We start from the raw sequence: 55797 nt of genomic DNA on the forward strand, positions 1-55797 counted from the left end.
ATGTGCCTGTAGGCCATCTGGATGTCCTCTTTGGAGAAGTGTCTGTTTATGTCTTCTCCCCCTTTCTTCACTGGGTTATTTGTTTTGTGGGTGTGGAGTTTGGTGAATTCCTTGTAAATTTTGGATACTAGCCCTTTATCTGATATGTCATTTGCAACTATCTTTTCCCATTCTGTCAGTTGCCTATTAGTTTTCTTGATTGTTTCCTTTGCAGTGCAGAAGGTTTTTATCTTGATGAGGTCCCAGGAGTTCAGTTTTGCTTTCATTTCCCTTGCCTGTGGGGTTGTGTCGAGTAGGAAATTGCTGTGGTTGAGGTCAAGGAGGTTGTTTCCTACTTTCTCCTTGAGGGTTTTGATGGTTTTCTGTCTCACATTCAGGTCCTTCAGCCATTTTGCTCTTGGTTTTAAACTGCCTCACTGCCAAAGCAGAGTTTGGTGAAGGTCATGGATGCTGATGGGCATGCCGCTCCAGAGTGTCATCTGCCCTTGAGTGGCAGCAGCTCCACCTCCCCACCCAGCCTTAGTAGCAGAGGCTTCTGCTCGTCCCTGGAGCGGCCCTCCTCCCTCCAGTTAGCAGTCACAGCTCCCGGGCATCTCCGTTCCTCTCTCCTGTGATGAGGGGGTTCCCGTTTATAGCACATCATGTTTATAATCAGGGCACAGACACCGGGAGAGTCAGGACAGCAGGAGCAGGGGTTCCTGGTCTCATTGTGGGGCATGCGCAGGACTGTTTTGTTATGTCACCCTCTTCATTCCAAGAGCACTTCACCCACTTGGGGCTGTGCTGACCCTTGTTGTTCCTTTGTTTGATGGATCCGCTGTCACTTTTTTCTTTTCCTTCCCTACCATTTTAGTACAACCACTACAAAAATAGTTCAGTCTAGTTGTGGAGAACCCCTCTCTTAAGCCTCTCCAAATAATGTAATCAGGAAACTTTTATTTTTAAAATTTCAAAGAGCTGATAGAGTTTGAAAGAATAAGATCAGGCAAATGGAAAGAACCAGAAAGAAAATAGCTAGAAAATTGTCAGCAACCAAGAAGCTGCCCTCCCCCACCACTTTTCCCCCTTGGTGGTAGACGTACGTGGTCACTCGGTACTAGGAGAATTGAAAGAAAAGTTGGCTTCGGTGATCAGGCCTGTTGGAAGCGGTGATCAGTGGTGGTAGAGTAGGTACGGCAGATTTCTTCCGAGGTGGACTCTGTGCAGTCCCCGTGGCTGCGTTTGCCAGGGTGACATGTGTGGTCAGAGTCATTTGTGTCAAGCTTCCTCCTCCTGACCCACATTCCCTTCATCATGGCCTCTTCACACAAGGCAGTGGAATCTGGCGAAACAGGACAAGGGCTGGGACCGCCAGGAACTTGGACTGGCCAGTTGCACTCAGTTCTCAGTTCCCTGGGAGGGGGCGGGGCACACTCTTCATCCAATCAGCACCTTACCCAACTTTCTCCCCAAGCCCCTCCTTCAGGGAAACGCAGACGCCTTCTCACCTGACCAAAGGTTTCCTGGAGAAAGCTGGAAAGATTGGGTTGGGGTCTTTATGTGCCTTGAGGGGGGGAACTGCTTTTGCTAAAATCTCAGGAATCCCGCTTTGAGTCTGGGAGGCTGAGAGCCTCCTGGCTTGGGGGTGCCTTGCATTGTATGCATTTCTCAGGGGCCTCCCACCTCCCTCAGTGACAGTGTTAGCTAATAAATACCTTCAGCAGGGAACCCAAAAGGTGTAATTCAGCACCTTTTTTTTCCCATGTGAACACTGTAAAAAAGTTACTGCCATTGACTCAACTTTCTTGCCCATTTGGAATCTCAAAATTCTATTCACCGTATTTTTTTAAAAGTAAGGTTACTCTTCATCAGAGATGATTTCCGGTAATATGTCCTTTGTGCCTTCAATAGCTGACTTGGCATGAGGTTTCTTAAATGGAAAAACACAAAAACGGTTTACATATGCAGATGACTATTTAAACATATAACCTTATGTAACTCGTGTTACATCAACTAACAGGCCAACTTAGTTTCACTGGACTTACTGTTGTGTTCCTTAACTCAGTATTTGGATGCTTTCCTTGTCTGTGTTTTATGAAATGTTGTGAATTGTGGTATCATTCAAAACAATTGGTATTTAATAGGTTTCATTTTGAAACAATGTACAGACAAGTCCCCAGCCTAGACACCCAAGCGCTTGGGTCAGCCCACAGAAGCCTTCGGACTTCTAACCGAGCTGAAAGGTAGGGGTGTGTCCGCCAGGTGCGGTGGGCTGTTGTGAGCTAACCTGGAAAGGTCACCAGCCATTGTGTGCTCACTGTGAGACGCACATTCCAGGTTGGGCCTGAGGATCCCGAGAACACGGATCTTCGCCCCTTGGTAGCCACCTGCTGCCTGGCAAGATGCAAGTCCAGACTCTTTACTACAAACAGGGGTTGTAAGGGAGAGAAGGGGTGAGAAGTTTCTAGGACATTCCCCATGTCAGGGAGTGATTTCTTAATATCCGTGTCAACTCTCATTGGGAATAGACTCCCTCTCAACTTAATAATATTAAAAGCCTTAAATAAGACTATGCATGCTATTCTATGTTGCTTTTTTATATCAGTAAATAAGCTGATGCTTGCCAGTTTTGTACACAATTATGAGGTGTATAAAACTGACTTTTGACAGTATTTTTTGCACTGTTTCCTATCTGTTTTTATAAAGTCTTTAGATAATGGTCCTGGTTGTGTATTGTTGATGTTCTCATGGCCCTTGTCATTGCTGTAAAATGTTTCATATGTGCCTTTACAAATGTGAGATCTTTATTCTAACCTTTTTTTTTGTAAAAGATATCTATTGACTTACATATACAATAAACCTTTTTTTTCCCCAGAGAAAACAGCTGAATCTTCTCTCTTCTGTGCTGTGTTTTTACATTAGTTGAAAGCATCTACAGCCTTTACTTGTAGGATTATTTTCGTAGGCAAACCTGCCTAGGAAAATCTGCTTTTTCACTCTGTTGACGCCCATTTATTTCTACCTGCTTTTCGTTCCTGTATAACCTGATCATACTGAAGAATTTGAAATTCCCAAAGTTGTCGTTGTTATTTAAAAAAAAAAAAAAGGCCTGACAAGAGTGTGATCACTAGGCAAACGGAGTGAAGACTGCTAAAAAGGGATCTTTCTCACAAATACCGCAATAACCCTTATCAAGTGCCAAGTCCCCACCCGCAGCTGTCCCCTCCTTGGAGCCCAAACTGCTGACTTGGAAACAGCAGGCCCTGGGCTGCTCTGGGACACCCACGTCCTTGGTTTGTCCTTCAGTGTTCTGCCTAGGTTTAAAGGAGGCTGCCCTGCCCATTTCAGCCCATCCACTGCTGGGGACACAGCGAACCGGAGAACCCCTGCCGAAGAGGGTAGACACTTTCTGTATCTTTGATAAGTAACAGGACAGCATCCTCGCTTCTGTGTTACTCATTTGCTACCCTGTCAGTATACAAGGAGTCTGTACCCACTGAGGTCCTGGCTTATTTCACGTCGTGAAAACGAGAACATGGTGAGCCACTCTGGGGAGAACGGAGATGGCAAACAAAACGGGAGAAAAGAGGTACAAAGCACTAATTTGTTTTCTCTTCTGTGGATGAGTAAATGGACTCGTTTCTTTTCTTTGAATAATAGACAGAAAAAGTCATCTTAACATATCCTGTTGAGATAGGACATTAACCGCTGGTAGACCTGTTTATTTCCAGGCTGTGGGCGGAGACAGAGAAGGAAATTTTTTTAAAAAGAGAAGAAAACCCCAAGAGCAAAAGATAAATATAGGAAAACATACACAGATCTGCAATAGAAGGACAAAAAGCAGAATCAAACAGGTCTGTTTTGTGATTTTATATCTTCTTTTCCATAATAAAAAGAAATGGGGAAATGCTGTCTGACTTACAAGTTAAGAAACACAATGGAGGAAAAGAACTCATTTGTAACAGCTGAAGAAAACATAAAATCTAAGGATGAAGATCGGTGTGTAGGACCTGTCTAAACAAAGCCTACCCGTGTTGAGGCAAAGCGAAAGGATTGATGAACTCCCCACATTCTTGGATACAGAGACTCATGGAGAGGTCAGTTCGCTCCAATGAATTCTAATACAGAAGAGGACTTTAACGAGGAGAGAAAGGCTTGGCCAAATGATTCTTAAGTACTTTGGGGGGCTAAACGTGGGAGAATGGTCAGAAAAATTCAAGAGAACACAGAAGATTAATCCTAATAGATAGTAAAAGAGTTGTGGTGCCACAATAGTTAAGAATACAGGAATTTAAAAAAAAAAAAAAGAATACAGAAATAAACCTAAATCTGAAGGGAATGATAATGGGACCACTTCAGATCAGCAGAGGAAAATAAGTCAATAAAGGATGCCGCCATATCTGGCCAGCGATTTTGAAAATTAAAAATTTTAAAGACTACAACTGGATCTTTTTCTATTCAATAGAATGATTCCAGGTAGAGCGAAGACTTAAAAAAATTGTTTTATTTCTTCATTTAATGATGGAAACAATCTGCCTTCCTCTTTGGCAAGTGTCATGAAAAATAATGGACAACCGGGGAAAGAGTATTTTCAGGACATGGCCAAGAGCTAATACCCAAAATACATTGAGCTCGTAATTACTATGAGAGACACAAATAGCAAGATAGGCAATGGATGTTGACTCAGACGAAACATAGGAATTCCTTGGTATCGGAGAAAGTGCCCGACCTCATTAACAAATGCATATCAAACAAAACACTTCATATAGTAGACTGGCAAAAAAAATTCAAATAGTACAGTGTTATGGTAGTAGAGGAAAACAAATACTACGAACATGATAGCCTTAGTACTTGATGCAGTTTTTAAAAAAGGAAATGTGGCCATATTTATTTAAATGTTTAAAAAGTCTCCACTACTTGATCCTAAAATCCCACTTCTTGGCATCTATCCCCCAAAATGGTCCCACCTGACAGCAAAGTTCTATGTCTGAGACTCTGCACTGTGGCATTGTTTATACTAACAGCAACCGGGAAGAACCACATGTCCATAAATAGAATGAATAAAATATGACACGCTCACTGCAGTGTTCTGACTCTTAAAAAGAATGAAGCAAATCTGTAAAGGCTGGAATAGAAAGAGGCCCATAGTGTTGAGTCAGAGACAGAGATTGTGAAACCGTAAGTCAGTTCCATCTGCCCGTGTTCTTCTAAATCTATTTACATATATACCTTGCACGGGCTGGGAAAAACTGGGACCACACAAGCACACGGGGTCCAGGCGTTCCATCTGGAGAATAGGAGCAGCCAAGAAGAAAGAACAGCTCACTTTTTACCAGTGTTATTTACAATTATTGAGAAAATGCTATTTTCATAAGGTTTATAAAACTTGGGAGGTGGTGGGCTAAGCTTATTGTAGGCTTAGCTACAAAGTGAAGTAGCTTTTCTTAAAACATGAAACTCCCTGGAGCGGCGACCTTGCCTAACTCATCCCTGCTCGTGGAGGGCCATACAGTGTTTTGCATACAGTAGGTGTTCAATAAGCACCTTACTGCACTTCTCTGAGTAAGAGAAATGTATTCTGCCTGCTCCATCCTACTGTGTGCCGTTAACTGTGTGTGCAAGATGCGTGTGGGCGTGAGACACGTGTGGGCGTGTCAATGAGGCAGGAGGGGAGCGTGCAGAATTCAGCTGTTTAAGCTGCTTGCAGATCACGATATGAAAGCTGGAGTGTAAACTCCACAGGCTTTAATTATTACCTAATGGGTAAGTTCCTCACTTTGGACTGCAGGAAACTCCCCGGGGAAACACCCCTGCACCCGGAGCACGCCCGGTCCCAGCCCTGTCCTCCAAGGCAGGTGCTAACAAACAGTCCCCGGGTTGCTGCCATCCAGGCTTGGGGTGGCGGGGAGCTGGTTTCCTGCCAGCCGCGAGGGGGAGGGATCAGTGTTTGCTCAGTAGTAACACAGGGTTGGTAAAGAAAAAATTTTTTTCCTTCTCAAGCTTACCCTGGAATGTTTCCAAACAAAGACAGCACTGCATAGAACAGTCAACAGAATGAGAAATGGAAAGTCTGCTTTCAGACCGATTTGGGGGGGTGGGAAGCCAAGAAAGCCATGCATGCAAGGTATGCCTTTATGCTTTATGCACCAAAGAGATTCCAGATACTAGACCCATGACTTAAGACAGACACATTCTCTCTCCCACCCAGGGGGCGGGGGGTGTACGCAGGTCACTTAATTGCTCCTTCTCTCTGTCCTCCACAGGCACTGATCCCTAAGTGGCCACCTGTCCCCCCATGCCCACTCCCACTGCCACTTTGAAATTCCCCCCCAGACAGAAAAAAAGACAAATTTTCAATACCATTATCTTGTTTATTCTCTTCATCATCCAGGTTTGTTCAGAACATTATAATAGGCATGAAGGGGACAAGAATAGCATTTTTTAGTTCAATCTGTCCAAAGTATATAATAATATTTGAAACCATGCCATTATCTCTTATGGGGGAAACAAAAGCATTCAAAATTATTTTGGTATTAAAATTAAAGATTAAGACCAATTTCCAGGGATGCCATGTGTGAGGTTAAGGACAGGAAGTGTTTTTCATTCCAATGATCTTACAGAAATGCGGGAGTGAGGCGTACAATTTGAATGAAATTTTCAAATCCTTGAAGGCTTCTGCACTAGCATTTAAATAAAAACTAACACGTAGGCGCGTAGTTTCAGTGGCTGTCAATTTCCTGTTTGATCTCAGAAATGTACGGATGGTCTTTGCCGTGAGCTACTTCCATTATTGCAATGGCCTAGGAAAGACGGAGACAGGGAAAGGGTTGAGAGCCTGAAGACAGCCCGCTCCCGCCCGCTCCCCTGGGCTCACTCAACCCAAGCTAAGCCTTCGCTGCTTCGAGGCACAGGGTACATCCTGGAGTCATGTTCTCTTCCAGAGTCTCACTTTTTTCTTCCCTTTTTTTTTTTTTAAACAGACAAGATTAGTGATAACCAACTAGTCACCGAGTCTGTACTGCTGAGTACAACATTCTACAACAGTTGAAGAAATGATATAGAGAAGTTGATCTCATGACATTAGCCTAGATCTTGCAGTAGAAAATGCCGTAGGGATAGAATTATTTGTGCTCAACCCAGTAAACGCGATGCCGGAACAGAAAAGGCCACTGTGAACTTCACATTGAACCTGTTTTGATTTTAGTTTACACGGCTCATCCCTAAGATGACTAAGTCGTTTCTCCCTTTCAAAAAGTGCATGTTTTCCTTGTAATACACATTCTTAAAAAAAAAAAAAAGAAACTTCAAAGTTGTTACAGGTTCCTTTGGAGGAAGCTGGAGAGAACATATTTAATACAGCGTCTTTATAGTGAGGTGATATAAACCAGAAGAGACGTCCGTGCCTCCGTCATTTCCCAGCTGGGTGACTTTGGGCCACTGCCTACCCCGCACCTCATTTTCCTCCTCTGCAAACTCAGAATGACGCCTCCCTCTGAGTTGTTAGCACACATTCAGTGTTCAGAACGGCCTCCGGCATAGAGGAAGTATATATCAAATGCTACCTGTAAGAATTTGTTTTGTATTCAACTCTATGACTCACAGATAGAAAAACTTCAATTATTGCCACTCTCCGAACAGGGAATTTTTGACAGCCCGTGACTCCGACAATCCTTTCTACTGTACCTAAATCTCAAACCAAAAGGAGGCAGGCCATAGAACAGCGTAAGCTTTTGGGACCTTGGGGAATGTCCTGTTTAAATGCTTCCACTATGTTCATTTCACAACTCAGGGTCCTTGCTCAGAGTGACTTTGCCATCCACTGACCTCCCCACACCGTGCAACTGTGACCTCACTGGTCCGCTCTCCCTCAGCCCACCAAGGCAACACGTCTGTTATCTTAGGAGAGAAATTCTATGGTTTACGAAACCGCAAAGTGGATGCTTAGCTCACAGTGCCTGGTGAGGCCTGGACCCTTCCATTTGGGATGTGGGACCAAATACCATCTTCCCAAGTTGTCTGCTAGGAAGATACGGGGAATCTGGCCCCAACTTTTACGGAAGTCAACGGACTGACCCAAAGATGACATGTCCTCAACTGTTAACTTCTCTGTAAAGAATGAGAATCGATATTCAGAATGGTGACTCAGCTACTGTGAGGTGGAAGGTCAGGGCCCGGCCCCCTGCCCCACCGGCAGTGCAGAGCCGTCAGACACCGAGGGGGCCCATACTGCCCGGGGTCCTGGCGTCCCCTGTGGGCTGGCCACAGCCCGGGCAGGTGGACCTAGGCTTTCAACTCAGGAAGACCCCAGTCTGAATGAAGGCCTCAGACTGGATCTCCATTTTTCTATCAGGAAAACCTCTGTCATTTTGGGGAGGATTAAAAGGGTCCCAACACCTAACTGGTACTGGAGAACCACTCCATGGGGGCTTTTCTGTACGCTTTAGAAACTGCAAATGCGCACTCGCACTCCTGAGGACCTCTCCATATCCAGCTGCCTTGATTTCCCCTCAGCCAGGCAGCACGAATCCAAATCCTGAAGGCAGACACCCGGACGATGCCCTCGCCAGTCTCCTGACCCATCCCGCGGCCTCTGTCCCCATCCAGGGCTTCATGCAGCCCAGCCCCCCAGACTCAGGCTGTGTCTAGAGTCACGGCCAGCCTCTCTCACTGTGAGCACCCCTTTCCCTGAGGGAGGCCCGGATGCGGACAAGGCAGGCTTAACTGTCCCCGACCTGCCTGAGCCCCCTGTCTCCCACGTCTCCGCCAGATGGGGGTCGAGAACTGGATGGTTCTCCGTGACTTCAGTCACTCAGCCCGGTCGGGCGCGAGAGCAGGAGACAAAGGGGCCTTGGGGCGCCGGCACCCCCCGCCTCACGTCACAGACGCACCTTCTTCAGGGCTTTCTCTCCAGCAGCCTTGTTTTCCAGGCCCATGTACAGCCGGCCCAGCTTCAGCCACATGGAGGCCACGTTGAGGGAGTACCGAGGGTAGTGTTTGCTGGAAGAGAGAGGAGGACGGGCCACCGTCAAAGGCTGCGAGCCCGGGACCCGCACCCACGGCAGCCGGCCCCAGCAAACTCTGGGCGGATGCTTGGATGGTTACGCCCTAGGCACACAGACACACTTCGTTTCATGCAAGCGTGTGTCTGTCTGAAACGCGACATCAAAACTGCAGGAGAACGCTGGAAACCCCACATGCGATCCCAGTCCCGGATTTCTGTTTCAGGTGCACTCAAAGCAGGGCACTGGGAAAACCTCTTTCAAAGTGACTCCCCTATTTGTGAGGACATTAGGCCCATCCCCTTGGATTAAAAAGAACACCTAAAAATATACACACACCCTTGGGTCTCAGGACCCCGACTTCCTGTCATGCTGTTATTATTTGCTTTAACAAGGCTGTCAGCCCTCTGAAGTCAGGAGAACACCTACTTCTTCTGGATTTGCTTTCTCTGTTGTCCAGCAGAGAACTTTAGCTACAGCAGGGGTTCTCTCTAGTTTTGTTTTCAAGAGCAGGGAACAGTTTTGGGGAGTGGGAGCTATTTTTTTTTAAGATTATTTACTTCTTTTGAGAGAAGGACTCCCAAGCATGCTCGGCACTGTTGGTGCAGAGCCCGATGTGGGGATCAATCTCACCAACTGCGAGATAATGACCTGAGCCAAGATCAAGAATTGGGGCCGCTCAACTGACTGAGCCACCGGTGCCCTGTTCTCTCTCTCTCTGGGTTTAACTGAAGGCTGACCGGTAGGGCCTGCCTAGGACAGAGCAGGAGGCAGCCCGTGGGTGGGACAGGAGGAGGGGAGAGAGAACGTGGGTGTGGGCAGGTGTTTATTTACAAACCCGTCGGTACAGCTCTATCCTCAACATCCATTCCTATGAGACGCCGCGTTCTATCTGTATTCCTGGGCGGGCAGTGCGCTGCCTGGAGGGGGTGCTGGTGCCGGCGGCCCCACAGAAGGCCAGCGCTGGCCTCCGGGACGGGCTCACCAAGCTAAGGAAACGTCTAGTAGAGCAAGGCCCAGCGGGGCGAGGGACCACAAGGCTAAGATTATCTCATTCATTCTCATTCTTTCTCTGTCATCCCGACCCTCCCTCCCTCTAGACTTCACAGAAGGCTGTGCACAGGAGACCAGAGGACTCTGTCACCCACCCCAGGAAGAAGACAGGCTGTGAAGACAGTCTGTGATACAGGGCAGATTTTAGGAGCTGGCTTCCCTTGAGCTCCCCCTGATGGCTAATCAGGGCAGCGCAAGGGAAGGGGATGGCAATAGAAATCCAGACACAAACTTTACAGTCCCCAAACCTTAGATGGTGAGGGAGAATTGAGGGCTTCTCGAATCCAGGAGAAACACCCGGGGTGCTTCTGGGGTACAGGGATTTCAGAGCTAATGCCTAGAGATTCTGGGCCACTCGGTCCTGGGGAGACCCTGCGAATGCACAATGTAACTGTGTTTAACAAATGCCCCACTGAAAAGATCTAGCCCTGAAATGCCTAATTGGAGCCAGAGAACACCAGCATGACCTCCATCTGTCACACACTCTAAGGTTTAAAACCCCCCAACAGGAAACTTTCCTGGGGCTGACATTCATTATTACTGTAAGTTAAAATCCAACTTGCTGTATTCAGAACTGGGGGGGGGGGGGGGGCGGTGAATAATGGCTAACCAGAGCCAACTCAGGGGTCCCAGCATCTCTCCGTTTGCAAACAGAGTAGCAATTTAAAAAAAACACACAAGAAGGGGATGGTGTGAGTAAGGATGGAAAAGCAGGGATGTGAGACCACCACCTACCAGCTAACACATGTGTTTGACCTGGAAGGCATGGGAGGGAAAAGAAACAATCCAGTGGCTAATTTTAATCCTGATCTGAATAAACTACTTTGGATACAGCTCCCTGGAGAGGCCCTGGGAGGGCTCTGGCCCCAGCACCCCCTTCCTAACCTCACCCCCACCGCCACAAGCGTTGTCCTGCAGACGGCGGAGGGAACAGGCCGGGCCTGATGGGGCAGCACCCTGCACCTGTGCCTCCGGGTGTGGGCGCAGCAGGAGAGAGCGGTTCTCGGCATGTTCCGACACGGCGCGGCCAGAAAGCCAAACAGCCCAGGCACACATTTCAAAGCACCAAATTCCATTCCCCGCCAAGGAAATCAGAAAGGGCTGCTGCCATCACCTGTAGGGCTTAATGATCTTCTGTCCGTAGCGCAGGGCTCCCTCCCAGTCCTGCGTGTACAAGCAGACGCCCATGGCCTGGTACATCATGTGTAGCATGTACACGTTGCTGTCCTCGAACACGGAGCTCATCTTCTCCTGGCTGAGCTCACAGATCTCTAGCAGCTCACTAGGCGGTGCTCTGGCGTCAAGGAAAGGACAGGCCGAGGCCTCTCGGCTGGGACACTTCCCAAGGTCGGGTTCAAGCGGTTACTCCGTCCACCCTATCCCCTGCCCTTGCCCTCTGCAAAAGTCAATTACAGAAAGCCAAGCAAAAGTGAAAGGCAATTATTTTTCCTTTAAAAATTTTTGTTTTAAGGTTTATTTTTGAGAGAGAGGGAGAAAGAGAGAGAGACAGAGTGTGAGTGGGGAGAGACAGAGAGAGAGAGGGAGACAGAATCTGAAGCAGGCTCCAGGCTCCGAGCTGTCAGCACAGGGCCTGACATGGGGCTCAAGCTCATGAACTGCGAGTTCATGACCTGAGCCAAAGTCGGACGCTTAACCCACTGAGCCACCCAGGCACCCTGGGAATTACCTTTTTCTTAAAGAAATGTATTTTTTCTTAAAGAAACGAACTTCAGTAAAAAACTGATAGACCTCAAATATCGAAAACAATTTGAAAACTTAATCACAGGGAATAGACCCTCAAGTCAGCTGTAAACCATGCTTAGGATCATAAATCTCAACTTCCTAGTTAAATTTAAACCTTTACCCAAGCTCAGCCCTTTGGCTGAAGCGTTTCTGAAGAAAAAGTCCCCACCATGGGAAGGTTCTCTTTGATGCTGAAGGGGAAAAAAAAAATGAAGGGGAAAAAAAAATGTGCCTTTCTCAATTTCCTCCACTGCTTATAGTTTTTCCCCCCAGTGTAAATATGATGCCTTTTCAACCCAAGAAAATGTAGAACGTAATGGTCAAGAATATGGATTATGGTAGTCAGCAGAGCTGGGGCAAAATCCTGGTGGGCTCTGTCCCGTGGGCAAATTACTTGCTGTCTAGGAGTCCGTTTCCATCTGCTACATGGCAATAGCAACACCGTGTGGGCGACTGGGCACAAGAATGCAGGCAGAGCCCTCCGCACTGTGCTCGCCCGTGACCCCCAACCGAGGGCCGCAAGGCACTCCTCCCCACAGCTTGGCACAGGAAGACCCTTCCACCACGCCCAGCTCCTGACCCAACTAGTGAAACGAGGAGAAAGAAGATGAACTCAACATCATCAAACTTGGACATCTGTGACGCCAAGTCCTGGGCGGTCAGTAATTCTTTCCACGTGTGCCGGGGGACAGTCTTCCCGCCCTTCCACCCGCCCTTCCTCCACCCCCGCCTCCCAGCCCTCCAGCACCCCTTGCAGGCGAAGGACAGTTGTCAAGGATATATTTGTAGTGCTTGGCCCTCCGGAACTCCTCGATGACGTTGCGTGCGTATCTGACCATATCACGGATGGTTTCTGCCTTCGGTGGATCGCTGAGCTTCCGGATTTCCACCTTGGCCTTATCCTGAGGGAAACGCCCACAAGTGCAAGGTGTTACCTCCAATGGAGACTACACTGATGGGGAAACCCCTCAAATAGTATACTTTGAGGCTTGCCCATCCTAAAGTTACAAAAGAATGGAAGAAAATCTGGCAGTGCATCTAAGGGAAACCTAGTACTCTGTTACGTTTTTACAAAAAAAAAAAAAATATATATATATATATATATATATATATATATATACACACACACATATATATATATATACATTAATTTTCTAGGGGTGCCAGGGTGCTCAGTCAGTTAAGCATCTGACTCTTGTTTTTGGGCTAGGTCATGATCTCACAGTTCGTGGGATCAAGCCCCACATCCAGCTCTGCACTGACAGCATGGAGCCTGCTTGGGATTCTCTGTCTCTCCCTCTCTCGCTGCCACTCCCCTGCTCGTGTACTCTCTTTTGCTTAAAATACATAAACATTTAAATATATATATATATATATATGTGTATACACACACACACACACACACACACACACACACACACACACACATATAAATTTTCTAGACAATCCTTATCCAGGCAGGACACTGAGAGTACATTTGTTATGGGCAGATATGTGTGTCCACACATCTATGAATCAAAAAAATAAGGAAGGTGGCATGGACAAAATAATATTGGCGAAGCCAGGGAAAATCTTCCTCATTCCTGTGAAGAGGTTAGAAAGCCTCTCGTGTGCTTTTTCCCTTCCCTGTCTTCTGAGCAGCCAGTTCTTTTCAAGCAACAGCCATTTGGCAAATCCTCCTCTTATTTGCAAGGTGAAATGGAAACGTTCTCATCAGCTGTGAGATCAGGTTTGAACACAGACCTGGTGTAACTAGCTTCCTTCTAGCCGCCTTAGCAAGATGGGTGAAAAATACCGTAAGAGGAGACACCCCGAGTCAGACAGGACCCCGGACCGGCAGCGAGGCCCTGAGATGCAGGGTAGGGTCGGCACCTTCACCCGATGGGGGGCCTACCTTGTCTTTGGTGGTGCACTCCCGACACTGGCAGGTGAAGAAGTAGGAATCTCTTAACCGGTCATTCCTGTCTTCGGTGGGGTACAGGAGGTCAATGTAGCTGGTGAAAACCTGAGGGGGGTCCAAAAAGTGGGCAACGCAGCCTGCGACAGGTTAACCCACTCCCCATCCTGCCCGTGGCTCTGCAGACACTTACGGGGACAAGCACTGAGCAAGCCACAACTTGGGACGTGTTCTTCCCTTCAGCCCACTGAGTTCTTTAACGTCAGCAGTCCCCTAGTGCGGCCCGCCTCCTTGAGACAGAGAGAAGGGGCTCTCTTCCCACCTTCTAGGGGATCCAGGAGCTCCCCAACCAGGAAACTGGAGGGTTGAAAGCCTCCCCACATCTTCCTCCCCAAAGAGAGCGAGCCGTGGGCTTGTCCCAGCAAGCGCAGGATGCCAACATGTGTTGGGCAAAGGCCCTGCTGGGCAAAGACTCTACTCAACCTTGAGATTGGCCCTGGCCTTTCTTTATCGTCTTCTCTCCCGCAGCCTGGGCTGGCCCGGATGCGCCACTGGGTGGAGGGGAAGCATGGACACACAATACTGACAGATTTCCCTTCCAGTGGCTGGCAATGGGATGAGACACTGGGGCCAGCAGGTGGGACAGTCAGCACCAAGAGGACACAGCCTCCTGGCCGCCAGCATGCTGCCACCGACCCAGCTGGGTCAGAGAACTTGGAGAAGTCTTGCCTCTGGGCTCGGTGGGTTCTCCTGTCCTTGCTCTTTTCGAATGGGGTCTATAACCAGGGCATGGAGCATATGGAGAAGACGGGCATTTAACTGTCCATTATCTACTCACTGGGACGGCACTCGCGGCTCATCCCACACCATCAGGCAAATGTCTGACTGAACAGATGGATGTCGCAGAGCCGTCCGTGTGCCAGTAACCTCAGGCACAGGCGGGCACTTGCACGGGGCTGGGTGCTTGCAGGCGCCGCCAAGCCAAGCTCTCCGCGGCCCAAAGGGCAGCACTGGAGGCCCTGCAGCTCATCTGTCACCCTCTTTGAAGGGCAAGTCTCCCCCAAGGCTGTGACTTCCCCAAAGCGGGGTTACTGCATTTCAGATCTGTCAGGGCACAGAGGGCAAACCTACAACAGGAGCCAGCCCTGCCCGCCTCGGTTCTTTGAAATGACCCAGAGCCGCCTCGATTCTTTGAAATGACGGATGGACATGAGACGCAACAAACATCAGGGCCCAGAAGGTGGCGACAGAGGCCGCTCAGTGTCGCGGCTCAAGCCCAGAAGGAGCCCTGGCTAGGTGACTGCTCGCTCAGTCTCCAGCGGGCCTGTGGGAGCACTGGGGCCTGGGGGCTCACCCACGGGCCGAGATTGTGTGTTTTAACAAAAGAGGATCAGGGTAGTCGCAAGACATCTAGAAGCCAAGGTGCCCCAACCAAAACTTCATCATAAATGAAGCGAACAACAGGAAGTCTAATCTGTGCCCTGGACTTCAGGTCCTAGTTCGGCTGTGGGCTGGTTAACTTTCAGAGAAGCCAAGACCTCTATCATTTGGCACACTGATCACGGTCCTTAAAATGTAAGGAATATCCAGACATGCACCTTAAAACGGCTGACCACTACACTGAAACTGACTTTTAAGGGTGTTGATTACAAATCCACGAGTCCTCGCTGGGGATTTTACTATTCGCTGAAGGACACAAAGCATGTATCTAACAATCTGTGGAGCAGCCTTGTGGAGGTGAGGCGTCTTAGCAGGCAGGCATGGAGGCAGTGCATGGAAAAGGAGAGAGAATCGCTGCACAGGTGGACCGAACACGTGGTTTTCCCACGTCCCTGAGTCAACCTCAGGTACCTCTCGGCCACAGACAGCCTCTACCTGCCCTGTAAATGTGTACAAACCACCACCTGAATTGCATTCCTCAAAAATGGTCTCTCTGGAGTTCGGGTATGGAACTGATGGGCTGTGAAATGCTGATGCGTCATTTGGAGTTTTAACTCTTTAGCTAATTACTGGTCGGCTGCTTCTTTTCTCGTTAGATAGCAATGGTGTTGAATTTTGGAAGGGAGAAATTTACTAACTGAAAAAGAAAAAGCTCAAGCTCAATTATTTGGTAAAATAAATACAGAGACTCTCAGGGCACCTGGTGGCTCAGTCAGTTAAGCGTCTGACTTGATTTTGGCTCAGGTCATAATCTCACAGTTCGTGGGTTTGAGCCCCATGTTGGGCTCTGTGCTGACAGTGCTGAGCCCGTTTGGGATTCTCTCTCTCCCTCTCTCTGTCCGTCCCCAGTTCATACTTGCTCTCTCTCTCTCAAGATAAATAAAAAAAATTTTTAAATAAATAAGAGAAATATAGAGATTCTGAAGAAGTTCCAAAATTTCATTTTGGTCATTTGGGTAATCTCCTTTCTCTGTACCTCTCTTCAATGCTATGTAAGGAATTTACCTCGAATTTATACTCTCCTGTTTTTTTCTTAGCCATATATAGAAATGGTGAGCACCAAACTGGAAGGCGAAAGTGTGGGAGTCCAAGCCATAGGTCACAGATCTGATCACTAATTCTGGAGGGCCTGACAGTGGAAACACAGTGTCTGCCTGAACCATTCACAGCCAATCTCCTCCAGGGAGGCCACTCTGATTTTTCCACACCACCTTTTAACACAGCTGGGTGAAGCACACAGCCGCAGCCCCCAGGGGCCACGCACTCACCTCCTCTCCCGGGCTGATTTCCTGTACAGCTCGAACTTCTGCCAGCGTCCCCTTGTAGGTCACAATGACATTGGGGCAACAACTATGATTCATCAATGCGACGCTGTCAATCAGAAAAGAAAACCCAATTTTCTCAAGAAGGCAGACAGACTGTTCAGGTAAATCCCTGGCTATTTACTCATTAAGTTGCAGGAACTGGACCTTGGTAGGATATTTAAAAAAACCAACACAAACCTAACAGTTGGCCATCGTGTTCTAAGAGGCTGTTTTTCTGCGTGTTATTTATAATCAATATAATCAAACCTGACATCTTTAACAGTATTGAAAAGCAAAATTCACAATTCCAAATAGTGGTATCTCGGCCAAAAATAAAACACATGTTAACAATCACAGCAGCAGCAACACATCCCAGGAACAGTCCTTCCCAGTGGGGGAAGGACTCCACACCAGGTCCACACAGCAAGCCCGCCGGCGAGCACGGCACACGACAAAACGGTTGCCACTGCCAAGCTTTTTCTATTAGTGGATGATTCCTAACAGGTTTTCCTCGGCTGTGGAGAAGCTGCCCCTGTGGGAGACGCCAGCTTCCTCGGGAGGGCCTGCGGTGTCCGGAGAGGCCCTGGGATGCCTCTCTGTGTCTCTCTCTGCACCTCAATTTCCTCATCTGGAAAATTGGGACATTACTGCTCCTGCTGCTCGCTGTCTGCTTTTCAGGGACGGAGAGGACAGAGAGATTCGCCTATGCGAGGGGCTTTGAGCTTTCTGATTATATCAAGGTCAAAGTTCTGAGAACAGAAATTTCTAAACTACAGGGAAAAAGTGCTTGATCTCTGAAAATGCTGCCTTTGAAATCACAATGCCGATATGATTTCAGCCCAAAGGGATTTTTCCCCCAATTAAAACTGCCTGGAAACTGGGGCTCTGTGGGCACTCACATCCATATGTATCTTTGCTCTGGTGGCCAGTGTCACTCGCCCGAACCCTCGGCAACCAGAAGCCCTCTCCTGTTTGCCCCAGGACAAATGGGCCCAGAGCTGGGAGGCCCGACAAGGATGAGCGGCCCCAGGTTTGCTGTGCCCGAGAGGGAGTGGCCTTCCACCTGCCTCTAGAGGCCTGCGTGAGCCCGTGCGTGGCCGGCCTCAGGCCTGGGGCGACGCGTCTTGTCCTTAGCGAGGGCCACCTCCGCCATGCATCACAGCCCACCGGGCTCACTGACAAGTGGCGTGCAGGCGATTGGGCCCTGGGAAATCCAATAAACACATGTACTGGAAGTTTTTATGAAAAGAAAAGCAGCTTTCTAGAATCTTCTGTAGAAGAACTATTCATTCATTTCAAGCCTGACTCCTGGGTATCTTTTTAAGGAAGGGGAGGGAAATTCACATGAGGCAAACATGCATGCTGCCGGTGGGATCATTCTCTTGCTGTCACTGGGAAGGGCAAACCCTCAAACACCCCTCTTAACCTTGCTTAGTCTTAAAACACGGAAAGGAGAGACATTCCAGAGCTGCCTCCAAGGCTGAAGTTGTGTGTAAGAGCCTTCCAAAGAGGATCTCGGGGCCTTTTCCCCAAGAGCAGAAGTCCAAAAGGGCTTCTCCCCCAAGCGCCTGCTTCCTCACTATCAGAATTCACACTGCAGATGCCACCATTTTGGGCGCAAGGACACTGTTAGGGAAATCGACTTTTTGCTTCGCGGTCAGGAACGCCTACAGCAGCTGCTCAGGCCTGTTCACCTGCTTCTCTATCCTTCAGACCCATCTGACGCGCAGGTTGGGGCAATGACACGCTGACGCACCAGGAGTTCCCACGTCACCCGTGGCTAAGTGCGTGGGTGCCGCCTTTAACATCTGCAACCCAAAGCCAAAGGCTCCTGCAGTATATATTAAGCAATACCACCAGCCCACAGGGTGGATTAACTCAGGGATGCAGGAGAGGCCTCGGCCTCAGCTGGCCATCTTCATTCCCAGGGCCCAAGCAAGGGTCCTCGGGGAGGCCCAGGCTGTCTGGGGAGGGGCTGGCTCTTCGTGGACTGAGGCTGGGATAAGGGGGGGCGGTGCCTGCTCCATCTGTGAGCTGAGGACTTGCTTTCAGGGAACTGGAGCATTCTGAGAAAACCCACTCCATCAGACGCACGGGGCAAAGCCATTTTTGGCAAATCCATTACAGTTAGAACTATAAAGATCTCCATCTGTCAACTGGCCAGCCTTTCTTGAATTACTTGAGCGTCCCCGAAGTGAAGAAGAATCCTACCGCTCTTTGAAATTGTCCAAGTTCACTGCTTCCGCACATCCTCCTTCCCAAACTGTGCTGCTTCTACACTAGTATTTTTCAGAAAGAACAGATGGAAACAGTCTCTGCATTAGCCTATGGCAATCCTTGCTTGGCAATTAGTGTTTCACTTTGAGTGTAAGAAGCCCAAAGATTTCCAGAACCAAAGATATGCAAAAAGCAAATTTCCCAGCGGGGCACGGGCTTTTCCTTCCATGCACACTACAGAATATTCTTTAATAACAGCTCCCTACCTAGCAGGACTTAACAAGCAACTGTTCTCTTAACTGCTGCCTTTGGATCCCTAAGTGTATGGGAAATATTTTGAAACCTGGCAGAATTAAAAAGGTGTTTTAATTCACTTGGAGTTTCATGTCTGCCACATGCAGTTAGGGAGGTTATTTTTTAAAAAATCTAATTAGTGTTAAATAAGTAAAAGGAAGTGAAGTCAGACTCAGCTTACTCAGGAAAAATTGCTGATCCCAAATGAGAAAGTTCTTCATCTTCAATTGTGAAGCCATTACAGTTAACCTGCAACAAAAGGGGGAGAAAGAAACAGATGAGCTAAAGCTTCTCTTTGGATAGAAATCATTTCTTTAAATGTGACCTTTTACAAACCAACGGGGATGATGTTCCAGTTGAGTGATGTAAAAACCTTTCTTTTGGCCAAGGTATCCTTGGTCAAACAAAACGGACCCACTGATCTCCTGTGTACACAAACACAGGCAGAAGTGTCAGCAATGAAGCATCCTCAGTGTAGCCAATCTACCGGCCTACGCACAGTGGCCCAAGGATACCACAAGGGGTCCAAGGACCGAGGCTTGCACATTTGCATGGGAACTAGGATATCTGGAGTCTAATCCCAATTATGCCACAGATCGGCTACGTGACCTTGAGATCATCAGGGAGTCCCTCTGTCCTTGATTTCCTCCGTTAAGGAAGAAGTCATGGGGGTGTAACGGACAGCACAGGGAATACAGTCAATAATATTGTATTAGCTTTGTAAGGTGACAGATGGCAACCACACTTAGAGCAGGGACCATTTCTCAATGTATACGAAAGTTGAATGACTATGTTGTACAACTAAAGCTAATATAATATTGTATGTCAGTTACACACCAATAAATAACACGTTAAAAAAAAAAAAGAAGTCATTTAATCCAGTACCTATCCCATTAGGTGAAGTGGTAAATATGAAAGCCCTTCCACAGGTGATCTAACTGCTGTCCATCCCCTCCAGAAGCAGAGGGGCCAAGGGCCTGAGGTCAAAGAATGGAGACCTTCCTTTCACATCTCAGCCCAAATCAACCACTGGCAACCTTCTCAACCCTTAAAGAGAAATGTTACGTTGAAAAAAATACCAAGAGCAACTCTCACCATTGTGGAAGTCTAACCTGGAGCTAGAAAGCTAAATATGAGGAATGCACACCCCCAAGTTGGTGTTGTTCCAGAAATTCATTCTCTCCACTGACATTCATGGAGAACGTGTGCTGGGCACTATGCACACAGGACGAACTGGCCATCGTCTGTGCCCTCGAGGCACGCCCAGTCCACTGGGAGACCATTCAGCGAATGTTTTTCGTGTGTATCTACAATTTCAGAGCTGGAAGGGGGGACCCAGTCTTTTTACTTTTCAAATGATGAATCTGAAGTGGGAGGAGCAGTGACTTGCCCAGAGCGAGTGGCAGAGGCCAAGACCCCTGCTCTTCCCCAGCGGCCGTGAAGGCTGAGAGCCACGGCACGCCGCGCGAGTTCACCCCACGGGCTGGAACCATGCTCTTCCCTATTGGAGACGGTGCACGGGCGTGTTTCAGGCCAGTGGACGGGCTTTGTATTTTTATTTACTTATTTATTTTTGAAAGACTGAGAGAGACAGATCATGAGCAGGGGAGGGTCAGAGAGAGAGGGACACACAGAATTGGAAGCAGGCTCCAGGCTCTGAGCTGCCAGCACAGAGCCCGACGCGGGGCTCGAACCCACGAACTGTGAGATCATGACCTGAGCCGAAGTCGGACGCTCAACCGACTGAGCCACCCAGGCGTCCCTGGACGGGCTTCTGAAAACCAGCCTCCCCTGGCACTTACTGTGGGCCAGGCCCTGTGCCCAGTGCTGCAGCTTTCCCCTCTCAGAAATGTGCCACACTACTCTGACATAACCCACTTCACAGGTGTGGGCACTGAGGCTCAGGAAGAAGGAATGATTAAGAACTTGTTCAGGGTCATGTATGTAGTGAGTGGCAGGACAGGAATCAGACTTTCAGGCAGCAAAATTCTCTGAAACACAAGAGTTTCACACTATAACATTTTCTTCTAAAATCGTTCTGATCTATGACTATTAATATGGCAATTTTACATAGAAGGCCAATGTCAAGGCTTGGAAATCTCAGCACCTACAGAAGTAAAGGCTATGATGGGTCTTACTTGCAGGTCTTACGGTAAGTTCAACATATTCACAAACAGCATTTACAAAAAGAGCTCCCTGCAGGTTAGGAGAACAACAGACAGGCTTCGAAGTCCTGAGGCGTTGGGCATTTCTATGTACGAAACTTAACATAGTAACTTTTGTGCTAACTTCAAGTACCCCAGCCTATTCTGTCATCAGGACATTAATCGATAACCAATGACCAACAACTAACAGTAGGTAAGAGTAAACTGGACTTTTCATTCATTCAACAAAACGGACTGGGGCATGAACTCCATGTCCTGCACCATCGTAGGTCCTAAACCATCCACAGTCTCAGACCAGGTAGTAACAGGCCTCAGCAGTGTCTGCAGAACGACAAAATAAGAACTGAGCGACAATTTTTCAAAACAGATGGAGGGGCAGACAGCTCTAACTCCAAAGGGTGGGAGACTCGCTTCTTTGCCTCTTAATCTCTTCCTCTGCACGGAGCTCAGCTGGACCAGCCTAGGACTCCAACTTCCTTCCGGCTTGAATGTTCTGACCACTGGTCGCTTGATTCCACCCCCCCCCCCGCTGCCCTACCCCTCCTCTCATTGTGCAAGAGTGAGTGCGTGTCTTCACGGGCAAAGGCGCCCGTGTGCACAGTGTCCTCACTGGCCCTTCCTGGGAGGCGGTGACGGAGTGTAAGCCAAGCTGCGTAGCGATTTCCCTGCCAGCTTTCCCTCCCTTCTGAAACATCCCTGGGGAAGAAAAGTGAACTTGCATGTTAAGAAAGATGCATGGGCCACTGTCCTTTTTTTCAAGTCAAATCAGGCGTAGGTACTTTGCTAAAGCTATTCTCATAATTAGCATTTAGACTAGATGTAGGCCACACACCCAAAATACATTTCCCAGCCATGCATGTGTTCCCAGTGATTAAAATGCACCTCCGTGCTGTCGGAGGAGCGCAGTCACCTCCTGCTGCCAGCTGCTGCTGGGCCACAGGCTAACCCACACCTCCCCCAGCAGAGCAGAGAGGAGAGGGCTCAGGCTGGAACAGTGCACACGCAGCCTGAGGCTGGGAGGCAGGACCAGAGGCGCGCACGGCGCTGAACAGCACTTTTCAGTTTTGCTTTAGGGTTTCCTTTGGGGATACGAAATGGCCCTATCCAAATTTATACAGGAAAAAATGTGTGTGTGTGCGTGTGTGTGGGTGTGTGCACACGTGCACTCACACATTAAAATGGATATTATGATTTGATAAATATAGTCTAAAAAGGAATTGATTATCTCAGTTATATATGTGTGTGTGAATATATGTATGCGTGTTATGTATAGATGTATATGTGTGTGTGTGTGTGTGTGTGTGTGTGTATACACACACACATCTGTATCTCCTGGATTTTCTGAGTCAGTCCAAACTTCAGAGATCCTGAGTCATTTTCACCACAAATATACTCCTGCTTGTGAGATCAAGGGCCTTGGTTTCTAGTTCTGAAAATATGGTCCCATATCTACTACATCAACACAGAGAAAGCCTATCAGCATATGCATTACTGTGTTGGAGGAAAAGTTATCTTTTTTTCACAGCTCAAGTGAAGATACACTATATTCATTTCGTCTCACCTACGTTCTCATATACCCATGCCTCCTCTAGTCCAAAAAAAGTCATGTATTTGTTAAAAAAAAATGGAAAATTAGTCAATTCCTCAACTTCCCATTGTCACCCAAACCCACTGTCTTAGGACACTTAGGAAAGCGTATTGTAAAGTCAGGATAATATGAAAATCAGGAATGTCTACTTTAATACTCATGACTGGAATCCATTTTTTCTTTTAAAAAGAACAGCATATTTGTTTCTGATGCTGACAGTCACAAAATGGAAACATATCTATATAGCATAACATCCATCAAGGAATTCATCCAACTGGTAGCAGTGATTCTCATGGGGGTTCTCATGGAAAAGTAATAAAGACTCCATTCATTCTCTATATGTGTAATTTTTGAAATGGAAGAATTATGGGTGCTTTTTAATCTTTCTTTTCTTTTTAGTATTTTCTTGTTACACAAACTCAATGTAAAAAATTCAGAAAATTAACCAATAAAAAAAGCAAAAATGTTCTACAATTCAGATTACTATGAGCTTCTACTTTATCTTCATTTAGCATATGTATATTTTCATATTGTACACAATTTGTACCCTATTTTTACACTTCCTGCTGTAATGTTTCCTTATCTTCAGACATTTGTTGAAATACAAGTTATAAAGGCTATATAACCTTCCATCATAAAGCTATGCCATACTTTACGGACCAAATTCCTATACTGTTGGCCATTTATAGTATTTCCTTTTTGTGTTCCTTTTCCTTTTTTTCTTTTTTCAATTTTTTCAATTTTAAAAAGAACCCCACAACAGACAATTTGCGTGTCAATTACTATTCATAATCCCTGATTACTTTCTTAGGACAGATTCCTAGAAACGGAATTGCCTGGCCAAAGGGTGCATTTGGTGATGCTTCCTCTGTTGTAAGACAAGGTCTTCTGTGGAGCTAGAGACTGAAGGTTCTGGCAGGAGAATGTTGCTATTTCCCCCCACAGAGCAGGTTTTTGGTATTTCTCTCTCTGGGAGGGTCACTCACCAACTACGTGTTGGGCTTGTAGGGCAAGACTCAGAAAAGGGACAGAAACCTGATCGCAAGTCGCGCCAGACGGAACCACCCTTGCATGAGAGAAGGATCGATACAGCCAGAGCACGCCTGGCCAGAGAGCGACCACTGCGCCTTCGGCACCTGTCCCCACCATGCCTGTGCCCCACAGCCTGTCCACGCGGCTGGCTTCCAGCGCCTCCGCCACTTCGAAGCTGCTCTTGTCTGGAAATCTCTCTAAGCTCTTAATGAGATCTGATTTGGGGAACCCTAGACTTCTCTAAAGGTTTCTTAGCCACCATCAGTAAAGACTTCCTGTACCTAGACTCACTCGGACCCCTCCCCATGGTGCCTGTCCTCCCTAGGGCCATCTTGAGAGGACCTTCCTCTCAAGGATGTCTGGATTTGCCTGTGCTTTATCAACACAGTGTTGGTAACAGTAAAAAACACTCCTGTCAGAATGGAAGGTTTAAGAGAAGAAAAGTCATATTTTAATGTGGGAACCTCAAATGGTCTTTTCCTTTCAGGGGCTCCTGGGTGGCTCAGCTGGTTAAGCATCTAGCTTCGGCTCAGGTCATGATCTCACCACTTGTGAGTTTGAGTCCCGCATCGGCCTCTATGCATAATTATAGCTCAGAGCCTGGAGCCTGCTTCCGATTCTCTGTCTCCCTCTCTCCCTGCCCCTCCCCATGTTGGCACTCAGTCACTCTCCTCTCAAAAATACATAAACATTAAAACATTTATTTAAGAAAATGGTCCTTTCCTTTGAAAGAGCTTCCAAGTAGGCCATAGTCTGAGGGCATTGGCAAACTCTCTGCTTTCATCAACTCGTTCTGTGCCAAGAGGCAGAGCTAGGGCAACTCCCCTATGCACCACCCATCAAGGAGGGCCAGGTCAAGGTCTGTTCAAGGTCACCAAGCAGACAGGGCTCTGCAAAAGAGGGTCTGACAGGTCAACAGCCTTGTCATCATAGAAGCCATCAGTCTATTTCCATTTATCTTTCCCGAGTGTGTGCTGGGGAGAGAGACTGGGCAGGGAGGGAAAGGCTGGAGTAACGGGCAGCTAATGCCAGCATTCTGACCTGTGCGAAGAGCTCCACCAGGCTCTCACTGTCAGGGAACTCAAGGTGCTTGGAGTAGAAGTGATGAAGGGCGGCAATGTCACTCTGAATCAAGTCCTTCTTCTCATTGTCTAATTTATCCAGATCTGTGAGTAAACAAACCATTATTCGCCTGGTAGAAAACTCTGAATTTCTAGCGTTATCCTTTTCTTACTACAAGTGGCACGGAAAAAGAAAATATGTGGACCCCTAAAAAATATTCTTCCCTATGACTGGGGTTTACATGATAAATTCTCGGGGAAAAACGCACGCCATTCCTTTCCTCTCTTCCTCTGACAACCGGGAAGTCACTCAGAACATGAAACTTCCACTGAGTCTTAGTAATGAGGTCAGGAATGGGTGGCCAGGACCAACAACCAGCTTTGGGCTAGTTGGGCCCCCTCCCCCCACACTGGCCCTGGAATCTATGTCACGGTCAAGAAGCTAGACAGCCCGGATTGAATGTCTTTCAGTAAGGACATCAGCTGTTAATAGGACTGCAATTCAGCAAAGATACAAAAATATTCAGCACGCAAGGAGAGCCAGCAGGAGACAGCGCGGGATGCAATAATTCATCCTGCCGAGTTCCTCCTTCCTCTTAATTATTTCCTAGTAATCATGTCAACTCAGGAAAAAAAAAAAGTTATAGTCATTTTTCAAAACAGCACACAAGTCAAAGTAAAAACCAGTCATTAAAATCCCCACCACCACGACGAATACAAGCTTTCTGTGCGTTCCCTTCTTCAACCCTGCCCAGTCCACGCTAATGGTGTCACTAAAATAACTCCCTGGCCAGTCACAGAAGTCACAGAAAGACTTACGTGATTCGAACTCCTTCACAGCTAACAACTTCTCTGAGGGCGTCCTCTCTGGGTGGACTTTCTAATGATTGGAAAGAAATCACACAGATGAAGATTTTAACCACCAGGGCAAAACCCAGCGCTTTCAGGGCATGAAGAAAGAACAATGATCCTCAAGGAGTCTTGCCACTGGGCCTGGAGAGTTGTCTGCCCAACACCCAAATCCGACACTCTTTCAGAAAACTTTTTACAGCTTCTGCCACATTCCTAACTCCCTGATAATGCCCTATGCACACAGTAGGCTCAAAAATGCCTGTTACAGGAAAGCAGAGTGGCGGGAAGTAACTTTTTAGGGCCCCGACTTAAAAGGACTCTGAGTCTACACAGAAACCATCCTATTTATTATTTCTCCTTCTAAAAAGGAACAAAATCAAACCCCCTGTCCATTTTACACTTTCTTTAAGCATAGGCTAAAATGATCTCAAATTCTGTGTTTCAAAAAGAACACTTTTGGTGGTATCCGTGAGCCCAGATTCACTTTAAACACATTTCTGGCTTTGTTCTAGACGCCCCAAGAGGAGCTAACAATAGTAAACCTGCTAGGCTTTGAGAACATGAATAAACTTGGTGTTGACAAGAGTTCAAAAGCGGAGCTCAAGAGCTGGCCTGAGGCCGTGTCTTTGTAATCTGGCTATTCAATTTGGGGATACAGGTGGTCTAACAGGGCGCTCTCACCTCCCTAGTTAACATGTTAAGCTTCCCCTTGGTAGTTGGGTAGCCCGTCTCCCCTAATCCTTTGCAAGCTACTAGAATACAAATGGTCTGGTTTTTCTAATCATCCAGTCCTACTGAGATGAAAAGATGGGCAGGTAACTTTTCATTTAATGGACTATTAGTAGTGGTAGTAATTATACTAAACGTTGAATGGGAACTGGTGTAAACTCATCAGAGCTTTGAGACCACCCTCCTGGCCCCAAAACATTTCAATTGTTCTTTCTTGGAGCAGAAATCTCCCATTCCCGGGACACATTTCTGCAAGGTTAGCAAGTCATCTTGTCTGAGAAGGCTGCTCGTTCAGGAAAGCACACGAGCTTCTTCTGAATTCCTAAGCACAATTTCTGTAAATGACACAGGAGTTGGATTATGGGGGAGGGGAGAAGCAACAGACGGGTCACCCATCCCCCCCAAGACACTTATGGATCTACCTGCGACAGCTTATTCACCCTGAGGCCTCTCCGAGGCACACCATTTCCTCTTACCCTTGCCTTCTGACCCAGAACTCAGCGTATGTTTAAAGAGAATTGTTCATAAGGACGCAAAAGTTGACATCCTCCGGGGAAAACCATTTGGAGTTTTTGGTCTCACCCTACAGGCCACCCTGGAATCCTGTGGTCGCCCGGAGCTGAGGAAGCGGCATTTCAGCGAGCACCTGACCCGAGCACATAATGGAACAATGACCTCAGAGTTCGGAAATGTTCTCCTTCTGTTTATGCGGCCCGGGATCCTGACTTGGGTTGGGGACACATACGTGCCAGTCATTACAATCACATTTGGCTTAGGTAAAAAATAGAAAGCTTTAAAGGGAAGCAGGGAGGTAGGTATAAAGAAGAGGTGGATGAAATTTCAGCTTCAAAAAATGTACAGTACAGAGGCCCGGCCACCAACTTCCCATTAGCAAGCGCCTCCTTAGTATTAGTGAGCGCCTCCGCGGGACCATGCCTTCTAAGTGCCACACCACCTATTTCACGGTGTCACAAGGACATGTCCTACTGTGCTTCTCCCGTTTTCTTGGGTTGGTCCTTTGGAGAGCTGGCATCATCAGCCCCCAACCAGTAACGACTGACCACAAACAGCAGAGGACCCCGGTCCTGGCATCAGCAGTGCTAGAAACTGTTCACAGCTGTCATCTGCTCCCACTGGGGGCATTTCTTTCCTTACTTCTGTCTTTTACCCTCTTCCTCTCTCACTTTACCTCGATTTCTACTTCTTCCCACTCCTACTCTTTCCCTTCTCCTTTGCATATGCCATGCCGGTTGCTCCGTCCCCTTCCTTGCCGGGCAAGAGCGAGTAAGGACACAGGGTGAACATGCACGGTGTGGAGGGGGGTGGGGCGCACTCCAGGCATCAGAAAGAAAGGGGGAAATCACAAAGCTCCTCAGGTCAGTCTGGGTCCCTGAGATGTTCTAGGTCTTTTTCACTCAGGTCTTCATGCTTTGAAAGGCCGTATTTTTCTATGTGAACCTGTCTCATAAAAAGTTTAGAACTTAACAGCTGCGGCTATGTTCCTGGTGTAGGGTAAGTGACATCCAATTTGCAGGGGGCAAAGGACAGACCAGCTTATGCCGGGACCGTTGTTCCCACGCCCGTCCATAGGGACGTGACAGGAACCAGGGTGCAAGAATGTTTAACAAGAGACGATCACCACAGGTCACTCATCTTTCTGACCTTTAAGAAAAAACGAGAAAGAAAATGCATTTGAACATCGTCCCATTTCCTCACCTGTTTGGCCAGAATCCTTGCAGTCAGCCTTACAGTCTCTGAGGGATTCCAGTTTTCCCCAAAAACAACCATGGGAGAACATTCCAGCTTGTGCATGGGCCAATCTTCTTTCTGGGAAGGTTAAAAAAAAATGATTAAACACACACATACACAGGAATAAAGTTCAAGAAGAGAGGATGCAGTAAGTCCTTCTAGTTAAGGTCAAGTGAAATATGTTTCCTTTTGGAAAACATGATGATGCTCACAAAAGCTACAGATGAAAACATCCTTTAAGATAGAAATGGCTAGGTGACCTTGACTTGGGCCTGGCCAAGGTTGCTGGGATGAGAAAATCTGCTTTGTGTTTTTTCATCAAGCATCTCGTGTCTTTCTGTAGCCTCTTGTGATTCCAAACAACGCATACAGCTTTCCATTATCTGTGGGAGCTGTCCCACTGCAGTGGTGAGTGATTTGGGGTATGAGCCACTGACGTGGCCCTGCTCCCTCACAGCCCTATCTGGTTCTCTTCTCACATCAGGGCAAAGAGCTGATAGCTGTGCTCAGCAACTCGTCCCCTTTTACAGGTGATAAAAAGCAAAACACAACTGAAGGCGTTGTCCAGGGCCCGCAAAGGGTCTGGCAAAGGCAACTACTGGGAATATTTAGGAATATGGACTCCCCAGAGATTCAGCTGATAACACAGGAACACTGGGTTCCTTCTGGTCCCATCTTGTCACTCTTATGCCCCTGGCTGGGCCACTGCTGGCAGGGTGAAGACGCCATCTGTGGAGACGGGCGAGGTGAGGGGGATGGACACCATGGTGCTGTGGTGGCCCAGGAGAAAAGCAGTCCGAGCAAGGGGGAGGACCAGCGATGCGGGTGCTGGCGGCGAGGGTGGTGGGATGACTGAGAATGGACTGGATGTCATGGAGGTCACCGCTGACTGACAAAACCCAGCAGGGTTGGCACGAGGAGGTCAGGGGCAGCAGGGGGAGGGGCACTGCAGGGAGAGCAGAGCTGGAAACTGGGAGGAAAGGGAGAGGGCTCAGGGGCAGGGGTGGAGGGAGGATGACCTGAGGGGGGATTTGGAGGGTAAGAGGGTAGAGGTGGAAGGATGGCTTGGGGAGGGGGGTATCGAGCACTTGGCATACTGATGGAGTCTTCAGACTCACCCTCGTCCCACGGAACTGGTGTGTCCGGTTCTTCCCTAGGCCCTCCCACCTCAGAAAACACCAGGCTGCTGATGCTCAGGCTGGAGCCCAGGGACTTCCTGCCACCCCTTCCCCTGCCTCCCCCGTCACACTCCACATTCACCTCCGGCACACCCATTTTCCCTGCCATCAGAAAAGACCTGAAACCTGATCGCTCCGCCTGGTCCCACCGTCGTGCCCTGCTGCACCACCAGTACTGCCCAGGCCTCCTGCCTGGACACCTGCTGCCGCCCCTGCCCCCCGCGGGCCAGGCCAACAGAGCAGCCCCAACAGTCCATCCTGCTACACAGAACTCGATCCCACCAGGCCTCAGCTCAGAACCTTCTAAGGGCTTCTCATCCCACAGCAAAAGGCAAAATCTTAAAGATGACGATGGGGGCGCCTGGGTGGCTCAGTCGGTGAAGCACCCGGCTTCAGCTCAGGTCATGATCTCACCACTGGTGGGTTTGAGACCTGCACTGGGCTCTGTGCTGACAGCTCAGAACCTGGAGCCTGCTTCGGATTCTGTGTCTCCCTCTCTCTCTCTGCCCCTCCCCAATTCATGCTCTGTCTCTGTCTCAAAAATAAACATTAAAAAAATTTTTTAAAAGATGACGATGACCCACTCGTGCTGGGAGCCCCCCTCCACCCCTCTGACCTCATCACCTCCTACGTCAACCACACAGCCCCCCTGTTGCTCCTTAAACAGACCGTGCGTGCTCCCGCCGTAAGACCTCTTTCACTTGCTACATCCCTGACTACTGCCCTCTGCCCCTAGGTACCTATTTTGCTCCCTGCCTAAGTCTTCCACGTCTCTGCTCAAATGTCACCTTCCCAAGATGCTGGCGGTGAAGAGCCTAGCAGAACAGCACCTGTCCGTCACTGTCCATTTCCTCGCTCTAGGCTTCTTCGGCTCTTCTCACCACCTGATACACTCCAGCGTGTTTATGCGTTTCTTGGTTAGTATCTGTCTCTCCCCATTAAAACAAAGGAACTCAAGTCTGGCGTGCTTTTTTCTCACATTTATAACCCCAGAACCTAGAACAAGGTCTGGCATTCACCAGGCACTTAACGACGTTGCTGAACGAACAAAGATGTCCCTCTACCCTCTTTTCCCCTCATCTCCATCCCAAGAAGGAAAAACACCATGTCACTTAACCATTTAATACGCTATGTGGCACAGGCCACCGGCTCGAGTTCTGTGCCGAGATGTTCTGTGCGGTTAAATAACACCGTGCCGAATATAACTAAGGGCAGGGAGAGAAAGAAGTGACAAGATGGGCACAAGGGAGAAGGGGATCTGTTTTTAGCCAAAGCCTGAAATGAGAGCACGGTGATGAGGCAGAGAGAGAAAGGACAAGAGGGCGGCAGGCCTCAGGATAGCTGCAGGAAACAGGGACCGCTGGCTGGCACAGACAGGTAATTAACATCTCCAAGCGAGTGTCTGGGGTGAAACAGAGCAATCCTAGGAGAAGGGCTCCGCAGGGCCCCCCAGCGGCTGCTCTTCTGAACTGCAGGTCTTGTTATCGGTGTTTAACGACTCAGGGGAGAGAGTCGTTTAATATGAACCTTCCTTACTATGATTTATCTATTATGTATTATAAAATTAACTTATTAGTAGAATAGAAAATTAACCTTAGTAAAAATAACACACAACGGTAACATTTACTGATATGAACGTGTCCTCGCAGGGAAGGGAACCGAACCACGAGGAACACTGTGGGAGAGGAGCAGAGAGCAGTCAAGTAAGCCCGCTGGTCTGGGGCTCAGGAAACCTGCATTCTTTCCCTGCTCTGCAGCTATGTGACACTCGGCAGACCTCTTAATCCGTCCGCATCTGTACCCTGGGCTGTAAATAACATAATCCCCGAGTTACTTAGCAGGTCCAGAATTCTGAGTCTCTGATTTTACACCTTCCAACAGTGACAATCAGAGACGAAGCCTGAAGATGACCAAGAGATGGCAGACCCTCATATAGGAATCATCAGGCATTCATGCAGCCACAAAGGGTCCCTGGAAGGATCCGATAAACCCATCGAGGAGAGCAGCGCCTGGCACACAGTGCCCTCTCAAAACTCACTGGTTCACAGTTCATCTCCTAGTTAGTTCCTTCATTCCATCAAGCCCTACAACCGACCCTAGAGGCAGCAATGGGAACCGAAGTCTCTGACTTTGTCATGACTATGTCAGAAGACCTTTAAAGAGCACCTGTAATGTGAGACCGGTCACACAAGGCAGTCAAATCAGAGAGCTGGAGAAATTCAAAGTGCAGAATCACTTAAGTTTCATGAAGAGGAATTTCCCAGAGTAAGTTTTCACTGTCTGCTGGAAGGTGGTGAGAGATGTGGATTAAGGGAGGAAGGACAAAGATGTCCTTCAACAGCACTGCTGTTTTAATTCTTTTTTTTTTTAAGGTGGGAGGGAGGACAGCAGCTGACAGAAATATCGGGGTCTGAGTACGTCCTGCGTACTTCTTCTATGGCAGAGAGGGTCCAAATGAACAGAGAACCCGACAGAGGCAATCTGCCCTACTTAGGACTATAAAAAATTATACATGATCAGACTGGACAAAACTGGAAAAAAATCAAGCTGGCCTGATGAACAGGAATAAATGTTATCAATCAATAGTTTTTGTTTTGTTGTTTTGTTTCTTAGTATTTGAAGTTTCTTTGTACACAGAGAACGCTTTATGCTTTTTCAACCATTTTTGTCATTCTAAAACTTTAATTTTTTTAATGTTTATTTATTTTTGAGAATGAAAGAGAGAGAGAGAGAGAGAAAATGAGAGTCAGCAGAGGAGGCACAGAGAGAGAGAGAGACACAGAATCTGAAGCAGGCTCCAGGCTCTGAGCTGTCAGCACAGAGCCCGATGCAAGTCACAAACTCACGAGCAGAGAGATCATGACCTGAGCCAAAGTTGGACGCTTAACCGACTGAGCCACCCAACTGCCCTTCTACAACTCTTTCTAATACTTTTCTTCAAAAGTCAAGCTATTACTCTTGCCCTGATTGAAATCTTTATACAATTTAATGTAAATTTGGATCCTATTCTCCAGAGAATTAATATACAAACAACCACACAGGAAGGACTCAGAAAGACATATCCCAAAGTGCCAGTAGTGATTTTCTCTGGAACGACAAGATTCTGGAGACTCCTTCTGTTCTCATTTCAGATTGTACTTCCTAATTCTTCTAAAATGAGTATGGAGTATTTGTGCAATAAAATTAAACAATTAGATCTACGTAAAAGATACAAACATTTCTGTACCCTTTTTCAACTTCCAAGTCATTTTCGGCCAGCGTAATCACTGCTCTGGTTTTTTTTTTTGTGCGTAGACAAAAGTGCCTGAAGATGCATGACGAGTTGTGACATCGTCTCATGGTGCCCCAGCATCTCCAGCACTGGAAGTAAAGGGTGACCGTCATTTCATCCAGTTTTCTGCTGAGCAAAATGGTATGCTATCTTCCTGGACCAGGATATGGGGGGCTTTAGTGCGAAGTCCTCCTTTTCTAACTCTTGCATCTGTTTACCTTGCTCTAATGGAGCTTTCAAAGCAGACATAGTCTACTAGGATGGACGCACGTGACTTCCTAAAATGTGGGACACTGAGAAAACGTCACGTGACTCCTGCTGCCACTATCATTCTCTTCCAGAAGAACGCTGCAAAAGCCATCAGGTGCACACCGACCATCTCACAGGAAGGCTGCTGAGCCCCTGTCACAAGGACATGTTTTTGTCTCCTGGTCCTACACCAGAACAATGGGACACTCTGGTTCATTCATCCCCATGCTTTCCTACATGCGATGGGAAACATTTAGAGAAAAGAGTGATCAAGTTCAAGATGCTCCCTGGGTTTGGGTTAAGAGACCAAAATGAATTTCACCAGGACTGAACCTATGACTCTGGCCCCATTCACTAAATCACCCATAACAACTACAGGGTCAGATGGGCATTTCTTAGGCATTTTCTATGCTTGGGTTATTGTCTAGTCAATGACAAAAGTCACAAATTTTCTCTCATCCTTAGTCACATGCTCTTCAAACATGCTTTTTTATCCCCATCGGGGCATGCCCCTTCTTATTTTCAAAAGCACACTCCTAACCCCATCACTTCCATTTATGAATGATAAATCATTTCTTTTCTCTTTGTTAATGTTAATAAATAATACCCTAGAAAGTTCTACTCTCTATGGTTCCTCTATAAAATAACTTGGTAAAACTATTCTCTTGAACCTGTCACGGTGCAACTTAATGAAGAAGTCTAAGTGAAGGGAATAATATACTTAGCTTTCCAGGCATATTTATAAAAATAAATATAGTTCGTTAAAACACACAGGTTACAAAATAAGCCTAACTAAAAAGGAATTTCGATTTCTTTTATGTTTCCTCCCATTATCCTTTCATGCATCATCAATTAAAATCTTTCCTCTGGCAGGATCACACTGAGTCAAGTGAATGAAGAGAAAAGTAAATGGGACAAGATATCGCCAAATTGTATAAAATAAAGCAAATTCCTGCAGCACTGTGGTGAGAGGGGAGGGCTGGGAGAGACTGCACGTGAACGACCTCCAGAGCCGCTGTGCTCCCCGGAAAGGGGAAACCCGCTGGGAGGAACGTGGGTCTTAGCACTTTGGGAGAGATTTTGGGCGAAGACCGGCTCTCTCGAGTCACATCCACTAAAAGCCATTTCTTTCTTTGACACGTTCCCATAGAGGCCCCTCTCGCAAGGGCCCCGGGGACTCCCGAGCACAGTGCTGGGAAGTGACGGCCCTCTGCCTACGGATCTGGACAGTCTAGTCTCAGCTCTGCCACCGTGACCTTGGTCAGGTCACCCAACTTCTGTGGCCTCTGTTTTCTTATCTACTGACCTGCTCGACCCGGCAACCTCCACTCTGGCCCCGCCCACAGCTGTCTGGGCACAGGCCCCGCCCCCCGGACTCCAGGTGGGCGGGGTCTCCCTGTGAAGAAGGCCCATGTAAGAGTAGCACCCGATGCTTTCCTAGGTGGAGAATCGCTCTGTTACTTGCCTCTTAACCATCGCTGCCCTTGTTCTGTGCCACGTTCTCTCTTGCAGCACAGCCTCCCCTTTGATCCCACCCCAGCATCCCCTTGGGAAGAACCTTGAACACATTTTCATCTGGTGCTAATGCCCCCGGATCCTCCCTAGTAATTTTATGTATGAAGCTCCCGAACCGCCGTGTGTTTCCAGGCACTTACTTTCAGTAAACACTTAGGACCGTTGTGAGTCACCACAATCCACTGCCCTGCACCAAGTCAGCTCTTCAGTACCGAGGGACGGAAAACCTTAACGGCCACTAACCTCTCCCTTCAGCAAAAGGGAACAGATGAAACAAAAGTGAAACTTCCAGATGAAATCCCGTCTGTCACCTCCAGTAACAAGTGGGGTCAGGAAGCATGTATCGCTTGTCACCTAGGAGGGTACTTGATCCCCTAGATACTTCGCAGAAGCACAGAAAACACTGGACTACAGAAGCACCTGCCAGGGCTGATGGAGTCCCGCGGCAACCCTGGGTCAGGGGCAGGGAGGCCTCCCCTTGGTGAGGCCGGACACGGCAAGCTGTCTTGGCCCGAGGGCCTCTGAACATGACTTCACGTCACAGAGCAGCCACCCCCACCCCCCGTGCCCCCATGTCAGCCTTCCCTGCTGGCCAAGCCACCTCCTCAACATCGGACCACCTGCGCAGGCATCCGCATACAGCCAGGCTGGTGTACTGGATGAATGTGACCCTCCCCAGCGGGAGCACCGTCACGGTGTGCTCACAGAGGAGGTTTCAGAGTCTGCAGAAACTAGGTCCTTAAGAGAAAGGGCACCACAATGGCCGCCTTGAAAACCCCAACTTGGGACCATAATGATTCATCACAATAATGATACCTAGTGAGGCCTAGTGGAGGAGAAGTCAGCACTATGCTCAGAAGACCTAGACCTAACTCGGCCTCTCACACATGCCGGTATTTCACATTAATGCAGTGTTCACAGTTAATCAGAGAAGTTAAGACTCATTTTGACATAGGCATGACTCACATGACGTACACTGCTAGTGTTCTCAAGTCCTTAGACTCCATCCATTCTCTCAAGGTTAAAAAAAAAAAATCACACACACAAGTCCCTCAAATCTGACAGATGCTATATACTTTATAGGCTAAGCTTCAGTCCTGCCTAAATTAGTGTCATATTATTTTTCATAGGCCCTCAAGCCCATACACAGCATCACAGTTTATCAGACCACCATGTCCTTGCCATCGGTCAGAGTGGGCCCTACTGCCTTCATTCATTCACATTTGAACAAACTGGGCTCAGAGACATCCTGTGACCTGCCAAGTTGATGGAGCTGGTAGGCTGCAGAGCTAGGATCATCTCCTACTATTCTGTGTTATACTGTCTGAACTCTATGTGGTTTTATTATCTTCCCTCTCTAAAGGATCAAAATGGAATGAGTTGAGTTTTCTAGAAGTATTTAACTTAAATACAGAAGGAGCTAACATATCATGCCTGGAATCAAATCCTAGAATTCCCAGGGCTCACTGATCTCCCCAACACCAAAGCAATCTAACCACAGAATTCTCTATCCACAGCCAGTGGGAACCAACTATGATCACTCCTTCTTTGAAAGAAGGCACACTCACTGAAAACTCAACTACAAGCCCATTCATATTCTCACTGTCACACAGGCTGACAACCTCTGAAGACACAAAGTAGGTTGTGCACTGGGCCTTCTGAGTCAAGGGAGACATCCCTGGGCCGAGGGCTCAGCCTATGCTTCCTTCTGGAAAGGGGCCATTGCTACTGCAGCTCTATGGCCAGACAGGACACCAGGGTTTAGCAACCTCTCCCACTACTATGGAATAATGCTCCTTGGGGACTTTCAGAGGCCAACTGCATAGGGAGAAGATAAAGAAAAAATAAAATAGTGGGTAATCAAAAGTATTATTGAGGGTTGGGGGTGGGGAAGTAAATGATATGAAGTATGGCAGGAACAATAACCACAAAAAAAAAAAAGGAGGTAAGATATGGAAGATCCACCCTGTGACTTAGAACACTATTAAACAGCAACAGCATTTCCCAGGGGTATGACTAGGTTTCCGTTAAAAAACCAAAAAACAGACTAAGGAGGGTATATGGAAGTCAAAGACCACATTCTCCCTAATTCAAACTGTTACAATGTGGAATGCGTTTTCTGTGGAATACCAGAAACCTTCTATGGAACTACAATCTACTAGACGACTATGGAAAACATGAGTTCCTCCAAACCCCTTCTTGAGCTTCCCATTCCCACGGTTCAGGAGCCCCTGGAGATTGATCCGGCAAACCAGATGGCCGTGGCCCACATGCAACCAGCCTCCTGGGCACCCCCAGCTCTGGCCGCTTCCAACGCACCAGCTCCAAGTACCATTCGGAGCAGTCGCCCTCTGGTTATACCAAGGCTGTGCCATGGGCTCACCTGAGACTGGAATCAGATTCGGTTTGAACAGGCCAAGGGCGACATGTGGCCTGCTTATGGGGATTTATAAAGACACAGGACTGTGACAGCAAAAATTAAAATATTTTAAAAATACCAATTTGACATTTTCCTGTGTCATCTCCGCAGTGTTCCATCTGTTGCTGGTGGCCTTGGGGGCAAAGTGTCAGCCTTAGTAATATACCTGCCTGTACCCAACACACTCTGCTGGTGTCTTCCCTTCTCCTGCACCTGCGCGTGGCCCCCAGGGGGTGCTGTCTATCACTGGCTGCCTGTCCGTCCTGGCCAGCACTCACGAGTATCCGGCCATGTCCCGGGCCAACACCAAGCTTTCGAGCTTTGGCGGCAAAAGGGTGCTGGGAATGTGGGGGCAAAGAAAGGAAGGCCATCGGGTTCCCAATCTTCGAAGGAAGCAAGGCCCTCCCTGCCAGGTGGCCCAGAACCTACCTGACACTCCACATTGCAGTAAAATGCCTGCTTGCATCTTCCACATTTGGACAAGCCTTCTTTCCTTAAAAACAGAAAGGGCGCTGTAGTGGCGAGAGGCACAGAAACGTGGAGCTGCACATTTTAGCATGCAATAATAAAAGCCATCTGGCCAGAAAGCAGAGCCAAGATTCACCTTACCTTACTCTCCCACTGACAAAGTGGCATTTTCCCAAAGGTGATTTCTGACCAGAGTGAGTCCTTGGGTAGGGAGTCAATTAGTCAAACAGTACACGCACCAACGTTTGCCGACCCTGACAGTGTGAAGGGCCCCTTCCAAACTGAGGAACGATGTGCCCTTTGACTCCTGAGCCTGGCCAGGCCGCCCGACCTTCACCATTGCCTGCACTGTTATTACTCAGTTGTTTGGGGGCACAGCAAAGGCTCTTATGTCCTGATCTTCTCACCTGCTCAGGCAGGACAGAAAGAAACAGCATCTGGGAAGTGTGACCTCAGACAGTAGACTGGAGGTCACCTGCACTGGGGGTCATGGGTGAAAATACAGTGTGAGTGACAACCTTTATTATTTAGGTTCTTTAGGTTCTGCACATGAGGCAGAAGATGAAACCGAGGAGGTCAGTAATTCAAATGCTGCCCAGAAAGTGAAGTCTAGAAATAACGCAACCCAGCAAGTGGAGATACATATTCAGATAAACTATTACCGGGAGAGATCAGTATACACTCCACCTTGTCAGGGTGATCCACTGAGTGATTCTTGTGCCTGTTTGTTAATAGGCCAGTGCTCCCTGTTTGCTGCCACATTACTTCCCAGCTTCAGATCAAAGATGGAGACACTGTTGTTTCCCAACAGTTAGGTGCCCGTGTGCTTGTGTTAGATAAGCCAAAGCTTTTTCAAAACCTGAGAAGCCTCTGGATTAAGCCTCAGGAGACAGAAGCCTTCAGAAATGTTTTTAATAAGGTTAAATCAGAGCACTACCTTATGCCTGCCCACTGTACCCAGGCCAGCTTTCTGACTGGTGGCAACGTCAAGGCCACAAGGGGCACTGTCGCTGATGCCAGGCTGTGGCACTGCAGTGAAGCCACCTGCTCCCCCCCCTCCCTGCAGCTGAGAGTCTATCTCATCCCCCTGCAGAACCCTCCTCTGCTCTGCTCCTTGTCGGCGAGCGGCAGTCACCACACTCCTCCCACGGCCTCGAAACTGTTCCAAAGATGCTACTGTTGGAACCAAATAGACCGCCTTGCAGTTTTCGTGACGGCGCTTGGGTTCCGAGAAGAGGGCTGAAGAAATGTGTGGGAGAGAAACACATCTTGTGGTTGAGGCATAAATAAATATCCCAAGTTTGCACATCTCAACGGTTTAAAAAGGGACTGACTGATTTAGCGGGGTGTGGAAAGTGCCCCTCCCCCCAACCCAAGGTGCCGCTGAAGGGACCCTGACTCTGACTTTGCAATAAAAGAGAAATGAGGTGGATGGTCTCTGCTCTCGGCATGTTAGAACGGGGTTGGGGGCGGGGGGAAAGATGCTTCTCAAAAACCACTGTGAAGTGACCTGTAGGCAAGTGCTTGGTGATGCAGACCTTAAAGAAATGTCATCGGGATGGAAGGTAAAGATGGGCAAAGCCAGGGAGGGAACTTTGAAAATTCTTTCCAAAGAGAGGTGCATTTGGAAATGGATAACGGATGGGTGGACACCACCCCACGGACATGTCCACCTGAAGCGGCCATTTGTTAACACTTGTTTTTGCAGGGGGAGAGGTCACAGAACCTCTGAGAATTTGATTGAAGCCCTGAATTCTCCCAACATCCTCCCTTCTCCCCAACCCACACAAAACGACAGAAAACTTTGTGACATTTCAAGGGCTTTGGGCCTCCTAAATCCCATCCATGGAACCTTGAAGGGCCTCTGAAACTAGAGTTAAGGCTCCCTGATTAAAAAAAAAAAAAAAAAAAGATTAGAAAATGATCACAAAAATATCGTTATTAGTTTAGACCAGATGAAAAAGCAAGGGTTACATGGCCCTTTCCGCACAGAGGCCAGCGGTAAAGTGAACACAAAACCAAGGTTTGTTTTTAGCCTCACGGGTAACATCCCAAAAGAAAGAAAAGGCAAAACTGGGCTCTCAAGAGCTAGGGCTGAATTCTAATGGGATCTCATCCGAATAATAAACGTCCCACAGGCCAGGCTTCATTCACCCAAGCCAGCCACCAAGTCCTGAAGCCCACACACAACAAGAGGTGGGAAGAAAAGCCCAGCTTTTAAGTGTCCGCAATCTGGTGTGTGTGCATGTTCCACTGGCTAAGGAAAGTGATGCTGAAAATGTGGTCTGTAGACTTCGGGGAACTCAGGGACCCTTTCCTAGAGTTGGCAGGGTCCAAACTACTTTCAGAATAACACTCCTGTCTCACTATTTGCACTGCAGCAGGTGTGAGGTGTCCGGGAGCCCGGAGGGTAAGACTTCCAGAGCCTCTGTACCAATCAAAGCAGGAGCACTACAGGGTCCGAGTGTCCTTGCAGTCTTGACTTCGGTGTGCTCTGAGAGTGGGGGGAGGGGAGCCTGTTTCACTTAAGAATGTCCCTGATTGGGGAACCGGGGTGGCTCAGTCGGTTAAGCATCCGACTCTTGATTTCAGCTCAGGTCATGATCTTGTGGTTTCATGAGTTTGAGCCCCACACTGGGCTCTGTACTGGCAGCACGGACCCTACTTGTGATTCTTCCTGTCTCCCTCTCTCTCTGCCCCTCCTGCACTCGTGCTCTCTCTCTCTCTCTCTCTCTCAAATTAAATAAACTTAAAAAAAAAAAAAAGAATGTCCCTGATGAAGCAGTAACAAATGGTAATTTTGTTAAATCTCGACTGGTGGGTATGTATCTGTTTGACATTCTGTAAGGAAATGGGAAGAATGCACAGAATTCTGCATCCTGAAGCACGATGGCCCTCTGGGGGAACAGCACCAGCACGGTCACTGGAGCTGCAGCGCGAAACAGCCCCTTGCTTCTTGGCACACCGTTTTCACTTGAAAGAACAACTTCAGACACACTGTGTGATAGAGACTTGAGGAACTGACAGACACATTATGGAAATGAATGTCACGTCAAGGAAAACAATTGGAAATAAATGTTACCAAGGACACAATTTGGACTTCTGAGCAAATAGAATTCTGGAAAACACGGCTGTGTCACCCTGACCTTGACCGTCTCTCATCTGATGCCACTGGTGGGATATTAACAATTGTGATTTTTTTTTTTTTTTTGGAAATATGGTCTGATGAAGTACATCTACTTTTAGAATGTCTATATAAGTCAGGGAACCAATATTTTTCAAATGACATCTATGATATTTTGAAAGTCATGCATGGGGTGCCTGGGTGGCTCAGTCAGTTAAGTGTCCAGTGTCTTCGACTCAGGTTATGATCTTACAGTCCATGGGTTTGAGCCCCGTGTCGGGCTCTATGCTGAGAGCTTGGAGCCTGGAGCCTGTTTCAAATTCTGTCTCCCTCTCTCTCAGCCTCTCCCACCCCCCTCGCTCTCTAGCTCTCAAAAATAAATAAATACTTTTAAAAAGTTTTTTAAGTCATGCATGACTACAAGATATGGCTCTGATATGGCTTCCCGTTCAGACTACAGGTTTAACCTTTAAGGCAAATTCACTTATCAAGTTTTAGTGTTGAATCAAAAAAATATCCACAATTAACTGAAAAGGCTATGAAAATACTCCTTTCTGATTATGTATCTATTGGATAGCTGGATTTTCTCCACATATTTCAACCAAAACTACATAACACCACAGACAGAATTCTCAGAAGCATATTCGAGACCCCAGCGTCTTCCAGAAATCCAAACATTAAAGACATTTGTAAAACTGTGGAGCACCACCGCTATTCCCACGGGTTCTTTTGTTCTGTACAACAGCTCTCCTAAAAACACACTGTGTTAGCAGTAATGGCTGTTTGTCATTTTTAAATTGAATAAATATAATTTTCTGTTTTCATTTCAAATATGGTCAATATTGATGCACATAACCCATAGGAACACAAGCTCTTGGGAATTCTCAATTTTTCAGAGTATAGAAGGATCCTTAAGACCAGGAAATATGAAAAGTGATCTAATGGGACAAGTCCATCAGCTCCACGAAAAAGACATTATTCCTATGTTTGAAATGAAGTTAATGAGGATCCAAAGGTGAAATATCTAACCCAACGTGGTCACTCAGCAAGGAGGTAGGAGAATTAGAATTCACACCTCAAAGTGCTAATTTTGTCTTTATGGTGCACAAATGTCCTTCCTGGAGTACTGTGACAGTGTTGGGGGGGGGGGATACTACACGAAGCAGAAGTCATCTACATGTTTGGAGAACCTAACAGCAATAACAAAACAAAAGTAAAGGCACTCTTTACTTTGGTCTGCATAAAGCCTCAGTTCCAATGACACCCCATGCGTTTCACTCTGTTTCAAAGACACAATGGGGGGCTCCTGGGGGCTCAGTCGGTTAAGCGTCCGACTTCAGCTCAGGTCATGATCTCACGGTTTGTGGGTTTGAGCACTGCGTCACGCTCTGTGCTGACAGCTCAGAGCCTGGAGCCTGCTTCAAATTCTGTATCTCCTTCTCTGACCCTCCTCTGCGTGCGCTGTCTCTGTCTCTCAAAAATAAATAAAAAACATTAAAAAAATTTTTTTTAATTCAAAGACGCAATGGGGCGAATCCAGATAGGTTTTCAAAATGAGATTTGGGGGGGAGCACTCCCACAAAGGGGGTTTCTCAGCCAACTGTGTGACATAGTCATTGGTTTCACTTAAAATGCAGTGGAATGAAATAACGATTAATTTGTAGTTAGGCTGTGCAAAGAAAGTCCTCCCCTGCTGTTCAGTATGATATATGTAAGCGTCCCTCTGACAGAGACTGGGCTGGTCCAAGCTGGACCGTGTCCTCTGGGAACCGGGTGATGGACTATTGTAGCCTCTCAAACTACCAACCAGCTTTGCGTGGCTCGGGGGCAGATTTTACTGCGTGTACGCCTATAAGGCACCTGCTTGGTCATATGTGAATGCTCTTAGCATACATCTTCCAGAGCCAGGATACCTTCAGAGTAGAGAAGGAGAAAAGCTAACCCAGTCACTGATGGTAAAAAGTATGCGAATTTACTCTGATCTACTTTGGTATGAACAACTTTTAGATGAGGTGGGTGGGAGCAGGAGAGAGAGGTCTGTTTCCACTATCCAGATGTGGGCCTCAGTTCTTTCCATGGCTAGAGAGAGACGTCATCTTGTCCTAAGTCTCAGGGTTGAGAATCTGCAGAGCCGGTACCTACATTATGTGTGCATGTGCTTGGGAGAATAAGGACACCGAGAGACAGAGTTAGTGAGTGTTTGACTATTGCTGACTGAGACGTTTAGCCAAGAGAAACTTCATATGGGATATCCGATTTCACCGTAGGAACATACACGGCATTTGGAATAAACTCTGTTCCTACAGAAGACACAGCCATAAACCTTTCATTTGCAGTGTAACCCAAGCTGAATTGTCCAGGAGGTTTGGGGAAAGACTGCCAAAAAGAAAAGAAAAGAAGGAAAGGAAAAGAAAGCTCCTTTCAAAGAAAGGCTAATGAAGGCCACTTGGAGGAATAAATTGAAATAACCCAAAAGGAATGGAACTCAAAGACAGTGAAGGGGGAATCACTCATAACCTCGCCGTGTCTCCAGCTCAGGGCGGGCACGAACCTAGGCCTGCGGTAGGACCCAGCAATCCTCATTTGATTGGTCTGCACTGGGATTTTTAGAAAGCTCCCTGGGAGATTCTAATGAGCTTCCAGAACACAGAACCATCAGCAGAGGGCTGTGGTAATCCTTTCGGGTGGAGTGTTTTGGGGGGTGCAGAATTTGCTGAAGAGTGTTGAAGTAATTCTCTGCAATGCAGATGGTTCACAAGGTAACGCCTCTTAAGAATGAATGGCCCACACTGGAAGTCTTCGGTGGTTTAGTTATCCTGATGATGAACGTTAAGGCAAGAATAAGGTGGCTGACGTGGTATTTTCTAACTGTGACAAGAAAGTATTTTAGAAGCCAGATGCAAGTTTTAAAAAAGAAGGCTGTGGCTTCCCCTCCCCCTCCCCGATTCCTGCTTTACAATTTAGGGAGAATATGAGGAGTTAGTTCCCCACCCCCATCGCAAATCATTTTCTCTTGCTGGTGCTGGAGGTGCTGTGTGATCTTGGGCAAAGCATGAACCCTTTCTGAACCTTTCTTTCCCTCCACTGTAAAGATCCAGTTTCTACCACTTAGGTTTGTTACGAAAATTAAGTGAGAAAGTACAAGTGAAGTGTACTACATCACATTTGTAATTAGCCTTCACTCTTTTTTTTAAGCGGTCTCAGCTACTGATATACCTTCCGTACAATCTCCTTCAGACTCGTATTTGAGGATTTAGGCTTCTAAAGTCTTCATGGGCAAACATCTACCCTGCTGTGAACAGAAGAGCTCTTTGGACTTAAGAAATGAGCCCATCCACAAAGGAGAGAGATGTTACGGGAAAGTGCAACTATCTGATTATCCGTGACTGGAACAGAACGTAGGAGACACGCTCCCGTCATTTTCTACGGGAGGAGACACACGCAGTGATTAATTTTCTTGCTTTTCAAATTTGGAAGCCACGAAGATCAACAAGTTAGACATGTAATTAACAACTCCGGCTAGTTAATGCGTTGCCGCAGGCGCTGTTGGTCTAGATAAAAAGGATTTGATCCTGTAAGCTCCCTACTTTCTGCGACTGAAATGAATGCTTAGTGGGTTTCACCATGAAAGAAAAGGATACCGGCATGGAGGAGGTTTGCAATAACAATTACTTTTAACTAACGGGGACAGAAGAAGTGGCAAGTATGCTCTGTGGAACAGAGGCAGCCCCAGCCAAATGAAAAAGAGAAAAGAAAAAAAAAGCCCAGCGGCGCAATATAACTTCACCATGGGTTGAAATAAGACAATCAGAAACAAAGTTAAGCCTCCCACCCAGAGAGAGTGGTTACACTAGCAAATTTTTATTGGAGAGAAATAAAAATTGGAGGAATTGTGGGGGAGCCCTATTATAACCCTGGTCAGGGGACAAGGATAATACTAAGGCTACAGGTTTTTGTGTAATAGTGAAAGATGCTCCACGTATCACTTTAATCCACAATGTAACGGGGAAACGGACCCACGTGCAGCGGGGAGCACTGGGCTTTGTTCTGAGGCTTGTTAAAAGTTAGAGCCCCGGGCCTCTTAGGGAAGCAGGAAATATTTAGGGCAGGAAAGTAGCAACTAATACCGGTTTTCCCAACTACTGGAATAGGAGCCATGATACACGAGGAGGGTGCTGGGTTTGGTGGTCAGGGCAGTAAATGGTTGGTCTTGTGATTAAATGCTGTCACAGGACAAGATGGGGTAATGCAGGTCAAAGGGCAGGAACTTTTAGCTGTAGGTTCTGGGGCTCTAACCTACAGCCCGGTGACCACGGTTAATAACTGAGTCCTGTACACCTGAACGTTGCAACAAGTAGATCTTGAGCTCACACAGAGAAGCGTGTGGGGTGACTGTTCATTACCCCGATCTTAGTAATCATTCCACAATGTACATATCGCATTGTCATGTGGTCTGCTTTATATATATACAATTACATGTGTGAATTATTCCTCAGTAAGGTTCACAGAATACTGTAAACATGACTCTACATATCACGGATGCATTAAAAGTCAGCTCAGCGATGAAAAAAACATGGCGACACTGAGTTAGGATTTGTTGTAATGCAGGGTCTGGTGGAGAGGAAAACTGCCTTTGTCTTAGAAAGAAAAAAAAATCATGAAGCTTATGGACAAAAGAGAGAAATGTTCAGCCTAAGGAACAGGTAACATTAAATTACTTTTTGCCGCCACTGGATGGTACCTATATTCCAACCTCACCTTGTATCCCTAACAGTTAAAGCTGCTCAAAGAAGGTGTGCACATATTTTCAAAACTTAACATTTTTACTTGGAAACATTTTACATCTTAAGCTCTATGCGAGATCCAAATGACACTTCCTTGCTACTTTGTCTTTTACTTCTCTGACTGGGATGTCAAAAGGAAAGAAACAATGAACGCCTTCCTTTTTAACTCCATTGTCTGATAAAGGCACTGACGATACATAACATCCACCGCTCCTCCAGTGGTACAATAAATGATCGATGCTATCATTAGTGCTTTGTAATGAATACCAAGAATAGTGGATTCTCCTATGAACGGTATCGCCCTACCTTCTACAACACCCAAGTGAAAAGGACGAAACCAAAGTCATTAATTTAACTGTTTAAAAACTTAAGACTCTTCCGATTGCTCATATCAACATCCTGGCGACAGAGTAAGAAAAAAAAACATGCAAAAATACTTCCATAACCTGATGCTAAATGTGAATTCCAGAACAGAGGTCAGGCTCTCTACAGCCAAACATGAGAATTAACTCCTTGGCCAGGAAACAGGTGACCTGTTCCCCATCTTACAAGAAAATGCACCTTTTAAAATTGCTTACGGAAGAATTTTAACAGGTAACACTCTCTCATCCCTCTCGTTGTATTTTCCCATAGACAATAAAAAATTTGTTTTGGTAGGCGTGCCTGGGTGTTTCAGCTGGTTCAGTGTCCAACTGTAGCTCAAGTCATGACCTTGCAGTTCCTGAATTCGAGCCCCACGTCAGGCTCTGTGCTGACAGCTCAGAGCCTGGAACCTGCTTCGGATTCTGTGTCTCCTTCTCTCTCTGCCCCTCCCCTGCTAATGCTCTGTCTCCATCAAAAATGAATAAACAAAAAAAATTTTTTTAAATTTTGTTTTGCTAAATGACTCCATTGTGGACTATACCTTGAGAATTCAAACTTATCAGCTACTGTTTGCACAGATTTAAGAGACGTTTTCCTTTCAATCCTTATTGATTCCTTAAGTATTTCTGAATAAAAAAGAACATTCTTATACTATAAAACTTTGTATATGAAGCACTAAAGAGTTAAGTTACTCTACTTTAGCCAAGTAACTTCAATTCCAAAAGTATTATTTTCTCTGTGTAAAATATTGTACCAGGCTCTGGAGGAATGATATTTTTGTAAAAGTTGGGCTATTTGGGGACAGAAGCCCTACCTTTGTGCAAATGGTGGTAAATATAAATATCAGGCAAAATGACTCAGCATCCAAATGGCCTAAATGGCACAGAATTGAAAGTGGGAAGCTACTTCTAAGACTGAACTCTGTAAGGACACAGCAGTTTGGGTACTTACAGAGAAAGTGGTTTACTCACCTCTGTATCCCCGGGATTAGAACACAATGCCCAGAACAGCAACGTGCTCAAAAAATATCAACAGTAAGCTACTATAAAGTAAGTATAAAATAGTAACTCAGTAAAATAAGAGATTTGTGGGCTCAAGTATTGAAGAAGAGTTTCATAAAAAAGATACACTTTGAGATGGATCGCTCTTGAGGGTGAACAGACTTAGGGTACAAGGCCTTGCCTGGGAAGGAGGCCCAGGACAGAGAAGGGGATACTGCAGAGAAGCACTCAAGGTTACAAGTGGGCGAAAGGAAGGATGATGGATGACATAGCACCTTTGTGGGAAACTGGAAGGAGACCAGCCAGCCTGCGTGCAGGGTGTGAGTAGAAGAGCAGGGGTGGAGGGGAGGGGCAATGCTGGCTAGTGTGGGAAGGGCACTTAACGTGGAGGACTGGAACAATCAAGATTTTGTCCTTAAGAAAACAGGGATCCAGGGATCGGGGAGCCTGGGTGGCTCCGTTGGTTAAGCCTCCAACTCTTGATTTTGGCTCAGCTCATGATCTTGAGTTCAAGCCCCATGTCAGGCTCTGCACTGACAGTGATTCTCTCTCTCTTTCTCTCTCTCTGTGCCTCTCCCCTGCTGTCACTCTCTCTTGGGCATGGCTCTCTCTCAAAACAAATAAATAAACCTAAGAAAATAGGGATTAATGCAGGTGTCTGTATTTATAAGGATTCCTATCCAAGAATGAGCAGAGTTATATATTTAGAAAGGTGAAGAGGTCTGTTCAAAGAGCCACTAGTAAAATAAGTTGCAGAAATGAGGCTATTCATTTAATAATTACTTCCACAGGCAACAGAGAGCCAGGCCTGGGGCTGAGAGCTGGGGTAGCACACAGATGAGTGAGGCCTGCTTTCTGCACTCAGGGCCCAGCGTGCCCAAGGAAGCCTGTGCGCGGGGCCCGGGGAGCAAAGACAAGGGAGCTACTCCTGCCTGAAGAAATCAGGGCGGACTTCTGAGAACCTGAGAGTTAGGCAAGCAAAGACAGACACTGGGGGACAATCAGCATGACACACACGTGTGTGCATGTGCATGTGTGCGTGCATATGTTGTGCGTGCGTGTGTGCACGTATGTGTGTGCGTGTACCGCCACTGACTATTTGGGACTGAAGGAGCGAAACGAATCCTGCAGGTCGGAGGGCCTCACAAGCGCTCCTGATGCCCAGCCCGGGGGTCCCCAGCGGGCAGCCTGCCTCTCCAGTGGAGTCCTATCCGGCCATTCTCTGAAACAGGCAGAGAGAGAAGGTGGAGGGGAGCTTCCCGCCCTGCTCTGCACCTGGAAAGTACTTAGTAACTGAATGTGTTAGGAGGCCTGTGCACCTGTGGAAATGAATTAACTATTAAGTGAAGTAAGTAGACGGTTTCTAAATTCTAAACTTGTGAACCTGAATGGTTCTAAGGTGAAAAGACCTTAACGCTTTCCTTACAGTGATAGTTCAGAAGATCTACTCAGGCGAAAGAGTAGATTAAACTTCACTAACTTCCAAATAACGTCTACTCAAAGCTGCAGCCGTTTCAACACACTGTGGGGATGTCACAGTTTCACTCAACCTGAGGAGTGGATCGAAGCTTGCCCTCAGCTTGCAGAAGTCAGGAACTAGGGTGTGTGGCTTAAGCAGAACTGTCTCTATGACATATATGGACTATTAGTTTTCGACTAAATAAAACAAGGAAAAGCACTCAACCCCCGAGACGTACTCCCTTCAACCAAAAATATCTGCCGAACCCTCACACAAAGTTCAAGGCACCGCGGCTAAAATAAAGATGAAAAAAAAAAAAAAAAAACAACCCTGCTGGAACAGAAGTTCCGTGGTGACAGGGCCTGTAGTTCCTTTCCTTCACGTTTGTTTCCTAGGGACTTAGAACCCAGCGAGCGCTCCAGAGAAGTGTTTGTTGAATACATTAAAAATAGAATCCCTGATCTCAAGGAGTTTGCCATCTGCTCATAATTAAATGTCTCTTACTGTTGAGGTTTGAAGGCCATGGGAGGCTATCACTGTGAACAGATTCGTGCAATTGACAGATAAGAGCTGTTTCAGGCGGCACCCAGGCAAACAGGCCCAAGGTGAGAGAAAGCAACAAAGTTAAGAGCCCAGAACCTTGCTCCCTGAAGGGTCTTTCCTAGTACTTAAGGAGGGGTGAGAAAAGCCTCTTCCTGTCCAAGGTCTTTTTATTTTGCCGGAAAATGTAACATAACTCCTTTCAAGTGTCAGGATATGAAATCCTTGAGATTTTTCCTTCCGCTCAGATGAAAACCTGTATCAGGTTGGTCAGCCAGATTTTCTCTCCACCTCCACCCCCAGGATGTGCCTGTGTCTTTAAGCCCTGGGGGCGAAATTCGATCGTCTGGGGAGTTGCCTTTCTTTCTGCCTCTTCTCCTTGGTGACTCCGGATGCCCTGGGCACTGACACGCCCTGTTTATCACAGTGCACCTGCGGATACTAGCTGCCAGTGTGTGAGGTATCTCGGCAAGCACTCGGTTCAGACTCTGGGGACCAGAAACTTGCCAAACCTAAGCACTGACGAATTCTCAGACCCCCTTCCTAGAAAAGGAATCTATTTTCCAATAGATTTTCCAATCTATTTTAATAAAATGCATGCAATATTTCCACTCAGTCATCTGAAACCCTCCAATTCGTGTACAAGAATCACCAGATTTTATGCTAATAAATTGGCACAAGGAGCTCCCGGACTATTTTTAAACTTTTGACTGAAGGAGAATCTGAGACACAGCTGGATTCTCAGCGAATGTATGGACTAGAAAGATAAGTTGTTTCCTGAACCCTCAAGACGTTTTGGTATTATTTTCCTGCTAAATTGCATATTTCTGTCCTTCAGAGGAGTCTTGGAGGGATCTGATTTCCTTCTGTTCTATTGTGTTGGTGTGAACGCCTTTGCAATTGAAAAGGAGGCCTCTGAGGGTGGTAGGAACAGAGTCAGCAGAAGTTACACAAAGTGAGGTGTGTGGCTTTGTGACTGGGTAGAGCACCCGTGCTAATGAGGCCAAGGTCACAGGTTCAATCCCTGAAAAGGCAGTGACTTCAGTCAATTCGCTGCCAGAGCACTGCACCCCCAAACTACCACAGATTTGCTAGAAATCCAAAGATGTGAAGTTGGGGATGTGGGTGGGAAAAGGGGAGGCCGACAGAGAAGCTGACAAGGTACGTCCCTCGAGAGCACACAGAAACCTCTAGTCCGAGACCCGGCTGCTCTCTGGGGGTAGGGGGTCAGCACAGGCGGCCTCCCCCAGGGAGCTGCTATAGAAAACCGAGGAGCCTCCGGGCTGACCACAAGAGGGCTCAAAGTCAGAATCTGGTCAGATATAGCCTGGGTGCCCTGTTGTAGGCCTAGTTCTGTGGTAATGATCAAGACACACATATTCAAAGACTCAGGCAAACCCGAGAGGGGCTGTCTGTGAGCAGCGCAGGAGAATGAAGAATCAGTCACGGAGGGGAAATTCTTCTAAATCCCACTGGCCTTCCACAGATCAGAGAAGCATGGCTGGAAGTGAGAAATGATTACCTCGCTCTAGCCTAAGGTCCAAAGGAAACAAAAAAATAGGGTGGGTGTGGTGACGGGAGTGACTTCAGTTATCAATGACTCTAAGAATATGAAGAATATTTATAATTATTGATTGCCTCCTTGGGAAAAGAAATAAAGTGGCACTGAAATTAAAATTATTTCGTATTTTCCTTGTGTGAACAAGAAAAAGAAAAGTGATATTAACCTGAGGCAAAAGAGGGAAGCCAAAAACAAACACCAAAATAAAGGAGAGGAGACGCCTGGCTGGCTCAGTCAGTACAGCCTGTGACCCTTGATCTTGGAGTTGTGAGTTCAAGCCCCACACTGGGTGCAGACATTACTTAAAAATAAAATCTTAAAAAAACGAAGTACACTAAAATGCAGTAGGAAGCTTCTTTGCCGTTTAAGTTCTAAAACAGGCAACTTTGCTGCCTGGGTTCTGACCAATTCGGAGTTCTTCTGCACACCGGCTGCTACCAAACGGTACCTCTGAGCCCTGGATCTTTCCGAAGAAACGTAAGACATGTCTTAGTATTGTTTAAAGAACGTTCTGACAGCAGGTGTGCAATCTGCCTGTCCTACAGGAATACCATCCAAGGATCTCCTAAATTTTACTCATTTCCAAATCTAACCAATTTAACTTTGCACAGAGCCAAGTTCTAAAGAATGACTATGTTGAAGAAAAAGAAAAGGGGTTATACTCTGATGCAGTCCAACCAGAGAGCAGAGAAATAAATTCTTCATATGTAGGTATAAAGATAGGTAACAAACTCATCTTAGCTCTAGCATAATTATTTTTAAATATTCCACACCCGCAAAAGGACCAAAGCCTTGTGTTCTTTTTTATATTTTATTATGTAATAACTGACACATTAAACAAACATATATAATAACATTTATGCAAATTCGAAGGCACTGTAATCAAAACATCTCTGAACCCAGAGCAGCCTAAGACACAGATCACAGAAAGCTCAACTATTTATTTGTTCAACTTTAGAAACATTAGTTTGTCAAATACCTCTTAGAAAAAGGGGAAGCAAAAGAAGTAATAAAAATAGCAGTCCCTCTAGGAGAAATTAGAGGTGAAGTAAGTCCCAGGAGTGAACAACTAGTAGATTCAGGCCAAGGGGGTAAGGGGAGGAAGATCACACTTGGAATAGGAAACCATGGTGCAGAGCGTGAAGGACACAGAGCCTGGCCCTTGAGAAGAGTCTCAATAAACATGTGACCAAAAATATGTGAGATTCAAGGAAACCATTTCACCTCTCGGACGCTCAGTTTTTTCCTGCATGCAGTGGGATGCTGTTCTCTCCACACAAGCCATCCTTGGGAGGATCAAAAGAAGAATGTATCTGGAAATCTTTTTACGAGCTGCAAAGAGCAGCATGACTTTAAGGAATGTCATTTTATGGGATCTTCAGATATTTTTTATTGAGAGGATTTTGTGCAATTGCTTTTGGGGAAGGAAAGGTATTAGCTGCCGGTTTTAACTCGCCAGGGTTTGAATTTCACTTCAGCATATCCTGCTGCTGGTCTGTGTCTTTCATGTCAAAATCATTTCCAAGCATACAGGTAGGTCCCAGAGCCCCTAGAAGCTATAGCAGGAATTAGGCTCCCGGCATATGAAAAATACGCGTGTCACGGCACTTGCCACATCTGAAATCATGCAAAACTTAAAGGGCAGAGAGTAGCTATGACAGGCTTGCTATGCAGAAAATTCTGTTTGTCTCCATTTCTCTTCTCAAATATTTGCTTAACCTCATGGTAAGAGACTATTAAAGTGTCAACGTACTTTGGAGGGGGAAGAAAAAGTTTACCTGTGTAGGTTCATTATACCATTTCCATTAGGTTTTGAGAAATAGTGGCATCCGTTTTACCCTGGGGGCTGAGAACTGCTGCTGGTAGTTCTGGGTGATGGCACCCTCTGAAGGATGGCTAGGCCGGTCAACAATTCCCAGGATCTCCCCAGTATCCCCTGCACCCAACCTGACCGTGATAAAAATGTCCCTGTCGCTGCCACATTTGATCGCCCTGTGTATCACCCAGCACGAGCCAGACCGCCAGGCAGGCTGTGACCGCTTACTCTGTGTTAGTGCGGTACTCAGCGCAGGACTTCCCCTGTGACTACTTCTACTGTCCCAGGGAGCTCTGGGTAGGTATTCATGGCAGCATTGTAAACATAAAGGAACCTGGCTGTTCAAAGACATAAAGTAATTTGCCTAAAGACAAAACATCAGGACTGGGGAAGCCAGAACTCAAACCAAGTCAATCTGGCACCAAAGTGTCTGCCTTGTCGGCTCTAAATAAATGAAAAACTTGAAATACTGCAATATTGAAAGCGACAGCATAGTATCTCCTTGCCTGATGTTCAGATGGCTGGATTTTGTTTTATTTCATGTAACTTCTTAGAGGAAATCTGTTGTCTGTATATTTTAATCTTACTACCTTTTTTTTTTTTTTTTTTGAAAAACACTTGAGAAAAGGAGGGGATTCTGTTAGCACATGTGTCTATTTTTCATTCACAAAGCAAGATAATTTGAGAACACCTGAAGTCATTTCTCCCCTTAGAGACCCTACAATTCTCAGAGAATGTTCTCCGGGAGCCCAGGTGGCTCAGGTGGTTAAGTGTCCAACTTCGGCTCAGGTCATGGTCTCACAGTTCGTGGGTTCAAGCCACATATAGGGCTCTGTGCTGACAGCTCAGGGCCTGGAGCCTTCTTTGGATTCTGTGTCTTCCTGTCTCCCTGTCCCCTCCCCAGCTCATGCTCTGTCTCTCTCTCTCAAAAATAAATAAACGTTGAAAAAAATATAGACCTGAGAGAATGTTCTCAGAATGAACAGGATCACAGCAGCCCTGGGGGTGACTCCCCCTTCTTATGCACAACTTTGGGGGGGGTCAGCCCCAGGGTTCTCTCAGAGAACCTGATGGTTTCTTTCTTAGACAGCATCAAAAGTGCACGGCTCTTAATACTGATTAAAATCAAGTCAATATTATTCCGACAGTTTGGGAAAACAATGGGCTAGGCAAGACCAACAGTTCTACAGACCAAACCTGTGAGGCACTTCCGTCTTTGCACCTGCCGCAACAGGACCTCTCAATCCTCCTGTTTTGCTCATGTAAGCATTTTAATTTTTAAAACCACTCTGAGCGAGCCAGGCATGAACACATTCCCTGATATGGGTTCTCACAGCTTTGCCGAAAGGAAGCTAGGGGCCTCCCTACTCTTGCCCCATACTCAGAACGACTGACCAAAAAGGCAACATCCTCACCCCTCAATGACCCAAGAACCAAGAAAATCAAAGATCAAGAGGGAGACCTCTTTCCACCTGAGGAACCGTACACAGAATGAATATTCAGATAGCAGGAGTTAGGGAAGAATTTTTTTCCTTTTTGAGACAAGAAATACAAAGTGTTACAGTATGTCCTTGAATACCAAGTATGAAATAGATATAAAAATATCTGCCATGAAACCATGGTCGATGGCCAAAAATCTGTGTGTGTGTGTGTGTGTGTGTGTGTGTGTGTGTGTGGACATAAAATGTATCTAAGAGGTGTGATAGGGACAGTTCCCAAATGGAAAACATTTATATTTTTAGGAGCTGCCTTCTAGCAGCCGAGAAAATGTGATACAAATTTAAAATTCCCAGAAACAAACCTGTCTGAACTGGGCCCACAGTCAGAAGAATCCTGTTTGACTGTGGCCTGAGGAACTTGCCTTTATTTTTCAATTTATAGAACAAACTTATTCCCGCAGAAATCACTTCGTTTCCTTCAACATAAGTGAAACCCAGTTACAAGTAATGTGACAAGGAGAGCCTCCGGTGGCTGGCCCATCTCAAGCAATATTGTTTATGCCGAACTTCTAGTCCAAGGAAGGATGAGAAGTCGTCGTGTTTCTTTCCCCAGGGGAGGGAGGGGCATGGGGTGCAGACCTACCGACTCTGCCCTGCTGCTTCAATATTCGAGAACTCTGCTCCTACCCCTGGAGGCACCACAGAGACATATATGTGTTCCCTCTACTCCAGCCGTACTCATTCCTCTACATAATCAAATAGTTAACAGGGGAAACGTACTGAATTACTGAGAATGCTCTAACCACGAATTCTAACCTAATCAAACTGAACAGAAATCACAGAGTGGTGTACACAGAGAATTCCAATTTCATAGGGATCATGGAATCATCATTTCTTGTATGTTACTTTAGTTGATTTCAAATGACTCCATGGGGAGAGAGAAGAAATGAACTGTGGGTATTAAGAGAAGTTCACTTAAGCCAACAGAGAAGAGAGGCAGGAGTGGGGGGCAGATGCGGTGGTACCGCTCCCAAAGCACGTGGCAGCCCCGGTGAGGGGTCTATGGCAACAGTTCATGACACTCACAAATGCTATTCAGAAAAAGGAAAACCAAAGCACATGCTGTGTCGCATATGGCGGGGTAACGTTCTAAGGTTGGGGGTGTGTACAGTAGACACTGTTAGGACACTCACGGCTCAAGAGAAGCATCCCTCAGCTCTGCTTCTCCCCCTCTGAACCCAGAGGGATTTGATCTCTAATTCACTGGAGGAGTGCACCGGTAACTAGCACCTGTGTCCCTACTATGTGCCTGGCACTGTGATCTTCTCTCCCAGGATGGACTCCAGGGATCCCCAGGATCCCTGATGGAGGCGGCACCTTCTGCGCTGGGTGACCCCGCTTTGCTCCTGCCACTCCAGACACCCACACTGCTTCAGACTCCGAGCCACAGCGAGGCTCAGAAGATCAAGGGACCAGTCACAGCAGCCTTTTTAACTTTGGGAAAACCCAATGCTCACTTCACTCAAACGTTGCAAAGTGGTGCCATGACCCTTTAGCTCTTGACTCACCAATTCAAAGAGCCACATCACATACAGCCCTTAAGCTGCCCACGGCATGATTCTGCGTCTAGTGCCTTTCCAGGTCCCCCCAAGCGGAAGACAGTTCTGGCAGGGAGTCTGGGCAAGATTACTATAATATTTAGCCTTTGTCCCTTCTTTTGCTATGTCTTATCATAGAATAAGGCACACAAGTCTGGGAGACTGGGGACTCCTGTGTATGTTGGACTTGAGACCTGTACTCAAAAGGTACCTGCAGGACCCCAGGTCAGTGTAATCTAACTCAAGAACCTCCATTTCAAAGATGAAGAAACTGAGGTTCAAAGAAAGTAAAGCAGGGTCCATTTTTTCAGAGAGTAGTAGAAGGTTGGGTAGAAACTTACTTACCATGCTTCCTGTCTCTGGAATTTTACTAAGCACCTAACTAGTAGCAAAATGGGCAGAACTGAAGAAAGCCGATTTCATTTCTCTTAACTATCAGTGTGACTGTATGTACACAACCGCGCTTCCTCGCTGGGCATTAGTTTTCTCCCCTGTAAAATGGAGACAGTGTCTTGGACTGGTTTCTCATGTGCCTTTCGGGTCTGAAACTGTCACAGGGCTTGAGACAGAATTATGTGCGGCTGTGTATGAATATACACGCAGGTGTATATATGAGGGTGTATGTATATACATGACGTGCTACAATTAAATACCATTTCCAACCACCCATTTCGCCTAATCCCCTTGGAGACCATGTTTTCAAAATCCCAAAGCAAGGTCAGGCACGTCCCATCAGTGCAGCCCTTCAGAATCTTGGGGACGCGATCAGCACCCCCTCTGGCTTCTCTCCAAACACAAGTGTTGAGTGAGAAGGAAGAAGAGGGGCCGCGTACTTCACATGAAATGTTAAGTGTCATTAAGTTCCCGAGGGGAAACGGCAAGTGTGCGGCAGGGCTGGGCTGCGGGGGAC

General features: G+C 46.9%; 1 protein-coding gene across 1 annotated transcript; it reads right to left on the bottom strand.

Moving 5' to 3' along the window:
* Positions 1-6329: 6329 nt before the first annotated feature.
* On the bottom strand, positions 6330-37286 carry SMYD2 (SET and MYND domain containing 2; the record flags this gene model as incomplete). Its single annotated transcript, XM_029933371.1, has 11 exons — positions 6330-6779; positions 8868-8976; positions 11146-11320; positions 12556-12676; positions 13669-13779; positions 16380-16482; positions 19108-19175; positions 24753-24877; positions 25592-25652; positions 28070-28180; positions 37164-37286. Coding segments are annotated over 11 exons (1188 nt in total), but the record flags the coding sequence as incomplete, so codon positions are not given.
* Positions 37287-55797: the final 18511 nt, after the last annotated feature.

This window comes from Suricata suricatta, chromosome 3, assembly GCF_006229205.1.
Source record: "Suricata suricatta isolate VVHF042 chromosome 3, meerkat_22Aug2017_6uvM2_HiC, whole genome shotgun sequence".
In the NCBI taxonomy this organism is placed as follows: domain Eukaryota; kingdom Metazoa; phylum Chordata; class Mammalia; order Carnivora; family Herpestidae; genus Suricata; species Suricata suricatta.